This window comes from Topomyia yanbarensis, chromosome 2, assembly GCF_030247195.1.
Source record: "Topomyia yanbarensis strain Yona2022 chromosome 2, ASM3024719v1, whole genome shotgun sequence".
Lineage (NCBI taxonomy): Eukaryota > Metazoa > Arthropoda > Insecta > Diptera > Culicidae > Topomyia > Topomyia yanbarensis.
The window spans coordinates 385733248-385794585 of record NC_080671.1 but is presented as its reverse complement, the minus strand read 5'-3'; the positions used below and the strand labels follow the sequence as shown (position 1 = coordinate 385794585).

At 37.5% G+C, this 61338-nt stretch overlaps 1 protein-coding gene and 8 non-coding genes across 9 annotated transcripts; 5 read left to right on the top strand and 4 right to left on the bottom strand.

Annotated features, from left to right (window-relative positions):
* Positions 1-13938: 13938 nt before the first annotated feature.
* LOC131684710 (N-glycosylase/DNA lyase) lies at positions 13939-15333 on the bottom strand. Its single transcript, XM_058967816.1, has 3 exons — positions 15134-15333; positions 14613-15074; positions 13939-14558 (listed from the first exon to the last, which is right to left on the bottom strand). The coding sequence occupies exons 1-3, from the start codon at positions 15217-15219 to the stop codon at positions 13964-13966; spliced, it is 1143 nt and encodes a 380-aa protein (XP_058823799.1). The 5' UTR covers positions 15220-15333; the 3' UTR covers positions 13939-13963.
* Positions 15334-20995: 5662 nt separating this feature from the next.
* Trnal-uag (transfer RNA leucine (anticodon UAG)) lies at positions 20996-21075 on the top strand. Its single transcript has one exon. It is a non-coding gene; the product is annotated as a tRNA-Leu (tRNA).
* A 2082-nt stretch (positions 21076-23157) lies between these two features.
* Positions 23158-23229, bottom strand: Trnaa-ugc (transfer RNA alanine (anticodon UGC)). Its single transcript has one exon. It is a non-coding gene; the product is annotated as a tRNA-Ala (tRNA).
* A 1746-nt stretch (positions 23230-24975) lies between these two features.
* Positions 24976-25047, top strand: Trnaa-ugc (transfer RNA alanine (anticodon UGC)). Its single transcript has one exon. It is a non-coding gene; the product is annotated as a tRNA-Ala (tRNA).
* A 686-nt stretch (positions 25048-25733) lies between these two features.
* Trnae-uuc (transfer RNA glutamic acid (anticodon UUC)) lies at positions 25734-25805 on the top strand. Its single transcript has one exon. It is a non-coding gene; the product is annotated as a tRNA-Glu (tRNA).
* Positions 25806-26996: 1191 nt separating this feature from the next.
* On the top strand, positions 26997-27069 carry Trnar-acg (transfer RNA arginine (anticodon ACG)). Its single transcript has one exon. It is a non-coding gene; the product is annotated as a tRNA-Arg (tRNA).
* Positions 27070-30833: 3764 nt separating this feature from the next.
* Trnat-agu (transfer RNA threonine (anticodon AGU)) lies at positions 30834-30907 on the top strand. Its single transcript has one exon. It is a non-coding gene; the product is annotated as a tRNA-Thr (tRNA).
* Positions 30908-34152: 3245 nt separating this feature from the next.
* Positions 34153-34226, bottom strand: Trnat-agu (transfer RNA threonine (anticodon AGU)). Its single transcript has one exon. It is a non-coding gene; the product is annotated as a tRNA-Thr (tRNA).
* An 11525-nt stretch (positions 34227-45751) lies between these two features.
* Positions 45752-45833, bottom strand: Trnas-uga (transfer RNA serine (anticodon UGA)). The gene has a single exon. It is a non-coding gene; the product is annotated as a tRNA-Ser (tRNA).
* Between the last annotated feature and the right edge of the window lie 15505 nt (positions 45834-61338).

Genomic DNA, 61338 nt, shown 5'->3' with positions numbered 1-61338 from the left:
AGCATAATGGGTTGTAAAAAGTCACTACACCTAAGTTCAGGTCGTTAATTCTGATCTGGATAGCGAGAAATTCGATCCTTAGTCCGATGGGGGTTGTCGGGTCGAAGATTGATTTAAGTACTGGTGTTGCTTTTATCCCTTTTCGAACGTAAATCCCGATTCCGCCGCAGGTTTTAGTGCCACGACCTCTTCCACATGGTAGTGAATGCCTGACGAAATTGTAAGCTGGAATCCGGATTGGACCGATTGGACTAGATGGTTTATATTTGGTTTCAGTTACCGCGAAGATGTGGTATTGGTTGCTATCGAGTAATAGTTTTACGCCGTCGATGTGGCGCTCAAGCCCTCTAACGTTGAGATGGCCTATACGGAGATTTGAGAGGTTGCTTGTGGACATATTAGGTAATTAATCGTCGGCGTATGGTGTGGATGATTAACGAGTTGAGGAAGTAGACAGATCAGCCGATATCGCGTCAAAAAAGATGGATGAGTCTTCGTGGTTGTTGCGTATGTTTTCAGTGAGCTTGAGAAGGTGATCAGTGTCGTTAACACGAGTGTACCGCTTTTCACCTGGAAGAAGGACAGCAATGGTATCGTTACTGACAAAGACTGACTCGACAGCTTTTCTTTGCTTAAGGCGAAGGGCAAGATTACGGATTCTAAAAGTCTGCACGGATAGCATTTCGTTGATAGTAAATCGGTATTCGAGATCGAGAGCATTTTTTAGGTGACATAATTTCGCGTCTTTGTGCCTGTCAAAGTATCGCTTCAGAACATTATCCCGTGTTTGCTGATTGTCGAAAATAACAGCAATGGTTGGAGAAATTGTTCGGTCTGACCAGCGATGCCAACCTTCCAGTTTAAACTGGATTCTTCCAGTTTTTTTTACTCGATCCAGTCAAACAGACAAATGTGTAAATCGTCCAGTTTTTTTAAATATTGTCCAGTTTTATCCAGTTTTTTCCCCAGAGGTGTGCGCCAAAATTATTTCCTCACTATTTGCATTACAATAGTAGTTTACTATATAAACTAGTAATAAATAATAAAATAAAATAAATGATATTGTGAAGAGTACAACCTCTCTAGGGAACAAGGGAAATTGTTTTTCAGTAACCATATTTTGCTGCACCCTGTCGTATTTCAATACACATTAGACACATTCCACGCACTTGTATCACTTACCTCATGAAAATAAATCTGCTAATATAAGTAAAAGTTGTTCTGAAATATGTTGGTGTAGGTTTAAGGCTCCCAAAACATAGATATGTAGAAATTTTTTAAAAGAATTTTGTGACGGTCGTCAATGAAAACCAGTAATACATTTATGACTCGTTTTTAATAATTGAATTGATTTTTCCGTACCACACCGACAGGTTTGTAAGAAAATTTATTTGGAATAATCTTAAATTCCATTTTATTGTTCACATATTGTACAAAGATTTCATCTTCGGATGCAGATTTATTGAGTGAATTGATCATCGGATACAAGGGGGCAAAAATTGACCATTTTTGCGTTGTCCCCTAACGCAAATATCATGTTTTTTCAATTTTTCATGAAAACAAAGCACGCTATCTATGAAATCTTTTTAGAAGCTATTAGTACTCATCAATACCTTTATAAAAATATGCTATTTGTATATAACAAGCTTTGGAATCGTTCTTTCAGAGGGGTGCACTGAAGTGTTGTCCCCTGACGCTTTCCGTTGCAATACGATAAATCCTTCTGCAGAGTTACTTTGAGAGCCTACAGAACAGCATATGGACATAAAAGATATAACCAACCTATTTCAGCAAAAGCCATGCAGTGTCATAGGTGGTCTCAGGGGCTCGGAGAGGGGTTCATTAAGGGGGAGGCCTTATAATATCGAAAAATTATCAAGTTTTTTATTACATATATCAGTAAATAAGCTATCTAAGGATAAATCAACAATTTCAGAACAGAGTTCGAAGTGATTTCAAAGATATAGAATGGAACGCATTAGAATACCAAATAAGTATGAGAGCGCGCGGAAGAATTTGGTCATAGGGAATAACACTCACTCGTCGTCACATTCTTTCAAATTAGCGGGTTATTTATTGACCACTTGGAACTAACCCGGTTTGTCTTTTCGGGATAGATTTTCTTCAACATGAACCAAACATCGTAGTTTAATGCAGTTTTTTGATGTTTTTATACGTTAAATTCAAATTGTTATCCTGAGGAAGCGCATTTCTTAGAATTCGCTAATAAAAGATACAATTTTACGAAATTCTCCAGTTTTCCATTATTTAGATTATTCAATAACAAGCCATAAGCCATAAGACCGCAATTGTGTGAATGTTTTTAACGAATTTTTTTGCACTCTAATATATCAAATTTTTCAAAAAGCTGGATCTTACCCTTCTTTTCCAAAAATTGCGTAAAACGGCTACATTTTGATTAATTTCCGCAATCATCACTAATAAGTGTCGTTTTGCAGATCTATGAGTAGAAACAGTTGTGCAAACGCCAGAGGATGAACTGGAAGGGCGATATTCTCTTTCGAATTTTTTTTTCAACCGTGTTCCTCGTATTTCGCGACAACATTATATACAATATGTAAAAAGAATATCTGCTCGACTGAGTATAATCGTTTGACAGTCTTTCCTTTGTTGAATTGCTTCTGAGTCACATTTGTGTATTTGTAACGTAACAAGAAACTAAATATTGAACAACCCTATGGCGTATTTTATCTGCCCTAATCACCAGTAAATTTTATTTTCAAGATTTTATAAGGTCAAAAAACAAAGTCAGTGCACCAAACTTACATGAAAAAAAACTTAGTTGGTGAACGAAATAAAAAAATTGAGTCACCCTAAGAAACAGTTAATTTTATTTCATATATTTTCCTATGTCAATCAGGAGCGGAACCAGAAAAAAATTTCGGAGGGGGTCCAATATTTCGACTTTAAAATGTTCATTGTACAATATGTAATATGTAATACCCTAATTTAATTAAAATCAGTTTTGGTAATCGAATCTGGTTTGCAAAGATTTTGAACTTAGAATCAATTTAAAAAAGAAACTTTTTAAAAAATATCAAGATGTTAAAAATTTTCGAGGGGGGGGGGAGGTCCGGACCCCCAAGACCCTGGATCCGCCACTGATGTCAATAATATATTAAACGTACCAAAACTACTTGAAACCACCTTTTTCGATCCATTAGAAAGTGGTGATTGTGGTCTACAATCTCTTCTATACCGCGCCACACTGTGGTATGCGGTGTGTCCTGTTCTCATTTCATATTAATTTGATTTCTTAATAAAAGACATGAAGGTGAAACTAGAAATACATCTGGTTTGGCATTTCAAATCTTTATTTTGAGTTATTCACAGGTTCAAAGGTAATATACATCGCTTTGTTTGAGCTTCAACAAATTCCTCAGTCGCGTTAGGGGACAACACTTCATATGCGACCGTTTGTGTTCATTTTGGCGTTGTCCCCTAACGCAGTGTTCGCAGCGGTTGTGAAAAAAAATTCCTAAAAACTCGAAAATCTAAGTATACAGTATTGTTCTGTGACTATCGATGATCAAATTTCTAGAACAAATAGATGTTCTAAAGTTTGAGATAGAGCAGGTTTTTTGATAGATACAAGTGTAGGTTGGAAAATCAATTTTTTGCGCTGTTGTCCCCTAACGCGACATTTTCACCTCTCAGAAAGAAAGGACAACCTAGAGAACAACGAACTCATAACATTATCGTTGTGTTAGTACTTTTAAAGTATTCAATTAAGTTTTTTGAGCGTACATCGTAGGATTTTTCAAACGACGAGCTGTTAACAGTTGCAAGATGCGTGCAAACGTTGTCCCCTAACGCTGGAATGTGTCATTAGAAATTGATATGCTATGGAGTGCAAGATTAGCAGATATTGTTAATTAAAATGAAGATTGTTTTTTTAGTCTGTTAATTACACATGCATAGTGCGTTAGTTTGAAGGTACCAATTTTTTCGTTTAACATTTCAAATTTCTTAAAACTTGTAATGTGAAATTATCTAAAAGTTATATTTAAATAGTAGCGATCGCTTTTATACTATCTTAAACTAGAAATTCGCTGCTATATGAGAATTGTTTTCTTATTTTGTCTAATAGCTGAACGTTTTCATATTGAATGTTTGTCTTCATATTTGAGAATCCTGTTTTATTAAAAATAGATCCATTTTATTTTAAAATACTTTGCATCCCTAAACTACATTCCCTTTTGCAAGGATAAATTTGGTTATTCGGGCATCCAGTTTTTTCCAGTTTTTTTTAAAGAGAGGTTCCAGTTTTTTTGAAAATAAAGTTGGCAACGCTGGGTCTGACCATTTCGATGGTTTCGCTTTGAGACGGAAGCAGTTCGTTACATTGGCTATACCTTCTCTGATGTCAAGGAAATCGAGCACATTTTTTACAATGCTGCGCACGTTTTCACCTTCGCGAAACGGAATTTTATTTATAGCGAGCCTACGGCAGTTCACTGATTGAGAACAAGTAGCGGCTAGTTTTGCACCTGCTTCGAGAATTTCCAGCTTCTCTTCGATGCTGCTGACCAAAGCGGTTTGAGCTACACATTTGGTGTCCCGCTGATTGTCGTTGTTTACCTTGCACTGGATACGATCAATCTGCTTCTTGCTTGAGGACCGTAGCGTGTCGAGCTCAGCCTGAAGATTCACGATTTGCGTAGATAAATCTTGGACAGTTTTCCTCAGTAGTGATACCTCGTCACTGCCGGAAGTTGTATTCGATCCTTTCGCGATTAGCGTCCCTCGGACCGAGCAGTTTTCGCAGTAAAACGTGTAGCTCTGAACATCGTCGATCAGCGAATCGTTGATCCGAACGCAGCTTAGATGATACCATGATGAGCACTTGTCACAGCAAATCCAGCCAACTTGTTGATTTTTTTTCCCTTTTTTCCCTTTACATTTTGTTGGCGGTTCAACGCATCCGCATAGATTGCACTTTCCTTCCTTTACCATAGTGATAAAAACACCACGCCGACGAATTAGGGCTACGCTTTTAGTTCGAGAACATTGACAATGAGGTTATGTCAAGTTGGCAAATTGCTGATACAGTTTTTCGCGAGACGCGACACAAATTCACACAAACTCCACTTGTTTGGGAAACTTTTAAACGATACGACGAGACACAGACCGCCGGTTACCGGTTACCGGTTATTTATTAAGAGTTTAGGTCAGATATCTTGTTCCACTATATTTACACACGATTCCACAATTCGTTGGCTAAATGAAGTGCACTAGACAAACAAAATACAAGCGAGAACACGCCAATCGTATAAAAAACTATTTTAAGCTTAAGCCAAACATGAACCGCCATGTTTGAAAAACGCAAAAACAACCAAGTCCTTTTCAGCCGCCAGAAAATTTGTCTATGTGTTGAAATTGCCTTTAAATCGCATTCGCAAATTTCATTTGTTCCTAGGGGCAATTAACACAGGCGAGTTGAGTTAAACGTTAAACTGTTTAAATCGCCTGACCATGTTCGTCCGCATTTTTTTTGACAGGGATGTATGTATGAATATATGTGTATGTTTTTTTAGAGAGCAGAAAAAATGTTAAAAAGAACCATGAGCAGGAAAAAATGTACAAAAACAAACAACTTAGGAAACGAGTTTGGGCTGCCACCCGCTAATACAACTCAAGCATGATTTTTGAAAACAGCGAAACTCGCACTTCACCCAAACAGAGAAAACGGCGATGACATTTTCGAAATTTTGTTTTAAATGTTATTTAAAAACCATGCCGATTTTTACACCAATTATTCATCCAAAATGCTCACCAAAGACGCCTTTCCATTGAATGGAACGAACATTCGCGATCAAGACATTTAAAAGAGCGGATTGAAGAAAAATTAAAGTTACGATGTTATTTGTATCACGCTCACAGTTTCGTCGTTTTAGTTTCGTTGGTTTGGTATCTTTGTTGCACTTACATTATTTCAGTTTCGTCAATTGTGGTGACTAATCTTATCATTTTTTAATCAATTCTATAACTGAACTGTTCGGCCGAGGCAGTATGCCAATGAGGACAACCAACATTTGTAGTTTGTCACTTTTGAGCAGTGTGTTGAAGACAAATAAAGGTTACGTTATTCTGAGCATCACTCTCACACTTTCGACATTTTCCAATTAGTCGATTTTAGTGTCTCATTTTTGCTCGCATTGTCACAAGTATTTAGATTTGATCTACTGTAGGATAGATTTAGATAATCAAAAATAAAAATGTGCTGAAAGTGCATTAGTGGTGCTTAGAATAACATTACTTGCATTCTTTTTCTCTAAAATATTGGCTAGAATTAAGGAACTGCGTGCTCTTGTTCCCCTTATAGAAACATTACCTATATTGCGCATTTTAGTAGAAAGATTGTAGTATATTTTAATGATTTAGTTACAAAAACCGATTAAATTAAAATAACGTAAGTGTTACAGCAGTACCAAACCTAACGTAACTAACATGACGAAACTGTATTTATGCACTGTTGACATGTCAGTTGTTTGTTCGTCATTATTTCGATTGCGCATTTTTCAGCTGCATTACCGAATAATGAAACGAATGTTTGTCAGCATGTACATTAAGATGCGTAGAATGCGGGGGAGTGATAATCTCAGTTTGTTTACATTTGTTAGTTACGGTGTTTTCAAAAATCATGCTTGAACTACTCTTGCACGGAACCTAGGGTGACCATATCAAGCGAGTGAAAAACCAGGACAGTCCAAAAGGGACTACCACCCTCCATCACCTCTTAATCGATTGTGCCTTCTCCTCACGTGTTCGGCAGCTAAAACGTTCTATTCGGCAGTAAAACGATTCTGGGGTCTTACGGGCATAGCTCAGCCCAAAAGTCTTGCATGAGAATTCGATCACCGAGCTCTTTTTTCGGATTTATACACACGCAGTTCTTGTTACATTACCATCAGCAAAGGTAACATGATGTTGGATACATCGGCTATCATCAGTTTAGCGGATGATACGAAATATTCTGAAATCATCTGTGCAGCACCGGCGAGGGGTCATTAAAGTAAAGTAAAAACATCAACGGTCCAAAGTAACTTCCCTACATCATTCTTGATTTTAAGTTAAGTAGCTGGCAATCTCCAATGACAATCATTATCTCTCGATCTGAGAACTATGATCGAAACAGCTGCAAAAACTACCATTGATTAGAAATTCCTCCAGTTTATCAATTGTTATATAAAAAATAGCGGATTGGTTGGTGTAAATAATATCAGTTTGAACGCGACTTTCATACTCCCTGTTATGTAGGATGCTAGACTCGGCAGGATAGTCGCTGCTCAGCGTCCAGTGCAGCCATGTCAATCGTGGTCTAGGTACTGCTAACATTGACCCTGAAGTGGTTCCATAATCATCAGCTAGAGAAAGCACTCAATGAAATTATCCCACTATAGTTATTGATGTTTCGTCATTTCCCTTTTCATGGGTTCGCGGATTTCCAGTAAGACGAAAAAATGCCACTGGAAAGAGAACCCAAGTAAAAGCAAAGTCACCAAAACGTCTTCTATTTGTATTCTCAGAGGCGCCAAAAGGAAATGTTTAGATCCTGGATTGATAGGCAATTTAAGCCGCGAAGAAACTCTAGTTATCATCGGCCAGAGATTGGTCCACAACTGGAACCATTTCGATTTGTTCGGCTTCCAAAATTTACTTGAAAATGGATAACGCTGCCGTGATACGCATAAGAGTCCCATTTACTATCGATTTTCTATACATATGGGACTGTTATGCTTATCAGGGGCGGCGAAACACTTTACGCCCGAGTGGGTAAAAAGCATAGGGTGAGAAATCCATTAGTAAGGATTTTTCCCCTTTTCGCAATGCACACGCTTACATTAAAATCACATTAAATCACGTTCGTTTATGCAAATGGAATTGTAGTACATCGATGTTTTCAAATATGTGTAGTGCGAGATACATGCGTTGCGCATCTAAATTTTTTGAAATGGTTCAAAATTTCGAGTGGGTAGTACTACCCATACTACCCACGCTTTCCGCCGGCCCTGATGCTTATCACGGTAGTACAGGCAAAGAAAAATATTTAAGGCTTACAGGACAAAAACCAGGACAAATCAAGCGTTTTCCTTGACTTACCAGGACGCCAGGACAGTCATTGAAAAAACAGGACATGTCCTGGGAAACGAGGACGTATGGTCACTAGGGTGGGACAAAAAATGGAATCCAGCTCCGAGCAACTTTTCAAGTACCATTTGGGTCCTACAACAACTGTGCAAATTCTTAGCTCGATCGTTGAAACTATATTTTTGCGCCCACTGTTTAAAGTTTACATGGGATTTTGTATGGAAAAACTAACTTTCACAAAATAATTCCTCCGGAAGTCGCCCATTCCTTCCTAAAAATAAATCGTTATGTGGCTTTTATGGGAAATTTAACAAAGAAACAAACTCTCGAAAACCACGAAACGATCTGACGCTTGAGAAAAAAGTTATTAAGCAGAAACCGATTGATGCTCTGACGATTGATAAAATATTCATTTTTTCTAGCACCACTGCTGTTGGCTGTCCAATTATATGCAATTTTGTTTTGATCTTCTCTTAATGTGTTTAAATCATTTATCTATGCTGTTTGGCCACTTCGCAAGGGTTTTGGGGGATAAATTGAGGTTTCTTTTGTACATAATAAGAGAAAGTTAAAAAATTTGTATATTATTCGACCGTCAGCAGCAGTGATGCTATGAAAAGTGAAATTTTCATCAATCTTCAGGGCATCAATCGGTTTTTGCTTAATAACTTTTTCCACAAGCATCAGATCGTTTCGTGGTCTTCTAGACTTTGTTTCCTTGACAAATTTCCTATAAAAATCAGTCATCTGTTTATTTTTAAGAGATAACGGGCGACTCTTGAAAGAATTATTTTGCAAAAGTAGATTTCCCCATACGAAATCCCATGTAAACTTTAAACCATGGGCGCAAAAATATAGTTTCACCGACCGAACTAAAAATTTGCAGAGTTGTTCTGGGAGCTGAATGGGACCCAAAAAGTAACTCGGAGCGAAATTTTATTTTTTTCATATAACCATGTCCCACTCTATTGGTCACCCTACCGGGAACCTGATTCCTCTCCGGCACTACCTAACGGAATTACTTCGGAAGAGGTTTTTTATGTGCACAGCGCGCACTCCAATCCAGCTACTGAATAGTTAGTTCACACTGCCACTTTTCGACCATCCACAAAACGTGGCAATTTCTGCGAGGATAATCTGGGCGACAAACCCTAGACTCTAATTTACTAAGTCGTTCGGCTCCTTTGCGCCATTTAGAACCACTTCCTCGTTAAGCTCCCGACTTGAACGCAAACTACTCGGTCTAGTTTCCTACGATGGGCCTAGCCTACTCCGACGGAGAGTTCGCCGGCGAGAGAAGTTCTCCCGAGACCGAGCCAATCAGCTAGATGCCGAGGTCAGTTCGCCGATTCCGGTGGAGCAAGGCGTCTGGTTCGCTGGTGCCCCTAGGAGCTGCCACCAGTCGGCTGTTTCGTCGCAATCTGCCAAATCTAGGCCCCGGCGGTGAATCTAGTTTACGCTTACGGAGTGTTCCCTGGCGAAAGGTCTCCCGATACCGATTCTTCTTTGGTTTTCGCAATATTTATGTCGGGCCAACCAGTGGGGTGCCGTGGTCAGTCCGGCTATTCCGGATGCAGCGTGTCGTCTGGTTCGCTAGCGTCCCCACGACCCATCCACGGAGTTCTGTCGCAGTCTACTCGACTAATCCTCGCAGGTGAGTCTAGCCTACTCCTGTGGAGAGTTTCCCGGCAGTGGTTGCTCTCCCGAAACCGTTTCTCGCTGTTCATCATGCCATTTCCACTGTAATGCTGCTTGACCCCGTTCATCCAGTTCTCGATCGCGTCTATTGTCTCCGTCACCGACACCTTCACTTCATTTAGTGTCTCACCCATCATCGTTAGTGACACGTCGTCTGTGAAACACACGATTTCTTAGGCAACCGCAGTGTTAAGACCCCATCGTACATCCCGTTCCAAAGAATTGAATCGTGAATGGAACCCCGAGGACTACTGTGACTCACATTGACTTCTGCCCTTCGTTTGTCTCGTACAGCAGCACTCTACTCTGGAAGTAGCTTTTCAGGATATGATATGGTCAATCTGTGCAGCGCTGCGGTTATGGCTTCCCAGCTGGCGCTGTTGCACTAATTCTTCACATCTATCACAACTACAGTCTCCTCAGCACTCCCGAGCATTGTCAGAATTACATCCACTGTCGCTATTTCTTTGCGGAATCCGAGCTGCATCTCGGACCGTCTGCGCTCACCGTCCCTGCGTTTCGTCAACCTATTAACCTTCCGGCAGTCGCGCTAGTGCACTGAATGCACGCTGCTCTGAAAATCTAGCAAAATCGTCTTAGGGCTCCAGCGGCTGCTCGTTCAGTGGACCATAAGCACCACTTCCGGAGGGTTAAGGATAATTTTTTCCAGGAGTTTTCCAAGTGTGTCCAATAAACATATAGGCCTATACGAGACCGGATCACCCGGTGACTTTCCTGGCATTGACAGTAACACCAGCACCTGTACCTTCCTTATGTCAACTGACTTGCCAAGCTTGATCACCCATTTTAAAGCGGCCCTTGCTTCCCGAAACATCACCTTGCGCTCCTCTCTCACTCTACGATCTTGCTGAGCAGGGTTTCGTTGACCGATGTGGTAGCAAATCGCCAGGTGGTTGCAACGGGGATGCGTTTCGCACTCTCCAGTCCATGTTCGCGTCAGCGAAGGACTACAGAATGTGGCGGAATCGCTCTCGGTACTGATGTCCGTTTCGTGAACCAATTAGCTCCCAGTCCGCATTCTACTCGATGTAGTCCTCAGCGGTAGACCTAGCCTCCAAAACGAGCCGACCGGTAGGTGCCGAGGTCTGTCGCTAATTCTGACTACCAGGAAATATTCTCAGAGGATAAACTTAGATAATTCCATTTAAAACATTAGACACTTTTTTGTTGAACACATTCATTTTTTTCAAATTTCATTAACATATTTGGGTTCATCACTAACCCCCAACCCCCCGCTACTATGCCACTGCTGTCAGTTTTTCGAAAATTCTTGCCGATAGATTCAAATCTGCGTGTGTAACAGCAAATACGCGCGAGGAATGCATGGCTGTTTGAAACAAAAGAAGTTCAGCGTGGCCACCGAGATAACGGGAGACTATTCTAGAGGTTCAATACTAACAAGTGGATAAAAAGAAGTTGATTTTTTTACCCGCTACACCAGATGCCCCTCTTAAAGAAGAGGGTCCTGGTATCCTGAGAACTCTACAATAACTCTTGGTATGCCATTTTCTCCTCAAAACCGATTTTTTCATTGTGTTTCATTTATTCTGGTCTCGGACACAGTTACACCCGATCTGCAACGAGATCCCAGTTCTCGCTACAGACAGAATGTCCGCAACGTAAACTGGGGAGAAGGTATACTTGTGTAGATACTGTGTGGTTGCTCAATGTAATCAGGCAACTCGGTTAGTTACACCCTCTACATTTCGCTGCATTATCCCACTATATAAACACATCGTAACTGTACCACCAAACCATAGAATCCTTGCAACTTCCCCGCCGTTTACCCACCACACCAGCACCAGCTCACGCGATCACGGCCTCAGTGTCTCGGCCTTTTTCTTTTGCAGACCGCGCTGAAGGTAAAACGTGTGCTACGCTGTTGTAAGGAACAAAGGCATAACAACATGTCTGGTTCCCTGGCAGCGAAAGCGGCACAGATGTATCTGCCTAATAACTCTCCGGCCCTAGCGTGAATGGCTCCCCGAATGAGCAGCAGCTTGTGCTGAAAGAAGATTTCGCTAGAGTTTCTGAAGGTGTTGCATTAAATACAACGGCGCGAGGGTTAAAAGTATATCTGTGCTTAGAAGTATCTAGTATAAGAAAGATTATACATTCACATTAATCGATTTAAGGAATGGGTATACGGGGAAAAGGATTTGAGGGTCCTGAGTTACAAGGGCGTCACGGATCGGTATAACAAGTGCTCTACCGTGCGCTTGGAGAACATCCTTAATTATTGCTCAGGCTACGCGATGATCCGAGCCGAGCTCTACGTGAAACGAATAAAGTCTCTTGGCAGATCACAACCCTTGAATTAAGGTCTAAATGATACCTTTGGAATAATAGAATGTAACCACCGTCCTTTATCGCCCATTGTCCATCTCGATTGCCAGGCAACAAGGGCCTTTTGTCGGAGAACAGTGAAAAATTCGTTATACGTGTTAGGTCTCTCGAGAAATATTCTTAGGTGGCTCCTTTTTTGGCGAGTTCGTCCGCTTTTTCGTTGCCCTGAAGTAAGCAGGAACCCCCACAAATATCACCTCGAAATGAGCACAAAGCACAAAGAGTCCTTCGTATTTGCAACCGGAAATATAAAGGGTTCTTGGCTGGTCTCATTGATTTAAAAGCCTCAATAGAGCTGAGGCTGTCCGAAAATATGAAGTATTTGGAAGAAGGCAGAACTTTAACTAAGCCAACATTGCGCTAATTTCGCAACGTACACGCACCAGGGCTCTTCCGGTTTGCGAAAGACACTGTGATTTACATTGAACACTTTACAAAATATGATCGTCGATCGCAGGTGATCTGGGAAATTTTGCGTAAGCTGCTTCATAGTTAGATCAAAATTAATCAGCAAGTTAAGCTGCATGAGAATATCCTCAATAGAGTTTGGTATTGATGGATTGGATAGCGTTTAGTAGCCATAATAGCGTTTGACATGCGTGCTGTACTTCTAAGATGTGTGTTGATTATGAGTGGATTCATAACTTCACTACGTATCACAAAAAAAAATCGGAGTGAAAGTTCATAGAACCGTTCGGAGAGAAGAAGCACTCCAGCTATTACTTCAAGGCTCATTGTGTGGATTGAGTATATGCAGCCAAGGGCTACACGCAAACACCGATACTGAATTCTTTCTAGCTGAAGGATGCACGTTTTGGCAGCTGATCTGGAGCAAAAACTTCCATACTAAATCACCAATAAGATGCTTGTTTGGTACCAAACAATGAGAAAGGACCATACCAGTCGAAGGCCACAATCACAGCACCATTCCGTACAATTCCTGAACTATTTGAGCTGGAGTTATGTGTGTTAGTGGTACCGACAGATTTCATTTTAGCGGTAATAAGTGTCTCATTCCCTATTTTAAAACTCGATACGTATGAAGTTGCAGCTTACCGCTGCTCATTTCTTCTACCATTTCGATAATGTCAGTCGATCGTCTCATAGAATCGAAATTTCTGTCATCGAATCCACCATTTCCTTCGGAGCTCTGCTAGCGCGAATAACAACTATCTGAAGGAAAAAGACATTATATTTCACTTTATACATATTCCCTAATCTCATAATCAACAAAGGCTGTCGATTTTAATGCAGAAACGCTAATGATGTGACCATCAAGAATGCGTCAGACAACCTTAACTGACCCCGGTTTGGCCTTACCAAACCGTACAAAAAAGGTGGCTGCGCGAAAACTGCCGAATAGGGGTTGAGAACAGCTTGAAGCAACATCTGATGTTGCTCCAAATGTATGTGATCCAAGACTGACTTGGATAGTTCCATCGAGCCTAGTTTGCAACCCAACTCAGTTTCGGAGTCACATAAAAACGGTATAAGTGTCCATCATAAATCAGAAATAACGAAGTCATAAGTCAAGTTACCCAACAAGATCCGTATAGCGACCTTCTGGAAATCTACAAGTTGATTGTAGTGCTGGCTAGTTACAAATTCCTGCCATCATTTCAGAAATAAAATTTCTTAAACGCATTAATAACTTTACTTGAAAGTCAGACTCGGTGATTTAATCTCTGTTTTGTATGCTAATACAAAGCCTGTTTCTCTGGAGTGTTTCTCAGTATCTTGGAGTAAGTATTCAAGTGTGCATAAATCGCTCCGTAACTTTATATGTTCAACGTTTCAACTTCTTCGCCGGTTTACGACTCTTAAATTCGTCTGCCGTCACTTGAACCGCATCATTTCCGGTGGTAATGTTTTCTTTGAACTGCTTCAGATCGGCGCAAAAAAGCACGGTCTGTGCCCATCCTGCCATGGGTCCATAAATCTCCCGAAACTTATCGCCGATTTCGATGTACATCTTATCCGTTAGGTTCTTTCCTGTGACCAGGTATGGCAGATAGTTTTGAGCGATTTTAAATACGTGTGTATCGACCGGGACCGCCTGCAGGTGGTCTAGAGACATTAGGCAAATACAGTCGGCTACCTTCGGTCCGATGCCCGTCAGCGTAAGCAGTTCCTTACGGGCATCCTTATAGGCGAGCCTTTGCAGCTTACAAAACCATTCGAGATCCCCTTTGGCGAGAATTCCTTCTGCCGATTTTTGAATGTATTTGGCTCGATAGCCAAAGCTCAGTTGGCGCAAATCAGCCTCAACATGTGGCGGGGCGAGTGATTCGACGCTCGGGAAGTTATAGTATGTTGTTCCTTGGTATTCGCATATTTTTTCACCGTAGTTGCTGCAAATTTTCTCGACGAGACCGGAGATTCTAGAAAAGTTCAAGCAAGTATTATTAGAGAAACATGAACACTGTTCAACAAACCTAGAAATGTTATTATTTTGACTGCAAATAAAAGAGAACAAATTTTCGACCGGGTCCTGATTCAGCTGACGTACCGCATAGAACTGACCAGCACTTTTCTCGAAGTGAGTGTGACTTTTGATCCACTGCTGATAGCACTGATCTAAATCTACATTCAACCGGAAGTAAATACTAAGCAACTGTTCGTAGTAGATAAGCGGATACAGCAAACAACCATCCGATGAGTACCGCTCTGGTTCATCTATTTTCATTCGAATGTGTGCCAGATTGTGTTTTCTAGGTGAGGACTTCGAGATTTTGGGACTGTCTGCTACTGCGCTCACGTCCCGATTGTGTACGTTGGGATAGGGAAGTTCGCCGACTATCTGATACATTAGATCCGTTGGGGTTTGCTTCAGAATCCACACGATATTGGCAAATACACCGATGAATTCATCCTCGGTGCAGTCGTTTTGTTTCCAGCTGCAATTAGGGAAAATGTTTAGCTACATACTTATGAAGTAGGTATTTGGAAAGTTTACCGGAAACTTTGACCACCAGTGAGAGTAGTCTTCAGTTGAAGATTTTTTGATAAACACGGAACTTTATACCACTGCGTGGCAGCCATTATTTAAATTCAACGATAATAAAAGATGTATTGTTATTATTACAATAAAAGAAAACGTAGAAAATAAAGCACGCTTCCCGCAATTGGTTCGATTACAAACATCGATACAGAAGATTAGAATCAGCTGTGGTCTAAAAATAAACGAATCGTCAAATCGAAACGTCTGACGTCTGAAAAGACCAAGAGCTTTGCATAGTCAGGTAAGCAAACCTTGTATTATCGTTTCAATCAGAGATGCCAGATTTGCAGACAAGTCTGCAAATTCGCAGACTTTTAATTTAAGCTGCAGATTTTTTCGATGACGCAGATATTTGCAGATTTTCTAGTTTGGTTGCAGATATTTGCAGATTTTTTAGTTTTGTTGCAGATATTTGCAGATTTTTGAATATAAAGGCTTTTGGTTACACTAGCTTTCCTGACATTTTTGTTCTTCCCAGACATTTAAAATTATTGTTGCAGACATTTGAAAAAAGTACCTGGCATCTCTGGTTTCAATTGAAAGTTTGCATATCCAACAAGCGATCTTATTCAGTACTGTGCTTATTTTTGCGCCTTATTTTTCGAAAATTGCAAACTACTTTCGACATGATTCCCTTACTTAGAACTAAAGAAAATACTATTGACGCTGCTTTCGGTTATAATTTAAAGATTTGTTCCAGTACCAGAAGAAACAGAAAGTACAGCGCAAACCCGTTAGTTGGGTCACGACTTCTATCCAACTAGCGAATCTTATCCGTTAATTGGGGCATCTGAAAAGTGGCAAAAATTACCCGAGGGAAACGCTGATTGTTTTCTTTCGATAAAAACAGAAGTATTTTGCGGTTCACGAAAGTTGGCTGTTTCCTCCCCGTTTAAAGTTGATTTTTGTGATAAAGTATGTCATTAGTGTTATTTGCAATTAATTACTTTTTTTTAATAGTTCCTTCACATAAAATAAAAGATGATACGCCGCCGGAAAAAAGCCGAGCATGCGGAAGCATACTGTTGCCACTAGCTAAAAATCAGCAGATAATGTGATTGAATACATCAGAGATGACCTCCAAGAAGTTAGAAACTAGCACACGACACAAAATAATTGAAGCAGAAAGGAAGAAGCGCAACATTTAACACATGTATTTCATTAAAAACATTCCGAAATATTAATTCAAACAATAAAGTTCCATTGAATTTCAATGTATATTTTTTTCTAGATCGCCACAGAAATCAATCAATGAGCCCCTTGAAATCGATGACTTTTAAACGTGAATCACTTATTGACTTTCAGTTTAGAGTGTCACCTAATTAACGAATTTGCGCTGTACTCCGGAGCAAATAGGTGGAAACCCGATCCTGTATTCTCTTTTCTTATTTCTTCTTCTGGTAGCAAACCAGAGTAAAAAGGAGCAAATTTTTTTTTATCCTGTTTTCTCCGGAGCAACTTCCGTGTGCTGAAGCTAACCTAATAAAAGTCTCGTACAGCGAAATTCACATGTGTTGGCGAACTGTGTTTTTCAATAGCGACACGCTAAGATTATTTTTGGTCGCAGAATTTGCTGTGAAACTTCTTATATAGTATTATTTATAATTACTACATGTCTGAAAGAATGTAAAGCAATTGTGTCTGATTAAAAATATGACTTAAAACGAAGCGATATGGAAATATGAGTTTTCACAAACGTTTTTTATGTCGATGCAATATACAATCAGTATAATTATCTACTAATTTATTAAAAAACCTGGTTAAAGTTTCAAATACGTTGGAAAGCAAGGACTTACTACTGTCATCTACTCAGCTGTTTACTACTTGTAATTTAAGAGCATAGCTTAAGTTATTTCAGTGGCTCACATCAAGTAAATCGGCTGTTATAGGTGCTTAAAATCGTGATTCGCTAAATGAAAACTTTTTAACTTGACCTAAACTTTCAACTTTAGTTGGATCTCTGCTAGCTGGACCATTGTATTTTTACCATTTTTTTTGTTAACGACCTATTGAGCTAATTTGTCAACTGTTGTTACGGCATTTAATTAGTAAGAGACTGAAAGGTGAAGTATATTTTTCAATATTAAGAGCCTTAGTACTCAAGGGAGAGCAAGGAGTCGAAGGAAGAAAGTTTAGAAAAGCGTGGAAAAGGTCATATGAGCAAGCTTAGGGTTTACTGGCGACTTAATTCTTTGTCTGCTACCGCAGGAGTCGGGATCTTTTGGCATTAGAAATGCGAATCACCTGAGTCTACGGCATGTCCGGACAAGCGTAAAGTAACTTGTTACTTCATGCTGTCGGAACCGACAAAAAGTTAAGTCACGGTGAACTTCCACACTAAGCGTTTGCGACGTTGAAACTCATTGAATGAGTTAGTTTTTTGGCTTTTTGGTCCCTCACAAATTGCTTGTCTGATTTTTTTTATCGACTATTGTGACTGTATCAACATCTGTGTCATATGGTCACATATGTTGCTGACTCGCACGGTGTCGGTAGCTTTCACCCAAAGCTGCTACGATGGATCCCCATCACGGTAAATTCTATTTTTCACTACAAGTATATGCATAGTTTGGGCACATTCTAAGAATAGGTTAAGAATAGTTCCAAACGTTTCTGGAATGATATTTATTTATATGGGTAGAGCACTTTAATAGAGTGTGGCCAAGAAGGATCTGACGTATCCAAACGAGCAGAAAACTGACGCACTATTGTGAATGCGTTATTAATATACATTTTATGCTCAAATGTTTGCTTTTGACATAGAGCAGACATTTTTCTCGAATAACCTATATATTGCATATCTTTTATAAAACTCACATTGCGACTCAACCATGCACAACCAGGTCATGCGCCAAATTACGTACCCATTTTACTTGCATCATGGTAATGTAAAAACGTTTTGACCTTTATTTTTGTTTCGGTTGCTCTCGATTGTTTCCCGTGTAGCAAGAACTCAAAAAAGTGCTGGATTATCTTGAGATAGTCGAAAATATGTTATAAATCACTATTGCACACATGTCCACTTACAAGAATAACGATTTTACCCAAGATTGCGCACAAAGATCCGTAAAACGAATGCTGGCAGTCTGCTGACCCATACCCCATCATAGCTACTGTCAAGAGGCTACTTGTTGATGTGATTTCAACACGACGGTTATGTTTCTTACACACATAACGTTATTTCCAGTACCTGAAAAATTTGGAAGTACTCCGAAGCAAACAAGTAGAAAACCGTTCCCATATACTGTTCTCTTTTTTATTCTTCTAGTAGCAAACCGGAGTAAAAAGGAGCAAGTATTTTTGCTCCTGTTTGCTCCGTAGCAACTTCCGTGTTCTGGAACAAAGCTATTGAAACCTATTCTGGTCCTCGGATATCAATTGTCAATGATTCGTATTATAAAGAGCTTCAAGTTGGACTTTTGTAAATTCTCAATTTGTTCAGGTTTGGTTGTCAACCCTTTGCATGCCCAACTTTTTTTCTGGTGGACCATTCCCCCATTTTTTTTCCTTTAAATTGTTGGGGTCAAGAATCATGAAAAATCTGTTTCTATCAAGATTTTTACTTCTCTAGCAATGCAAGAAGCTGCTCAGTTTTTACCTTCTGGTGCTCAGTACAATGCTCTCGGAATATGCACATTAGTCCAATTTCATTGAAAAGGAAATTTAGTCGAAGACAGTCTAAATTTATCGGTTTTATAACTTTTCAAAAATATTTTAAGCCAACAACGATATATCAAAATTTTATTTTTCATCGGTATCTGAAACTTTCCGAAACGGAATCAAATCAGGTTAATTGCAATACCTTCAGTTCTACACCCAAAACGTACCCGGTAAGATTCGCTTACATTAATGCAATAAATACGAGCAAAAATTGCAAGCGTTCTGGTAATGTGCGAAAATTGCAAGAAGCTTCCTTGCATGCAATGCAAGAAACAGAAAAACCGAATTTTGCCTATGTATTAGCGATGTATCTGTATTGGTGACCAATATACGTTAGAAAAAAAGACTGTCGGCATTGAAAAATGAACCCCGCACAAACAGATCGCTAAGCAATACCTTATCCACCCAACCATACTATCAGATAGTAATCAGTGGATAAAAGTCATATATAAACAGATGATTTCACGATTAATGAAAAAAGTAAAACACGCAGCCAGATGTGAACTCAGGCCCTTGCGCATCACAGCGCTAACTATAAAGACTGATCTGTCCTTACACATAAGGATAGGACGTTAAAACTCGTACAATTGTCACATCCGCAATTTGATGCCGTCTCGTGTGTATTGAATAAACCACAAAATATATATATATAATTCTTATAACCGTTAGTGCTCGAATGAAAGGTGATATATCATAGTTATAGTTATTAGCCTACAGTTATTAGCCTTACTTGTTTTTGCTCATTTTTTGTATTCCACTCTTGTCTATCCCAAAAGTTATAGCTTTTTGAAAACGTTGTTTCAATACAACATGTGCATAAAGGAACTAGAATCAAATATGCTCTATCTAAAAATATGAGTGAACGAAAAAATTATGTGGAAATTGAAACCTATTATGCAACATTCCCAAACGGGAAAATTTTGAGTAAGATCAAATTTTTTGTGCATAAGGACACAAGACCTAACAAAGTATGGTTTTGTAGTGTTTCGGATTCTGCTCGTTCCTTACTTCCTAATCAAGTTACAGAGATCGAGCGAGAGAGCAATAACATTGCCACGCAACACCAAAGCTTCATTTGTATTGAGGTTTTCGATTGATTGACACCGGTGTAGTGGAGTACACTGAAACTGCACCGTTTTTGCACTTTCTAGCAGAAGTGCAGAAAACTGGGTATGTTCACCCAAAACGTACCCGGTAAGATTCGCTTACATTAATGCAATAAATACGAGCAAAAATTGCAAGCGTTGTGGTAATGTGCGAAAATTGCAAGAAGCTTCCTTGCATGTAATGCAAGAAACCGAAAAAACGAATTTTGCCTATGATTAGCGATGTATGTGTATTGGTGACCAATATGCGTTAGAAAAAAAGACTGTTGGAATTGAAAAATGAACCCCGCACAAACAAATCGCTAAGCAATTCTTTATCCACTCAACCATACTATCAGATAGTAATAAGTGGATAAAAGTCATATATAAAAATTGGATGATTTCCCGATTGATGAAAAAGTAAAACCCGCAGCCAGATTTGAACTCAGGCCCTTGCGCATCATAGCGCTAACTACAAGTACTGATCTTCCCTTACATATAAGAACAGGACGTTAAAACTCGTACAATCGTCACATCCGCAATTTGATGAATAAACCACAATGTGCAATAAATAAACCACAAAACTGCGTTTGATGATGTTGGTGAGGAATGAATAAAAAGTAGACGGAAAATAAAAACTCACCGTGCGTTGCTATACCAACCAGCATAGGCACGTGAATGTGGTGATAATCCTTTGACAGTATGTACGTATAGCGAGAGATGATGTGATTTTATATGCTTGCAACAATTGCAAGCGGCTTTAACTGCAAAATTACAAGCGATGCTAACATTATTTGCAAGTGATTGTCGCTTGCAATTATTGCAAGAGATTTTTGTTTTGGGTGTTCCATTGACACTTCTGCTAGAAAGTGCAAAACCAGTGCAATCCACTACACCGGTGTCAATCAATCGAAAATCCCATATGTGTCTGAATAAATCGATGCCGTTCTCCCTTAAAGGATCCATATTGGCACAGTTGCCCTATATCTTTACGTATGAAAATGTTGCGTAATTTATAGAGGATCCCATTACAAGCGTTTTTAATCTTCCTTTTTACCATCATCACTATTAAGGCAGCGTGGCCGAGTGGTCTAAGGCGCTGGTTTTAGGCACCAGTCAGAAATGGCGTGGGTTCGAATCCCACCGCTGTCAATCTTTTTTGGCTGGCAACGGATGTACAACCCGATCCGATTCAATCTGCAAAAGGATATAGAGAGGGATCAGGGAATAAATAATGAATGAGTGTCGTTGGGGCGTATAGGCGGCAAGTTTTCAGTTCATGGTTTTTTGTATACCACCTACCAGTACTATTTTTTGTTTAGACTTTTTTCCGTCTCGGAAAACAAAAATTCATCAAAAGACAAAATCCCGTGATCAAATTCTCGAGCTGTACAGTAACCTAAATCTCGAGTTCCATTTTCCGACATCTAAACTGACCTTTATTATCCGACAATAGCACATTGCAACTGTGTTGACGTCCTAGACGTCAAATAAGTCCAGGACGAAAGATCCAAGTTGAAGTTTGGCCTTTTCTCTCTTTTCGTCGCGCACCAGGATACACGTTCGGATATTTATAGGTTTGTTCCAGTACCAGGAGAAACTGGAAGCACTCCGGAGCAAACAGGGAGAAAATCGTTCCAGTACTATCTTCTTCTCTTTTTTCTTCTTCTGGTGGCAAACCGGAGTGAAAAGGAGCAAGAATTTTTTGCTCCGGAGCAACAGGGAGTAACTTCCATGTACTGGAACAAACCTTATGTTTACTTCAAGGGTCCCCGGGCACCATGCTTAATTTTTACAAGCATAAAACTAATACACTCAAACGTGTCAAATGTTCCACCTTCGATTTCTCTTCATCTTGAAATAAGCCAATAGTAAGGCTGGCTCTAGTTAGTATCCGGCTTCAGTGACACAACCGGTTCTAATTAGAATCTGGAGCCTGTTACTAACTGGAGTCAGAATTCCTGCTGGACTTACTGGGACGACGCCAGGGACAGTGAGAATACACTCCCACTGAGACGTCCAAAAAAATTGTTTCAAAATCGTTCAACACGGGTCCAACGATGGACGTTTGTTGAACGGTTATTTGGACGTTGTCCAAATTGGTCCAACGAATGTCCTTCATTGGACGATTTTGAAACCAACCATTCTTAGAGGGCTGTCACGTTACCTTTCTTTTAGTCATTAGGTGATGTGGATTATTGGGGTTTTCGATTGATTGACACCGGTGTAGTGGAGTGCACTGAAACTGCACCGTTTTTGCACTTTCTAGCAGAAGTGCAGAAAACTGAATATGTTCCACACGCAGAAAAAATTAGCATATTTAAACCAAAAATACGTGTTATTGAATCCAATCATTTATTGTTTATCACTTTAACAAACAAACTTATTTGTTTGAAAATATTTTTTTATTAGAACAACAACAAATTTTTTGCTTTCAATAAATACATTTTTAGTATCAATAATTTTCTTTTAATTTCAATAAAATAATTATTGAAAAACGGAACGATGATTTTGTTTTATTGAAACAATAAATAAATTATATTGAATTCACTAAATAATTTTATTGTCTCCCGACCAATAATTTAATTTATTGAATTTAATGCATAATTTTATTGAACCTACAAATCTTTTTTCTGCGTGGCATTGACACTTCTGCACACAGAAAAAAAATTTGAAGGTTCAATAAAATTAGGCATTAAATTCAATAAATTAAATTATTGGTCGGGAGACAATAAAATTATTTATTGAATTCAATAAAATTTATTTATTGTTTCAATAAAACAAAATTATCGTTCCGTTTTTCAATAATTATTTTATTGAAATTAAAAGAAAATTATTGATACTAAAAATGTATTTATTGAAAGCAAAAAATTTGTTGTTCTAATAAAAAAATATTTTCAAACCAATAAGTTTGTTTGTTAAAGTGATAAACAATAAACGATTGGATTCAATAACACGTATTTTTGGTTTAAATATGCTAATTTTTCTGCGTGTGCTAGAAAGTGCAAAACCAGTGCAATCCACTACACCGGTGTCAATCAATCGAAAATCCCATATGAGAATAGGGTCCCAGATATTCACTTTCGTTTCTTTCTGTTCGTTCAAAAAAATTATAACCGCAATCACACATAGAAAAATGTGGCAAACTTTCCACCTTGCTTGACTAAAGCAATCTCTTTCCCCCTTCTCTTTTCAGATTATATCATCAATATGACACAATTTTTATAAAAAAATTGGAGATACCGGGGATCGAACCCGGGGCCTTTCACATGCAAAGCGAACGCTCTACCACTGAGCTATATCCCCATGTTAGAAAAAAGGCGCTAAAAATGGAAGCGCCCAGCCAGATAGGAGCTCATGAGCCGAAAAAAAAATTTGTTTAAATATGGGAGCCAGAATGAGAGGGACAACCGAATAGAAAACGAAAAAAAAACATCGAGATGCCAATAAAAACGACTCTTCTCCAGTAAGTCCGGCCAGAATTCAGGCTCCAGTTACACAACCGAATCTGATTAAAAACGGTTGCGCCATTCGAGCTGGAGATCTGGCTGAATTTCATTTTCCGATTGGATTTTCTCCACCAGCCCACTGAGACGTCCAAAAATTTGTTTCAAAATCGTTCAACACGGGTCCAACGATGGACGTTCGTTGAACGGTTATTTGGACGTTGGTCAAATTGGTCCAACGAACGTCCGTCATTGGACGATTTTGAAACCAACCGTTCTTAGAGGGAGGGTCCAGGGCTCTACGAGAAACTGGGTTCGAGTAACATTTGATTGGGGCACTAAAGCTACCTGTCAAAACATACTTTGACGAGAAATTACAGCCAGAAAAAAATGCAGCTTTCGCATATTTCTAGATAAACATGTGAAAAGAGCATAAGCGCAAATGGGAAATAAAAATATGCATAGTTAGCAAACTTTCTACTTCCGTCTCTTTTATTATGCTGTGATTTGTTTCACTGCATATCGAAAGACTGATGTCGTCTAGCTTATTGTTCTAAGAATTAAGGACGATTCAGACTATACATCAGTTTCCATCAACGTCAACGGAACGTCACTGTTCCGTCAGGATAAGTTACATGCAGTTAAATGGAGGCATTCACACACAACATCAACGGCACGGAACGTTTTGACGTACGGCACGTGTGAACGGGTGCAAGAGAAACGTATTTAACTTATCCTGACGGAACGGTGACGTTCCGTTGACGTTGACGGAAGCTGATGTATCGTCTGAATCGCGCTTTAAGGTGCAAACGTAAAAGCAAATCATTGACGGAAGAGAAAGCATACAAAGAGGCTCTCATTTAGACTTACGCCCTTTTCGGGTGATTGTCTAGATTTTCAGCTAAATCTGCTAAAATGTATAGTTGGTAGCAATCGAGTACCGATTCACAACCATGCACTGTTAGGCCCCAATAAAGTACAATTCAGACGATACATCAGCTTCCGTCAACGTCAACGGAACGTCACCGTTCCGTCAGGATAAGTTACATGCAGTTAAATGGAGGCATTCACACACAACTTCAACGGCACGGAACGGCATGTGTGAACGGGCACAAGAGAAAAGTATTAAACTTATCCTGACGGAACGGTGACGTTCCGTTGCCGATGACGGAAGCTGATGTATCGTCTGAATCGTGCTTAATACGATACGAACAGTGCCACCTCGCGGCGAAATGGCGAGCTAACGGGTTTTCTCTATGTAAATTTCAGTAAAATCCCATACAAACTTCAGGCACGTTGGTCCGGTAGCTAGACTTGTCCGATTTGCTTCAAATTTGGAGCAACTACTCTTGATGGAACTAGGAATCGACTCAGCGATAGGCCGATTGAGTTTTCAAAAATTCATTATTTTTTTGGGTAGTTTAGTGTACATACACACAGCAGTAGAAGAAAAATAAAACTTTTCTTTGTCATTATCTTTTATTATTATTTATTTGAATGAAGCAGTCAAGTTTCTATACTGTGAAAAGTAATGATTGTTTTTGAAATTAGTAATTTACCTCACATTAGCTGAAAATGGACATTTTGCATTAAATTTGACATGAAAGGGGATATAGCTCAGTGGTAGAGCGTTCGCTTTGCATGTGAAAGGCCCCGGGTTCGATCCCCGGTATCTCCAATTTTTTAGATCCGTTAAGATTTTCCATTAATCGATTGATCCCTCTCTCCTCTCCTCTGCTTCATTACGTGTCATTAGACATTTTAATGAATGCACTGGGGAGAGCAATATTACTCAAACATGTTTTTTACTGGTTAAATACTTGGCTTGTGTTACAATTTTTAGTTTAAGACTACTCGCAGCTATTCGGTTTACAATCAATGGATTGCGATTAAATGTGTATCAATGTCTCTGCTTCGTTCGTAAGAAGCAGTATATATATTAAGAAAACTAAATTGGTAATTGTAGCACTGTAGATAACACAGGTAAGTAAGCGATTCTTGAATCAAGGTAACAGATGCCTCTTATGTATTTAAATCATTATGATGAAGAAAGACAAAGGAAAATTAAGGTACATTATTGTAGGCTTGTTTTCAGTACCAGGAGAAACTATAATAAACATAGTTCATTGAATGTAAGAGCTTTAGGAGAAACTGGAAACACTCTTCAGCAAACACGTAGAAGCTTCTTCTCTTTCATTTAGAAAGCCCGATCAAATAGAAGCAAGTTTTTTTGCTGGGGGAAAATTAGCAGCAATTATCATTGTACAAACTAAATAAATATTCTTCCAATTTTCAAAATCGTGCAAGCTTTTATTATGTTTCATTGAATTGTCATTTTTTTATTCAAGACACTGTCTTTGTATATCCCATATGGTCTAGTGGCTAGGATATCTGGCTTTCACCCAGAAGGCCCGGGTTCGATTCCCGGTATGGGAAATTTTTTAGCCGTCAAACGTACCCACTAACTTCCGCGCCAGTGCATTATTAAATGTTTTCTTTTCTGCTTGTCACAACTTAGGTAGACTTGTTTCGAGGTTTGATAGTTTTCTCATTTGACACCTACACGGAAAAATAAAACAACCCACAGAATAAGTTCTTTTAACTTAAATTTAGATAGTTTTGAGTTTTGCGTCCCTTTCGCACCTACCCGGTCAAACCATTCGGAATTTGATTCGGAATCCTGAATGGAGTCAGTATGGATTCCAAATCAAATGCAACAACCGATTCTGAGTCGGAATCGGTTGTTGCATTTGATTTGGAATCCATAATGACTCCATTCAGAAATCCGAACCGGTTCCGGAATGAGTTTAACTGGGTATGAGTGTTGTCAAAAACAAAGAGAGAGATTCGACTCAGTCCGGGTCTACCATGGAATAAGGTACTTTTGAATTGTTTGAAGTATACTTAATATTAGGTAGATTCAACTTAAATTTAAGTAAATTTAACTCAAGGTAGAGTATAAAAAACCTCTCAGTGAGTTGTGATTTTTGCCGTGTTTAAAGGGAAACTACCTTCTACACGGTTTACCTAAAAACCTTATTGCACAATACCCCGAGATTGAGTCAAAAGAGCTTAACTTTTGGTAGTTTTTCGTATCCGTGTACACTAAATAAACACTAACAATTTTAATGTGATACATGCGTTTTGTTTAAGCTTAAACTTGAAATTGGAAACATCAAACGTGTTTCGTTGTCAGAACTGCCGCTGCAGGGAGTAAAATAATAATGCACTTCACTATACCCGGTGTCAATAATTTCGAATATCGTTGCAGCAAACATTTAGTGAGTATAACCACGAATAATGCGGACATAAAATCGCCCACGTTTGTTTTGAATGCATTCGGTTGATTTAATTATCTTTTAATCGTCTCATCACTCCAAACTAACACCAGTTCCTTTATGATTTGTTCCGCCTGGATTATTATCGGAAAAGCTAATAAAATCTAGATAGGTATTTACTTGTTTAACGTACGCATATTAAATTAGCACGACTGTGTTTACGCTTTCAATACTCGAATAAAATGGGGGTTCAAAAACGTAATTAAATAATGAAACTCGATATTTCTGCTTTATATGCTTGTTCAACAATGTTCCATCTGATAGTTCGTTTCAAACGACGGAGTATATCGGTCCTGTGGCGCAATGGATAACGCGTCTGACTACGGATCAGAAGATTCCAGGTTCGACTCCTGGCAGGATCGCGTCGATACTTTTTTTTGTTGTCATATCCGTCGAGTGTTCTTTTTCTAATATGTAATCTAGATAGGACGTGACGCCTGTTTACACCCTATTGCTATTCATGTTATTATTCTACACAGTGGTGTTGATAAGAGGACATCTCTGCTATATTGATCAACGATGTGGTTCAAATGGTAGGGTAAAAATTTAATATTTGAGTTTTCGTTGTACCCATTAGATACTGATGAAATTTGATATAATAAACATACACTGCCAAAAATCCAAACTTATGCTTTATTTATTCCACACACATGATATACATCTGCGCCAAAAATGTGCTAAAAATATAAATTGTATTAATCACACACATACATTTGATGTGAAACTATAAAACAAATTTCTATGTGGCATATTTTTTTATAATTTTGATGTGCGCCCCATAAATTTTAATAGTTTTCATATGATATTTATGTACGTGGGACAGATAGTTTTTATGCGCTGCTACAAATGAGCCGGAGTTCCGGCTGGTTCCAGTTAGTATTCGGGCTCCATGTCATGACACAATTGATTCTAGTTACCGGAATTCGGCTCATTTCCAGCTGAACTTTACTGGGTTTGCACGATCGAGAGAGGGAACTTGGCCATCGATGTTACGTGATATTCGTTACACGATAAAAAAACTTTACCCATTTTATGAATTCTTATTGTCCATTTTCGGAAGTTGTAAGAGTTGGCAAAAACGGGTAGATTTCTGTTTCCAAAATTGGGTACTTTAAATCCATCTTGGAATTCATTGAACGGCAACATTAAATGGTATAATTTACTCATGGTTAGAGCTCGTGAAACGGATTAAAATGGGTAAAATTTACCAATTAATCAGTGAAAATTCCTTTAACAATTCGGTACGTTTATATTAAAGAGAAGATTTAAAATTTAACGATAAAGATTTTTAAAATTGATTGAGATGGAGGAGATAAGAAAGAAGGTGGACAGTGACACATTTAATAAATTATTGGGTGAGTGTATTGAATATTTTTTTTCGAATATTTTTTTATTTAAATTAAGCGTGAAAAGATTCGTAGAACTTACCATATATGTTCAAGGTTATGAGTTTTTTCTTTATGAAGGTTTGCCCTGTCCGATCGATAACTGCCGCGGAATTGTTAATGGATACGTCGATGAACTCAAACTGCACATCAAAAACTTGAACACCAGTTCGAGGAACAAACTTCCGATCAGATGTCGTCTTTGTAGTTCAATTCTGGGTACATTTAAACAATTTAGGCAACGTATTCTGGAACACCACGCACGGTCACACGAACTTAATTTTGCGAATGACGAGCAAATGGATTGTGAATGTTTGAATTAAAAACGTGCGCCGCGCCGCCGATTTCAGGTAAAAATCGGCGTCACGCCGGTGTAGATGCTGATTTTACCTGTAACCGTCCCTTGCCCAAGCCGAAAGTTCTAGTTTGATTGCACAGGTAGATATACCTAGAAATGGTTCTGGTCCAACAAACATGTTTGATGAACCACGCCTGGCTAATTTGTCGGCCACTTCGTTACCATCGATTCCTTGGTGACCAGGTACCTAGAATATCATTACTTTATTCCGAGTTGCCAGTTGTTGTAAAGATGTGATGCACTCCCAAACCAGTTTGGACTCACATTTCGACGACCTTAAGGGGTTATATACAAATTTGTGGCGAAAAAGTGAGCTAAATTCGTGATTTTTATAAAGTGTTCTATGCAAATTTTAATTAAAAAAGCGAAAGAGAGTTCGTTGGTAGCACCATCGAAGTTCGAAAAAACAAGTTGAATTAAAAAAATAATATTCAAAGTTATCGGAGTTCCAGCCCATCCCCGAAGCGTGTTTTTTGCAGAGGTTTGCAATGAACGCTCTTCAAGCCGAACCGCTTAACTGAAATCCAAAAACTAGAAAGATTATTAAAGAAAAATGTATTCTGGTGTACTTGAACGGATCGGTTTCCCAATAAAAAAAATTTTCCTGTAAAATAAACGATGTTGACCAAAAAATTTATTTTTGTGGTGTTCAAAATTTTAAATAAAATTTCATTGCGAAGAATCGAAAAAAAATTTATGAAAAAGGAACCGTTCAAGTACACGAGAATGTAAATTCAAACAATTCGAAAAAAAATTATGAAAATCGGATGAATAATTTTTTAGACATCAAGTTCATCGCAACAGTAGGGGAAACCGAAGAGATTTGCAACAGAGGAGAGTTGAAACAGTGCCCATTAGTAGCGAAACAGTACCGTTAGGGATAAAACAATAATGTATTTGCTTTATTTATATCGTGCCCAGAAATACTCCAACACACGCCAACTACGTTAAATGAGTGGTTAAGTATTTACGGTAACCACATTACAAAAAATGAGTAAAAGTAAGAATTAACCAATTTGCGCATAAGAGCACAAGACCCAACTTAGAAAAGTTGGAATTCAATGTTTCGTGTTCCACTCGTCAGTAACTAACACAAACTTGCTATTAGTTAGACGATGTATCAAAACTAACACCAAATTGGCCTTAGTCAGACACCATATTCGAACAGTTCACACAACATGCGTGAACGCCTAAAGAAACTGGCTGGTACCGATTGATGTCTCGGTTAGCCAAGCACAGATGCTCTGGGTCGCTGACGAGTATAGGGAAACGAACTTTCTTTTGGCATGAGAGCCAAACGCCTGCAAATATGCAATTTAAATTTTCCCAACGGGAAAAATTGGGTTAACCAATTTTCGCATAAGGGCACAAGACCTAACTTAGAAAAGTTGGAATTTAATGCATGTTGTGTGAACTGTTTGGATTTAGTGTCTGACTGACGCCAATTTGGCGTCTAACTAATAGCAAGTTGGTGCTAGTTACTGACGAGTGGAACACGAAACATTAAATTCCAACTGTTCTAAGTTTTCGTTATTTTCTTGAAATTGATATTAATATTGATATTAAGGATATTAAGTGATGTTCGATCATGGAAATATCACTATTATGTATTCTAAGAGTTACCAGTTATGAATTGTATACGTTTATTTCTATCTTTGCGATGTATAAATTGTAAATTGTGGATCAAGCCTTACTTCTCGACTTAGCAGATTTGAAACAATTTGTTTCAACTCTCCTCGATGATGAACTTGTAGTCTTATCGTAATGTTAAAATCACATTAACGTTCCTGAACAAATTGACAACTGTGATCAACGTTCTCTCAATTTATTAGATCTAGGTCATTTATAACCACGGAATATGCATTTGTTCTAATTGTTTACTCATATAACATTTTCTGAAGCTTGGAGCGAAGTGCCCATAATTCAAAATGAACCAAATACTATCGACATGGATACCAAATTACCTGTTTCCATAAACCCGTGTCACTTGTAGTCATAAGTAGTATCCCTGGTCATATCAACCATTTTAATGAATGCAGAATGTTCTAGGCGAAGTGGTTGGGAAATAGTACATAACTAAATATATGAAAAATGGGTATTAAATTTCTTGATTTTACAAACATCGAATGACAGTTTTTGTCCATTTATCTAACAAATCAGGTCTATAATTCATCACAATTACGAAATTGACATACGACTGTATCGTAACTATTATCCCCTCAACTTTATACATTAGATCGCACCCGACGCGATATTTGTTAAATCTGACCACCTCTAACGCCCTTTTCTCGGTGATGAACGCATGCGTCAATGAAATGAACATCCGACATTATATATACGAGGCGAAGCAATTCAATGGCATTAAGAACCGACCAGAGCGTACGGCGCCGTGGCTTAGTTGGTTAAAGCGCCTGTCTAGTAAACAGGAGATCGTGAGTTCGAATCTCGCCGGAGCCTAATGGTCCTTAACAAAAAAAGGACTGTAGATTTTTTTATTTCGATAAAATTCATTTGTTCTAATCCTATGACATGGATATTATTCGCGAGTGATCTCGACCTCGACCACAGTTTAGAATGAACAGTAGTTGCACAAAACCAAATCTACCTATCGAACACTCAAAAAGTCTATAGCTATAAGGGCCGTTTTAAGACCACTCGTGGCCAATGGGCACTATAGTATACTAAGCTAAGAGGACTAATTAATTGAACCATGTTTAAATTGTTTTATATAAAGATGAATTATAAATATAAACCGAATAGGGAAAAAGGGTATAATACGCCCCACCGGGGCAAAATGCCCCTCTTTGATTCCCAGGATTCCTGAATTATCTAAAATGTAAAAATGACTGATAATAGTATCGTTTCATGACATCAACGTACTAAGTTAGTGTGGTATTTTTAATATGTTGCAAAACACCAATATACACAAAAGTTTTGAAAAGAGCTACTTTGATGTAAGCTCCGACTTTTTCCAATAGCATTACAACCAATTAGAAACAGTCAGATTCGATAGAACTATTTCAATTAGCTTACTAGAATATTACAGTTACTATCTTAGTTTTTAGCTTGGCTTAAAACTATGTGTGTGTGTAGAATTATTCATGTATTCACAACAGCTCATCACCGGCCAAAATTGTTGTGGGGCATACTCACCGATTGCTGTGGGGCATATTACACTTACACCAATGTAGTATATACAGGTATGGCAAAGAGGGCTCTTTGGTATTCGTAAGATGAATCTTACATGAGTGGTGTGAGTGATCACAGAATAAATCGACTTGCTTTCGTCATACCGTTCGTTCCGCTCCCATTGAATCGTGTGAACGCTATGACGTCGACCCGATGTGCTTCTGGATTGTTTACATATTTTTGGTTGCCAACACTAGCAAACCGCGTGTTCTGCCACACCTGTATATACCTCATTGCACTTACACCGGGGAGAAAACCACGATTGCAGTTTTTCATTAGGGTAAACAGGTCTAATACGCCCCTATAGCTATATTTCACCATTCGACACTATGATCTTCTCACTAACTACTCCAATTTATTGTTATATTAGTTAGAAACTAGTACTCGTTTCATTTTTTAGTAAAAACATCCTGATACAAGTGCTATTAAACATTGTTCAAAGATGCCCAAATTCTAGTTTTTTCTTTCACCCCAGGGAAAAATAATTGAAATAGTTCTATCGAATCTGACTGTTTCTAATTGGTTGTAATGCTATTGGAAAAAGTCGGAGCTTACATCAAAGTAGCTCTTTTGAAACTTTTGTGTATATTGTTGTTTTGCAACATATTAAAAATACCAAACTAACTTAGTACGTTGATTTCATGAAACGATATTGTTATCAGTCATTTTTACTTTTTAGATAATTCAGGAATCCTGGGAAACAAAGAGAGGCATTTTGCTCCTTTTACCCTATACCATTCCATTAGACATTTACAAAGCCACTTAATACAGTTTCAACCCGTTTTTATTAGCCCTTTGGTGAATTCCAGGCTGATAAAACCGGGACATTAGCAAAATCGGGACATATATTTACCTTTCTTTTTAATAAACCGAAGCTCTTAAAATATTCTTTTTTTGACCCTTTATATAGCCTCATAACCCTTTCTGATTATTTAGTTTAAATTTCCCTTAAGGGGATCTGACAGTGCAAAATTTCTCGAGGATGTAAAAACCGGAAAGCTGGTATCACCCAAAAATGTACAAGTTCAGCGTGCTCGACTGTATATGTATTTGACTATCTGTTTTTATGAAAATATTTTTTCAAGGGTTTCAATATATGAATCAAAAGAGAAGTTTTACGTTTGATACTGACTAACAAGAAATAAAGAAAAGCAAAAAATATCCAATTTTTTAACCACTCAAAGTTGAAAAAAAGATCATAAGTAACATGCATGGTTTTTATGCAGTTGTGTAGAACATAATAAATATCTTTCTAAATTCTAAATAACAAAAAACATTTTTTAAATAAAATCGCAATACTTGTTCTGCTTGTATGACGTCATGTTCGTTTGGCTCCGTATTTTAACCCATTCATGGCCATGTTATTTGTGGACAACAAGGTTTTTAAATAGCTATAACTTTTGATTGAGGCAAGATTTGCTCACAAAACAAGTAAGGCTAATAAATGTGACTATTGCCTTTCGTTTGAGCATTAACAGTTAGAAGGATCAACTCTAGAACTGAAATTATTTTAATTAGTCAGATTGGATTCCGATGGAGCAGTGCTGCCAGGGATCAAGTTACGTTGATGACGGAAAATGAATTTTTCATATATCTTCGTTACGTTACAATATTATTGAAAACTGATAAAATTTATCGATTTAGACTATCTTTGGCTACGTTTTCCACGCAAGTGAACTATTGTAAATATTCTAGGATAATTGTATTGTGCATTGGAAGGTGAAAATTGAGCAGCTTCTAGCACTGCGAGGGAAGCACCTATCTTTATGAAAATAGGCTTTTCGTGTTTCTAGACACCAACGTTTTCAAGAAAAAATAGTTTTGAAACCCTACCTTCACTAGAAAAAAGTTGGGCATGAAAGTGTTAACAGTATGCTTGGCTCGACAAAAGTCCCTTCGCTGGTATATTACTATGAGTGTCTATAAATGTATGTCTCTATTTAGCTGCATCCCGGTCAAACCATTCGGAATTTGATTCGGAATCCTGAATGGAGTCAGTATGGATTCCAAATCAAATGCAACAACCGATTCTGAGTCGGAATCGGTTGTTGCATTTGATTTGGAATCCCTAATGACTCCATTAAGAAATCCGAACCGGTTCCGGAATGAGTTTAACTGGGATGTATGTACCTAGTTTTGACGTTTCGTTGTACCGATGACGGAAGTCTGACGTATCGTGTAAATCTTTTTTAACCGCTCGAGCCATCTAACTATAGACCCCGATTAATCTTCCCGTCACTCACGCTAGTGGAGTGAGTGCACGTTGGCTCTGTAAATCTAGTGAAATCGTCTTAGGGCCCCAGCGGTTGCTCGTTTAGTGAGCCAGTGAGTCGGAAGATGAAAAATAAATAAAATACTGATTGATAAAACACTACCTATATCTGAGGAGAATGACCCTTAGGGTTAAATCTTCCACAATAAACAACATCTAACATTAACCTATCTATACCATGGGATAAAACTGTTTCTTAAAAAATAACACCCCTTACTGCCTTTTTAAGAAGCATTTGGGTAGGCTCCGGCGAGATTCGAACTCACGATCTCCTGTTTACTAGACAGGCGCTTTAACCAACTAAGCCACGGCGCCGCTTGGTTTCGAAATCTCAAAAAGACATACGATTTCTCCACACGTTACCCGAATGCGTCGTCACTCGAGTCAAATACTGTTCGAGTAAACACAGCACAAAGAAAATTAGATTGGGATATTATCCTTTGTCCTTTCGACCGCGTATTAAGCATAGGTCTGTTTTTGTATTAACGAGTTTCTGCGTAAAATATTGCGGCCTCCAGTTTATTGGCATAACCGACGCTTGAGATAACAGAAAATCAGTCAGATTATATAAGACGCCTGAGTAGGGGTAGGGTTACTCTGCCCTAATTCACATTCATAGCACTTTTATTCATCCCGTCCATTTGAACACACTAGTTAGAGCAGTGTTTTACATTTTTCAGGCTACATTTTCTATTGCCTACTACTTCTAACGAACGAAGCAAAGATGTGTAGATACAGTAAGATTCTGATTTTGGCACGTTTCGTTTTTGACATGCTCCCATTTTGGCACACTCCGATTTTGGGTTCCATTTTTAGCAACATTCTTGTTGTACATAATAAGTCTTTAAAAAATGTGCAATAGATATTTTATTTGATATCATATTTGACTTTATTTTCAAACCAGGAAGTCATATTAACCCTCAAAGGCGCAAATATTTTTTTTACAAATTTTGTGAAAATTGTCTCATAGTTTCAATACATTACTGTGATAAATTTGAGATGTCTTTCGCAATGTTGTTTTAAAACAGCGTTATGCATTTAAGGGGAAGATTGGAAGCATGTTGGAGAATTTCCAGCAAAAACGAAAAAATGCCATTGACAAGATAACTCTAGCAGAAGATGAGAAACTAAAACGTCGATGTGTCTTCTCAGAAACCGAAGGAAGTTCTTCAGGTACCGGATTGAACGACGAATTAAGCCAAGAAGAAGCTTGTTTCATCGACATTGATATCGGCAAGAGTTTGGCATATGGTACACATTTATGAAGATTCCCAATATGGTGAGCATTATACGAATAGTTTGGAAATGGTTCCGAAGATTTCTGGAATGGTATTTATTTATACGGGAATGTATTAAGCTTTGTTTGTTGTATTGTGTTGACTCAATATAGATAAATATTTTAGGCTTACTACAGGAGAAAAACCAGGACAAATCAAGCGTTTTTCTCGACTTTCCAGGACACCAGGACAGTCAGTGAAAAACCAGAACATGTCCTGGGAAACCAGGACGTATGGTCAGGTCACCCAATTCCATTATGAAATAGCAAACAATACTGATCTATTGCGTACTTCCCACCAACCTGGACTCCACACTTTCAAAGCGCGAGTGATCAAACTGCTACTGAAAACTGCGAACTGTCAAAACTCGTGTATTTTATGTGATATAGAGATGGTACTTTCATAGACAGACCAGTCGAACCAGTCTATGAGAAGAATTTAATAGAAAAATAGTAAGTGCGAAGTGTGGTTAGAATCCAGTTTTTAGTGCCATAAGCAAAACAACAGCATGACAGTTTGCTGTCAGCACCCGTTAGCCACTAGAAAATGCCCTGTTAAAAAACCTTATGTTGTATGACCCTGTATGTATATAATTTAGAAAAATACAAATATGTTTAATTTGTACTTTGTTTAGACTGAAATTAAGGTCATTTGAAGTAAAATGGGGACGCTAAGGACGGTTGGTAACCCTAAATTCATGAATAAACTTTGAGTCATCGAAGCCCATTTGCATCCAGTTTGTGGCAGTAGAATGTTAAATCACAGAGAACAGACATCCATGATCGAACAAAAATATTTAAAAAACGTGTGTAAACATTTGAATTAATATACGAAAAACACTAGCGCCGCCACACCAACCTATCCCAACTATCCGTCAAATCGATTCCGGAACCGGTTCGAAATCCTGGATGGATTCAGCATGGAATCTAGCTCAAAGAAAATAACCGATTCCGACTCTATCGGTTGACGCATTTGAGCTGGAATTCATGCTGGAAGTCCGAATCGGTTCCAGACTAGTTTGACAGGGTAGAGGAATAACCGCTGTCAATTCTGTCGCACTCAGCCACAAAAAAACATGACGACAGTAGCGCACCTGGTTTAGATATCCAAACTACCTTCGAAACCGTTAGAGATTTTACACAAGTTGAATGCTGAAGATGGACGTCTGTTCTCTGTGGTTAAATGTTGAAAATTACACCTTTCCGATCCGATTCAGTGACGGTGACCGGACACCAATTGAGATATCTGACGTTTAAAATACGCACACTGAGATGTTGCATTTTTATACTACTGCCCTCCTCTTAAGCCCACAAGCGTTTTGTTTTCCTCCCAATTCGCAATGTAAACGATTTGTTTTCCTCCCAATTCAAACGTCAAAACGACACTATACAGACGCAGTTGGATAAGTCTATATTCGTTCATAAACATCAAATGCGAGCATTCATACTTGTCTGGCACGGTGTAGTGCCGGAGAAGTGTGAATGCTCGTATTTAAATACAGTGAAGACCCGTTTTTATTAGCCCCTTGGCGAATTTTAAGCTGATACAGCAGGGACATTGATAAAATCGGGACATATATTTTGCAGACTTTTTAAATAAACCGACGCTCTTAAAATATTCTTCTTTAGTTCTTAGATATAGCCTCACAACCTTTTCTGATTATTGAGTTCCGCTTAAGGGGGTCTGACAGTGCAACGTTAAAAAAAAAAATTATTTTTTGTATTTTTCGGATCTCTTAGATAAGAAATATATGCCCAAGAAAGGATTCTACTTGGTTTGTCTGCTAGAGCCCATCAAACTACCAACTATCAATTTTATGAAGCTGATAAAATCGGGTAAAAAAAACTGATAAAATCAGGGGCAGACAAAATCGGGGGCTGATAAAATCGGGTCTCCACTGTATATAAAATAATATTGGTAACCGTGCACGGTACTAAACTGTCACTGAATCGGATCCTAGGGGCAGATCATTCTAGGAATGTATAACAAATTTGCATCAAATTAATAAAAATGCATTTAATATCCATTTTTGAATCAACTTTGCACTCCCTCGCAGAAAAGTTTGTTTAACAAACGTCCTACGCTGATGCACTTTGTTCGATGTTTTGTTGAATGTAGGGCTAAATTTTTGTAGGATTTTGACGTTTTACACGCAACGCAAAATACATTATGAATTTCTATTTTGATGGAAAGAAATGCATTTAATTTGGCTGATTTTAAAAATATATCAGAAGTGATCTGCCCCTATATCGGATCGGATATGTGTAAATAGTGCTTTATATATAAATAATATAAATATATAAATATATATATAACTTTTATTGTATTCACAGGTCAATGTTAAACTCTTTAAATTTTGAAACCAGAAGTCTTCCTTCAAGAAACTGTTATATATATATATATATATATATATATATATATATATATATATATATATATATATATATATATATATATATATATATATATATATATATATATATATATATATATATATATATATATATATATATATACATATATATATATATATATATATATATATATATATATATATATATATATATATATATATATATATATATATATATATATATATATATATATATATATATATATATATATATATATATATATATATATATATATATATATATATATATATATATATATATATATATATATATATATATATATATATATATATATATTTTACCTACCGGTTAGATGATCTCACAGACCCTTAACTTCATATTCACCGCAGTATGTTCGCTGACAACGCTGCTAACTTTGACAAATGTCGCAACTTTCAACAATTTTTCCTGCACATGACCGCAGCATGCTGTTGGCCGGGGTGGCCACTGCTTTAGGAGAGCGCTGAAATCTTTATTTCCTTTATAGACGAATTTCGCGCCAACTCGAAAAAATGTTGGCAGCACCCTCTCAGATTTTAATGAAACTTTCTGTACATGAAGACTTTGTCACAAAAGCCACTTTGCATATTTTGTTTTTCCAAAAATGATCTAGACTGTCTTTTGAAAAGGGCCAAACTTTTTTCCCCATTTTTTTCAAATGGCTATAGTCTAAAAATGACAAATCCTACAAAAAATGTTGTAGGAGTGGTTTTCACAAAATTAGTCAAATTTTCGAATAAAAATATTGAAAAAATTCAGAAGAACTCTAAGAGCTGTATAATAATGCCAAAACAATATCTGAAACTCAAAAAATTCCCAGTTTTGTGCCTATTCCAGGGGGCAAAGTAGAGACGAAAAGGTATTCTAATTCAGAAGTTGAACCAAAAATATTTTCCTTGTATAAAAATAATACATAATGCATAAAGATAGTTTTAAGACAAATGTAAAATATAAAAAAAATAATTATGTAAAATCAATACATAATGTTGTGGTGGGTATTTCTTTCTCTAATTATTCCTCAGCACTAGACAAGAAAATAAAAAAGTAATAATGGAATATTTGTTTAACGACATAAACGCTTTTAAATGGGATTCTTGATTAAGGGGTTACATACCTTTTAGTGATAAAAATGTCAAGAAAGTTTGAATTTACGTAAAGAAATGATTTCATTACATCAAACTTATAATATTTTGGTAGCATTTTTTTCAGTAAAATAAACAAAATAAATTGATAATTGGCGGAATTATGGCTTTTTCCACGAAACCCTTTTTTATTTAAGGGGTTTGCGGTGATCACGATTGGAGACCAATAGATCATCTCAAACCCAAAACTCAAATTTTTTATTAGTATATGAGTATTCCTCGTACCTTAACGATTAGTTAAATAAATAATATTTTTTTCCTGCATTCGAGAACGTTTTCAGTAAAAAATCGCTGCTTTAAGCTCTAAAAACTGTATTAAAAATTCTTATCCATGAAACAAAAATTTAGGAATTAATTACGATCAATTGAAAAAATTAAGAAAATTGAATAAGTAGTTTTGCGGTAATCGTGATCACGGAAAAACCATTGAGTTACCTGAGGAGAGATCGTAGCAAGCATCGACGACGGAGGTGAAATTTTTTCACTGGCGTGATTTTGCTTCCGAAATGAATTTCTACGTCCGAGTTTTTAAAATCTGTGTTAACTCTATCGACAGTGAAGTGAATCCTTGTGAAGTTTCGGTTCTATAGCTCTTGATTTATGTATGGGACACGTCAATTTTTGCTCTGCGAATAGGAACAAGTGTATTTAGAGGTTGGATATTCAATATAAAAGGTGACAAAGGGCGGAAGCATTGAAGCTAGAAGTGATGTAGGCGGCAGCATGAAACCGGATTCTGCCGGAAAACTATCCTGGATTGCGATTTCCATTCTAGCTCCTTCAGAAGTGAGAGCGGATTCAGTCGAGGAACGCCGCGGATTCAATATCAGCAGAGCCAGAAGTCTAGACATCAGAGTTTTCAACTTCATAGCGCTTTAGCAAGACTGGATGGATATACCGGTGAGATCGTTCAAATTGTAATTTTACAGTGTCTTTTGGCCCTCCATCGTCATTGTATGCGTAATTGCTTGGAGCTCTAGGGCAGTTTTGCTAGAATTTTCCAGTTACCTACACTACTTCATCAGGGTTAGAAAGTTTTAATGCATTGAAAAGATATCTCTTAAAATCATGGTGTTATCTTCGGTTTAGAGACCGGAACTATATGTGAAATTATTAGTGGTGGGCTTGCGTCAGTTTTTAAATTGTTGATATGCCTTGTATTCAATTTTGTTTGTATTAAATAATACAAACAAAATCGAGTACGAGACAAATCGACAATTGCAGTATTGCAGATTTGAGCGAGTAAAGGCGCTTTAACCTAGGCTTATTAGCCAGGGCAAGGTGTAAATACCTCTGTCCCATCCCAAAGGACCCAAGGAGTGACATTAACCTTCTTAGCCAAGTCACTCCCAACGATTTAATATATCCCCTCTAAACTGAACCGGTCGGTACGGTTGTCCTCGTTTCTTCCTCCTGTAAGATTCAAAACTATTCGTTAATTAAATTATTCATTAAATGAATAATTTGATTGCCGTCTAATTTCGAAACATCTTCAAACCCAACTCTGCACAGTAGGCCTGGCCGTTTTAATATTTGCGACATATGAAAATATGCTTCAAATATCAATATTGACAAGAAAAACACTACAGAATAACTGCAGTGTTTTCCAGGATGCTTTTCAATACTGGCTGTGTAAGGGTTAGAATAGAATAGAATAGAATATAATAATCGTGATCACGGAAAAACCATTTTTAGTAAAACGACATTTCGAAAAAATCGAGTTTAAAATTTCAAATTACCACTGCTGTTGGTAGACGAAGCGCGCTTGGAAGCGCTGTAACTTTCAATCTATTTCTTGGATCTTTATAAACATTTGGGAAATCATTCGCAAGGAGTTGTACTTTCAGATAAAGTAATAAAAAAATTCGATTTCATGAAAAATTAAAAAGTAGTTAAACCCTTAATAAAAATATGCCTAGTTGCTAAATTAGACAATACACTGGTGGAAATAGTTATAAAGACAGTATATTTTGAAGTGATATATTCTGACTGATTATCGCAACCTGAATCATCAATACATTCGTGGATACGTATTAGTGTAATGAACATTCGGTGCCGATCAGCTAGGGCATTGCATATGTGTGCGTGTTTTTTCAGCTTTTTACACTTCAGCGACCTGGAAATAATTTTAAAGACGCCATTCGTTCTTCGTCTATTGTACTGCAGAGTGGTAGTTTTTTGACGGAAACTTCTGTAGTTCGGTTTGAATATTTCATATATTCATCAATTAGGTAGGTATACGAATAAAAATTTCAATATGACTATGTTTTGAACGAAAATAGTGATTTATAGGAACTATGCCTAAAAATTCTCCGCTGACTGAGTTTGAGCGAGGCAGAGCGTCTACTCTTCGTGAGCAAGGTTTATCTCTGCGAGAAATCGGCATCAGGATGGGTATGTAATTCATAACTTTTTGCGTTTGGGTCAAAAATATGCCACGAAGAAGCATCCCGGTCGCTCTTCATCTATTTCAGCAAGAGATAAAAGGGAAATCAAAAGACTTGCAGTCCAAAACAAGCTTTCATCGCGGGAAATAAAATCTCAAATCAACCTCCGAGTGCCCAGTCGGCGTGTCCGCCAGGTTTTGAATGCAGATCCAAATATTTCATTCGCCAAAGCGACTCCAATTCCGAGGCTTCTACCTCGTCACAAGAAAGCTCGTCTCGCCTTTGCGGAAAAATACCAATTCTGGGATGAAGAATGGTCACATGTAGTGTTTAGCGATGAAAAAAAGTTTAACCTCGATGGACCAGATGGTTCGAGTAGTTGTTGGCATGACAAACGGCAGGAAAAACCAACGAGAGAAAGAAGAAATTTTGGAGGTGGAACTGTTATGATTTGGGCTGGATTTAGTTCATTTGGAAAGACCCCAATATGCTTTGTAACAACAAGAATGAACTGAGAAACATATTGCCAATTGTTGGAAGAAGTACTTGTGCCATTCTTAGAAAATTTTATGGATGAGAACATGATTTTTCAGCAAGATAATGCTGCATGTCATGCATCAAAATCCACGAAACGGTTTTTGGATGATCACAACTTCGCTGTTTTGGATTGGCCGGCGTGTAGTCCAGATCTAAACCCAATCGAAAACGTCTGGGGACTTCTATCCCGTAATGTTTTCAAACAGGGAAAGAAGTTTGAAACAGCTGGTGAACTGAAGAGAGCAATTCAAGAAGAATGGCTAAAATTAGATCCGAATACTTTAAATTCTTTAATTACATCAATGCCACGGCGTCTACAGGAGGTTATTATGAAGAAAGGTATAAGTATTCATTTTGTTGTTTTTTAAATACAGTTGAATTTTCAGAAAAAAAACCTTTTATGTCTTTATAATTATTTCCAACCGAAAAACGGAAAAATTTTACATATCTTTGTAGCTGTATGTATTAACCAAGAACCCCGAATAGGTTACATGATTGGCATACTTTCAAACCTTTTGGGATATAATTTGTTTTAATCGAACACTGTGAATAGCCTAAGTGAACGAAAACAGTTGTGTCTTTATACTTATTTCCACCAGTGTATCTTCTCACAAACTGAGTTTTATTGGCTTCCTCAAAAGTGCCCAACATGAATTCTTGACGGTAGGTAGGGAACATAATTATCTATCTTGTAACAAAATTTCATTCAAATCAAAAATGGGGTTTTCTTGTAAATCGACTTTAAATTTTTAAAATCGATTTTTTTCAGTGTAGGAGTCAATCATCAATTTTTTCAATATTTTTATTCGAAAATTTGAGTAATTTTGTGAAAACCACTCCTACAACATTTTTTGTAGGATTTGTTATTTTTAGACTATAGCCATTTGAAAAAATGGGGAAAAAAGTTTGGCTCTTTTCAAAAGACAGTCTAGATCATTTTTGGAAAAACAAAATATGCAAAGTGGCTTTTTGTGACAAAGTCTTCATGTACAGAAAGTTTCATTAAAATCTGAGAGGGTGCTGCCAACTCTGGATACGAAATTCGTCAATAAGCTGAGCAGATGTCAGGGTAAGTGTTGCATTTCCATGTTTGTTGGGCAATCCATGAGACGTTTCTGATTACCTAGGGTTACCAACCGTCCTTATTTTAAAGGACATGTCCTTATTTTCGAGGTTTTTGGAAAGCGTCCTTATTTTACTTCAAATGTCCTTAATTTCAGTCTCAAACCTTGGCATACAGGGTGGTTCAACATGAAGTTTTTAACAGGGCATTTTCTAGTAGCTAACGGGTACTAACTGCAAAATGTCATGCAATTGTAGTTTAGTATTGTTTGCCATTTCATAATGGAACGACTTACACTGGCTCACCATCTTCAAATTATTCAACTATATTTCGAAATATGGTCGACATAATCGGCCAACTGACTCAACTATTCGCCATACAACCAAAAGGTAAGCGTTGTAGTTCTTGTTATTGAATGATTAGCGAACAAATCGACCACATCCAGCACGCAGTGAAGAAAACATAACGGCGGTGACATCCCCAAGCATTGGAAACCAACATTACTCGAGTAATTAGCCAGATACCACTTGAAATACTCGAATCCGTCATCAAAAATTGGACCAGTCGAATGAACTACCTGAAGCGCCAACATGGTCAACATTTAAAAGAAATTATTTTCAAACAGTAAATGACAAAAAATGTTCTTTCGATTGACAAATAAACAATTCGCGATTTACTCCATTTTTCAATTTTTTTACTAGATTAAAAACAAACGTCATGACGAATCACCCTGGAGTTCGATCGCAGCAAGCATCGATGCAGGTGCTATTTTTTCACGACCTTCATTTTTCTTCGAAATTATTCCGTAAAATTTTATTATTTCGGTTATCGTTGCTTGTGTTTAAATAAATACCATAATTTGTGGGTTTGCTTCGTGTGTGAAAAGTGACAAATTTACTTTGTATCAATTATCGTCAAAGAGGATATAAATTGCAGGTCGGGAGGCTTAGTACCGCCTCTAATTGAAAGTCTGGCGAAAAGTATGTGTGAAAGATATCACGAAGAAAAAATTTCGATAATCGGAAAACGAGCTACCACATGAAGAGAGAACCATTTTGGACTAGCAAAATATACGGTGAAGAACATCCAATATAATTTATTATAACCATAAGTATTATTGGACACTAACTTGTGTAAATATGACATGAAATGTTTCAGGTTTTGTACTTTTAACATATAATCATGTTACCGATATTTTTCATGGCATTGCTGTTAGGATTGCATATTGAGTTCTACAAGATGACGACACGGATGAACTTATGATGAATGAAGTTCATGTTTGACAATTTTCGGTGATTTGTTTGCTTTGTCGACTGCGTGAGTGCGAGTGCAACGGATGCTCATCTGTTACATTCGAACTCACGTAACTCTCATGTAAACGGGCCATTGAGAATTGTCTAACGAAGTTCATCTGGCTCATTTTGTGGGGTTGTGTCGGTTAGTGTAAAACCTAATTGAAATCCATGGGTTGTTATCTACGTTCTTTAAACTTATATAATTACGGTAACGCTAGAGAAAGGAGTCTTTTAATCCAACATTGGCAGTTTGTGATCGTGCAGTATTTGAAATTTTTAAAATCCCTCATTCATGATAATCAGCTGTTGCGAATCAATATTTCTTAGAAGCTGTACATTTTATCTTATAATGTTCTTTCTTACTTTTTACTAACAATTTTTATCCAACAGGTTCATAGCGAGTAAAGGCGCTTTAACCTAGGCTTATTAGCCAGGGCAAGGTGTAAATACATCTGTCCCATCCCAAAGGACCAAAGGAGTGGCATTAACCTTCTTAGCCAAGTCACTCCCAACGATTTATTATATCCCCTTTAAACTGAAACGGTCGGTACGGTTGTCCTCGTTTCTTCCTCCTTTAAGATTCAAAACAATACGTTAATTACATTATTCATTGAATGAATAATTTAATTGCCGTCTAATTTTGAAACATCTCCAAACCCAACTCTGCACAGTAGGCCTGGTCGTTTTAATATTTGCGACATATGAAAATATGCTTCAAATATTAATATTGACAAGAAAAACACTACAGAATAACTGCAGTGTTTTCCAGGATGCTTTTCAATACTGGCTGTGTACGGGTTAGAATAGAATAGAATAGAATAGAAACGTCATGACGAATCATCCTTTATTAAATTATTCAGATCAACTTTATTCTAAGAGAATCAATTTCAATTCCTTCCAGCGATTTTTTTTTGTTATTGCATACTCTCTGCGACTCATGGCAACCAAAATTTGTTTTACTCAGAAGTAACCAAAATTTGTTGGATAGCTCAATATGAGGTTTGGCCAAAGTGGTATCTTCGTTCGGTATTGGCACTACACCATTCTAATTTGTCTCGATTGAGATTCAATGTCCCAGTTCAACCGCTGGAAAATTAGCCAGAATTCCGATATTTTTTCAGAATTCTGGCTCAAGTGACATAACTGGCATAACATTTGGCAGGGATGTCCTTAATTGGCTCTCAGTCCATTTGGTAACCCTAGATTACCTGATTATTTTTTATTTCTTCTGACGTTACTCGCGATGTCCCACAAAATCGTCAATTCGATCCAATATCAAAATGAACCGAACCAAAGAAAGATTCTCGTCGGACGAGTTTTTCTCTTCATCTTCGTTCTTGTTGAAAAAACTCACCGCTGATCTGTCAAACAAACATCTAGTCGATTGCTTAATTCTTGAAATTATTGAAATCGTGCATTCGAACAATAACGAAAAGTTTACACCGTTTGTTTACATTCGATTCACCCATAGGCACAGGCTTTTGTACTTGGCGACACTGTGCCATCGATGACGCGAATAAACAATTACAGTAACCGATGCCAATTAGCACACATTAACCCTGGGCGCTAAAACCCTCCGCCTTAAAATGCTTGTATTACGTATATTGATATCAACAAAACAATAATTCGATAAGTTAAGTACAATATATTATTGAGGTTAAAAAGCTTGCATCAAATTAGCTCTCAATTGTCTCTTGTTTTCATAGAGCTCCAGTAAAAAAATTTCGCTGTAGACAGGATTCGAACCTGTGCGGGTAGAACCCAATGGATTTCAAGTCCATCTCCTTAACCGCTCGGACACCACAGCTACACATGGTAACGGCTCTCCACAATCGTACTGGTAATTTACGACCCGAGTCAGACCAGGCCGTGCATGTGTTGGAACTTCACGGTGGCGATGAGTGCGGATGTTTGCGTGAAGTGAACAGCGTATGTAGAGTGAGAGAGAGGGGAAACAGGTAGGTACGGATCCTACATAATTCTGATGAACTTAACACCGTTGACTGGCACTGGCTTTATCACGCTTATATCGCTTATATCCTACAGCGGGTGGCTGACGTGCGGGGTGGTAATTCAAAGTATTTAAGTCGGCAGGTTTCATTCGGTGTTCAGCCGCATGCGGTTTGTTGATGTTTGTGGCGATGTTAGTTAATTGGTCGGATTGGGAACAGTGGGCATGGCAGTGTACTTGTTAAGATGTTATTGTTGATTTTCTGAATTGTTTTAATAATAGTTTTATGCCTTTTATGAAAAGCTGGGTTTCATAAATTCGCTCTATAGATTTTCAAATAGATTTTTCGAAGAATCTTTAGGATTTTGTAGAAAACATATCGCATTTGAAATAGGGTAAGTGTGCCCTGTACCACCTTAGTCGTACATATTGGAACATGTAAGATCAATAATATTTAATTAACACGGCGGCCCAAATAGTTTGCAAAGACAAGCGCTCAAACTCGAATATTTCAGATGAAGTGCAATACATTATTGATTGTTGGCCAAGTATACAATGAGATAGTGTAGTACTGTGACTAATGAGATGAATAAAGAATCATCTGCTGCGTTCGCTATTGTCATTTTTTTTTAATCTTTCGATACTTCCGGCCGAATAAGCTGCATACAACTAAGCCATACAAAATAATCGTTGATATTTGTGCTATTCATTTTCATTCTACATAAACAGAAGGGGGTGCTAGTAAAGTTAGGTTAAACGCGACTACAGTCACGTAGTATTTTGTTGCAATTGAAACAAATCGGGTGGGATGTGCTGAGGAACCAGCATAAGGACATGCTTTGTAAACCATGCATACATATTTGCTTCAGTATGAGTACACCGAAAACAGGAGTATGAAATAAAAAAAAATCAGCACTAATTCATAAGTAGGTAGCTATTTATATTCCTTTGCAGTCTTCATCATTAGTTTCGAGCCTTATTCTCTTATTTGTTTTTTTTCAGCAATCGTATACATATAGAGAATCGTTATGAGGTTGCCTTCATCCCGATTGCACGGTGAAACGAAAGGGGAAATTATTCTTTTTTGCTCTCATTTTCTCTCGTGATTTTTTCACTAACTCTACCCACAGGCCAACAGTTGACATTCTATACGTGTGCTGACTGCGATGTGCACCCGTCGACGAAGAGGAAATAAGGGACTTGGCCAACTTCAACAACGGGGGATTTCGGTCGGATAAGTAATTTGGTAGGTATAAGAAATATTCTGGCCGTGGGCAATCTTCTTGTGAAATGTGCTTTCTCTTCGATGGTGGGGATGGTTTCCGGGAATCAACGGGCAAATTTGTTTGAACGTTGCTTTGTACACACAGGGTGCGTGACGAATTTTTGCAGTAAATATGTAACTTGTTATAGAGGAGTTACACCAGTTAATTATATTTGCGATCCATGTGTTATGGTTTATTTTCTATCGTTGCATATGGAAATTTAAAATTATTTCATTAAAAAATCGCCTTTTTCGACTGTTGCGGAACGCTTCCGGAAACCGTATGCACATTTTACACGGGAACAAATCAGTTCCTCCAAATGAGAAAGTAAAATTCTTGATCATATTTTCGGTGTGCATGGTATCAATGACTATTTTTTCGTAACGCACTATACAGGGTGGTTGGTTTATGGTTAAGAACCTCTCGAGGGGTGATTGACTGTCATATTTGAAGAAAAAAATCGTTCTACACATATCATCAAATCTCAACAATTACAAAGTTATTGAACTTTTTGTGTTAAAAACTTATTTGTCTTAAAATACCTCTAACTCAAAAAGTATACTTTGTATTTTAAATATGTTAGGTCCATTGGGAAGGTGAGAAAATTTCTCATTGAGTGATGCCCTCACATGTTTCAGATAATGAGTTTAAGTAACCTTTTCAAAGAATTTATTGAAAATTGAACAATTTTATTCGATTTTTCGTGCATTTCTTGAAAATCCTAAAAATTAACCTCATCATGTTAATAATTCAGATTGTTAGTCTTGAAGAGCTGCATAATTCGTTCTTTGACATGATACATTTACCTTTTCTTATTTTCATTAGTTTGGGTTATTCAACTTGGATATTTTTTTATCTCATATTCACTAAAACCAGCTCTAATTGAAGAAGTGTGGCACTTGTTGTACTTTTTTTTTCTTTTTATTCGAAAGCCAGAAAAATTTTGCAGTGAAAAATGTATTAATACCTTTCAGTTAAGTGAATTTAGTATTCTTTTAGAAGTAAATTAGTTTAAAGTTAGTGCTATTATTAGCATTTTCATTAAATTTCTTAAAATAGTAAATAATAAGCATCACCATTATTATCATGGAAATAATGCATCTCAGCAAGTTCTACAGATCTTTCTTCGAATCCATTCAATTATCTCTTTTGGTTTCGACGAAAAATCGTTTTTATCACATCGTTTCATATGCAAAAATAGCGATTTCGAACCCACTACATTTGTGGCGAGGTTATGCTGTGTTAACTATTAAATAGCAGCAAAATGAAAAGAAATATAGACAAAGTGTCAAATAAAAAGTTATAGAGAACATTAAGGGGCATCAAATGAATAATAGTAACGATAAATTTTGTTGAATTATGATTAGAATAATTACAAAACTCTCCAAAAAAACGCAAATTATGAGTTATTTCGTTAGTAAAAAATCATTTAGTACCCTTAACTAAAAGATATGTGTACTTACACTGATAGGACATTTTCTCAGCTTTCCAATGAAACCTTGTAAATAACGATATAAAGCATATGTTTTTAAATTAGCGTCTTTTAAGCACTTGCAAGTCGGTTACAGGAAAAGTATAGTAATGAAATTACAAAGAAATGAGACAAGATAGGAATATGACATCCAAGAACAAATTATGAATCATCCTAAACCCAACTTTTGGATAATGGATATTGCTATAATCATACTTCATTATTTCGAGAAAATTAGCAAAAATCTCCTCAAAAACACTAACTATTAACTACTTTACAGCTAAAAAGTAATTAAAACTAATTAACAACAAAATATGAGAACACCATTCAATAGGAAATTTTCTCACCTTTCGAATGGAACTAAAAGCTTTGAAATACGAAGTATACTTTTTAAAGTTAGAGGTATTTTAAGACAAATAAGTTTTTAACACAAAAAATTCAATAACTCTGTACCGGTTGAGATTTGATGGTATGTGTAGAACAATTTTTTTCTCCAAATATGACAATCTATCACCACCCGAGAGGTTCTTAACCATGCACCAAACACCCTGTATGCATTACACTTTTTCAGTTAACAAGAATTTTTTAATCGAAAACATAAATTTTAAGAATTTTCTAAACTAAAGATGAAATGGAAAAGTGATCTGATTTGCAATGAATAGGTGTCAATAACGTTCGTTCCAAGCCACCTGAATCCGTGGTTGCGGCACGTGGCGATTAAAATTATCGTAGGATCCTGTGAATGCAACATTTGGCAATGAGAAAGTGACATCATGGCAATAGAAACATTTAACAGTAGTTAGTACATTTTTATCATTCCTAGCCTAGCAGGTATTGACGGTGTTCACAATTCCCCACTGTCCCCTACATATAGAAAAAGTCATGAAATGGTTATAGGGTTAATTACATACACTGCTGTCCAATAACATAGGTGTGAGATAAAAATATATGAAATTTTGAGTTTTCTCTAAAAATATTTTTTATTCCAATATTTTATAGTTAGGCACAGTCGTAAATATAAAAAAGAACATTTTTATTTGTAAATTAATTGTTATGCTTTACCGGAACTCTCTCTTCTCCATGAAATCCAAAAAAGCATCTGGTCAATGAAATAGGTGTATTGTAATCTATTGCATTAAAATTTTCCAAATCCAATGATTTTAAGACTAATATTTTTAACAACTAGTAGCCTGTGTAACCTCCCTTATTCAACCAAATTTTATCCATTCGCCTTGGCATTGAGTCATTCAAACGCTGATAAGTTTCCGTTGGCATAGTGTACCATTCCTTTTAAGCTGCTTCCCGCAAACGACCCTTATTTCTGAAATTTTGACCGGATAACTTCTACCAATCTCCTGTCATCAATCCCGTAGATAATCTACGGAATGTACTTAGATTTTCTACGGGATTGATGACAGGAGATTGGTAGGGTCCGAGATTATAGTCACTTTATTATCCCGAAATCATTCCTTTACATACTTCGATGTGTGTTTTCGATCAATATCTTGCTGAAACTGCCATATAAAGGCACGTTATCTTTGGACTGCATGACATCCTTTAGGATGTCCAACCTTTAGCCTTGCATTTGAATCTTGCCTAAATAGGACCTGCGCCATTCCACGAAAAGTAGCCCCAAACCTCATTGTTCTCCGTGCTTTATTATATTTTGCGTGTGTCGCAGATCAAACTTTTTGCACTTTGGACGTCTAACGCTTCGTTGTGTACCGGAGGAAAACAGGTTTATCTTTGATTCGTTCCTCCGCAGGATATGTCGCCATTTTTTGATTCCTTCTGAACCAGGCCCATTAACGGTGTTGAAAAGTAAATTGAATACTTTTGCTAAGTCTTTTGTTTCACAATAGTGGAACCTTTTTAGCAATTCTTTCTGGAAGATTGGAGTTTTACAGCCTACGGCGAACTGTTCTCGGACTTACCACATTTCCAATTTGTGCTGTAATAGTCCTGGATGACGCGAGTGGATCAGATTTTGCTAATAATGCAATGCAATGGTCAGCTGCTGTAGATGTTCTCTTGGGTTTTTTGCGTGTTTCTTTGTTCAAAGTGTATTCGCGATTTATTTGTTCGTTTTATCTTCTTAGCAAATTCTTCAAATTTCTTAGCAAAACCCGTTCCACTTAAGTACAGTGAGATGCTCGACCCATTCCATACCAAATCTTTGACTTATTCAACATTTAAATACGTTTATTAGCACGCAGAATACAAACTTTACCAAATTAAACATATAATGGTATTGAGTAAAATAATAACCCGTTTATATATTTCACAAACCTATTATATTGACCACACAAAAAAGCCTGCGGCAGTCTTGTTTTGCATCTTGACAAAGATTGCAAATATAATCAGCGCCAACAACCCACTAGTAACTTGACAGATACCAAGGCTTGAGTGTGCGGTAGGTGTGATTGAGACTGCTGTAACTTGGTATGTGTAATTGAGAGAAAAACAAAATAATCTATAACACACCCATTTTATTGGCCAGCAGTGTACGTTTAAACCTGGCGTGTGTAAGTGAAAATGAAAACTCCCTGATAATAGCTTGTATTCATTCGGAACACCCTTTGTTAACGGGTTAGCGAAAATGTGTTTATTGATTACTGATACTACATAGAACATTTGTACAGCTTAGTACCAATTACTCCATTCATTTTAATTTCGTTGCACTCCCTGCGATAGAACCTTCTTTGGTGGATACTGAAGCCCGCATGATAGTATTGACTAATGGGGAGGTATCTCCGACGACCGACATAGAACAATTTGAATATTTCTCCAATGGAAAAAATAATGCCAATAAGTCTCCTTTTCAATACAAACAATACCCACCTAATACAACAGGCCCTTGAACGGTCTACTTCCGGACCAAAGATAAACCATTTAACATCATCCATAAATCGCGTGATCTAACTGAACAAAACACGGGCGTATATCAATAAGCATTTCTATACGTACCCTCCCGGGAAGTAGAGATCGATGGTGTAGTCTCCGGGAGGGGCCTTAATTGCGAAATATGGGATAGGCTCCTTCCAGAACCCTTCGCTTCAGTCAGTGAAAATTCTGGTATGCAAACAATTGCGTAAAGCAACAATCGACGAGTATAAGAAAACAACTCATTTTCCATTGGCCTCATTTCAAGCCTTTCGCCGGATCTGTTCATCCAAACTTTGTTCTTTTGAACGGGGCTCGTCTAGGTGCAAACAATAGGGTTATATAGTTACCCATTGTAGAAACAAGGTACGGAGCAGAAAATGCGGAGAGAATTGTGGAATTTTTTCCTTCTGTGGATAGACTCCGCATGAACTGTCGGCATATCGCACATATAAATTAGACGGGGAAACATTGAAGCATTCTTTTGAGTTCCACTCCGAGGAGAATCGCTAAAGAGGGCTACGCTACCGGCCACGACTAATTTCTACTCTCACTAGAGAGAGATTCTGACAATCCCATTGAGGGAACATCTTTTAATGTGCCTATAAATTTCCGAAAGAGGAGAATCATTTCCTCTTCTGAGTATCCTCGTAAACGCCTGAAAATGACCCTTGATGGGTGCTGTTACAAAACCGAAGTAAGTGCGTAACTCCTATTATTTTTCTAACTTTTACACAATGTATTTGCATTATAGAAAACTTGGTTAACTTTCGACACAGATCTTCCACATTATTTGTCAGAGCCGCAAAAACATTATGTGAGAGCGTTTCAGGGATCAAAATGTGCTATTATTGCAATCGGATTAGCCTTTGTTCGGTACCAGGTATTGAAGTTGTCGCTTATAAGATAATTATCAAATCCGAATCAAAGGCAAAAACTTATTGATATTGTTTCTATAGTCATCGCACCTCAGCTGGTTCTAGGTGACTTCAACTTCCACGGTATGCCATGGGCTTCACGATGATAACCGATCTATCTTAATGTATGATATTCGCGACAATTTCAATAGGACCATCTAGACTACGATGGAAATGACAAGAACGCCAACTCCTCCAGCTCGGCCTAGCGCGTTAGATTTATCATTGTACTCGACCTCGCTACATTTAGTGTGTCCATTGATTCAAAGAGTTACGCGTTCATTATATCCGAAATAATCGAATCAAAACAAAAAAAATCCTCTGGTGGAAGCGTACAACGTATTGACTGACTTGATTCGGACGAAACGAAAAATGGCTCCAGATTACCAGATATAAATGATAGTTTAAGTTCTTTCACATTGCTTCATTCCGGGTAATGAGAAGGCGCACAATTAGGCATTAGAAGGAAATATTTATGAAAGATCGCGTACCACTACGTGGTTAATTTCAGGTTGTGGTTTGTTCCAAACTTTCGAGTGGGTAATTCCCCTCTCGGTAATTTTCGAGTGGGTAATACTACCTATAATACCCACGTATTCCGCCGGCCCTGAACATTTAACAGTAGTTAGCACATTTTTATCATTTATAGCCTAGCGATGAGAGGGGGAGGCAGCCAGGGCAATTGCCCTGGGGCCCGGGTCGTATTTGGGGGCCCGCGTTTTTAGCCGGAATATGGGCGAACGCGACCGGTATTCGCAGAAGAGCAACAAAAATAGCAATAGTAATTTCTTTGTAATCATTTGCTTTATTAAATTGTTATATGATAAAAGTATAAAAAATGCAAACTTTTTTTGATAAACATTTGTTAAAACAAACGTTCTTAAGTGAGTTACCTACTTTGCGTACAAGTTTAAAAAACGAGTTTTATTACTTGAATCGACGGAATACACTACAAAATATTGAGAAGTCAATTCAAAATATTTTCAAAGAAAGCAATAGAGCGTCAAACAAAAATGCGAGCGCAAGGACAAACGCATCCGTCCTGTTCTACGTTCGCTTCTTTGCTGGTGGTGCCGGTTGTTGATTTGGAGACACTGATCGTGATTGTTTTTGAGTGAATATTTGTTCCTGTGAGATCCTTAGATATTGGTTTTGTAGCCGTTCATGGTTTGGCATAAGATAACGGTGTGCTGTTTACGGTTATAGTAGGTGGGCTGTTCTTAGCTGCTTTTACATAAAGTTTTCGATGGTGCAGTATCTTTTCGTAGAATTCGCGCATAGGAATCCACCATGGTTGCCTAACCTAACCTGGTTGATGTTTGGGAGCCGCCGCAACGCTGAATTTTGTTTTAAATATTATTATGAAATTGCTGTGTTATATGTTGTTTAGTGATCTGTTTTATTATTATTTGTAATTAGAGTTAGAATAGTTTTAAGGAACAGTCTGTATGGCACAAAGTGTCAAAGACGAAGGAAATAAATAAAGGTCTAACCAGTATTGTCTGATGAAACGTCCAATTTTCGGTTGTTCCGCATAAAATGGTAACGTATGAAAAAGTTGGATTTTATGGGAGCATTCTCACCACAAGAACAACATTGGGAACACCCGGGAAAATGCGAAGTTACAGCTCTTATGGAAGCCACTTCTTCGTATCTTGACATAAATTTGTTAATCACGATGTCCGGGGCATGTGGAGATAATTCGTGTAAGCACATCTCTCTAGAGTCCTTGCTTATATATACGGGGATGATGTTGTTAAGGTGGCAGCTTTCGTTGATGTGCTGCACATTGTTCTGCGAAACATACGACTGTGCTCATTGATGTATGATATGGTGCATTTGCAGGGCGTTAACTTCTCCCGGACTGAGCACAATCTGCACATTTAGTAATTGTATCACTTTCCGAGTAGCTGGTCCTACAGGACATTTCCAAAAATCAACAGCAACACAATTCGTCTGCTGTCGTGTTTGCCGGAACGATTTTTATCTATAGCGGAACGATTTTTAGTTTCTACTCTGGGCGTGATGAGAAGGTAGACTGACCTTAACTAACCGGTGATTAAATTTGATAATTTTTGTATTTTTATAGCACGTTTAAGAAATTTTTCTTCTAAAAGTGTATTGTATTGTGTTAAGAAAAAAACGGTGATTTTGGGCCTCGCCCAAGTAACCACGAAGCATTTAATGGCTTTAGATATGTTCATATTTGCATACAAAACATATGCTTTACGGCTTCATAGTTCTATAGAGATCATTAAAGCACACTTAGTGTGCCAGAATAGAGCTAGTTCAGAAGCACCTTAATGACTGTCAGCAATGTTAAAGCCTTTAGAGCCGTTTAAAAATAACTTTACCTTCTTTATCGATACAGCAAAAGAAAAAATAAACTTTTGATAACACACTCACCCTTCCGCTCTTCTTTCGTTTGACGTGCCGACTGTTTAACCCTTCATGCCCAACTTTTTTCTAGTTCATGTAGGATTTCAAAACTATTTTTCCTTGAAAACGGTTGGTACGAGAAACACGAAAAGCCGATTTTCATACAGATAGGTGCTTCCATGGCAGTGCTATAAGCTGGTCAATGTTTACCTTCTAATGCTCAATACAATTCTCCTAGAATAATTACAATAGTCCAATTACGTGGAAAACGTAGCCAACGACAGTCTAAATTGATAAGTTTTATCAGTTTTCAATAATATTGCACCCCTTCGAAGATAGATGAAAAAAATATTTTCCGTTGTCAACGTAAACTGTCCCTGGGAGCACTGCTCCATTGGAATCCAATCAGACTAATTGCAATAACTTTAGTTCTAGAGCTGATTCTTGTAAAGGCAATAATCACATTAATGAGCCTTACTTGTTTTTGTGAGAAAATCTCGCCTCAATCAAAAGTTATAACTGTTCAAAAACGTTGTTGTCCACAAACCACATGGACATGAATAGGTTAAATTGACGATTTACTGCCTATAGAAATGGGGTTCAATCCACAGTCGAAAAGTTCGTCTCAATGTGGTATACGCGTTTGATCACTGATCTGTGAGAAGATTCATCAGGAAAATCATGAAAAGACGATTCATAGCAAGGCACAAATCTCCGATTAACATGGGGAACGTTTCATTTGAGCTAGAGGCTACTGATTTCTAAGCACCCGCAAATTGAAAAACTCGTAGCTAATAGGAATAGGAATATCATACTATGTTGCGTTTCGGCTTCGCCTCATCAGAAACCGACACTAACACATTGTCGGAATAGATTAGCGCCGGCTTGACGCAAATCCCTTAAAACTAAAACACACTATGTGTTTCAATCAAACGACTGATCAAACGTGATGTCCCGTTCGAGCAGAAGTTCTGTTTATGCCGATGAGACACAAGTGAAGCCGAAGCTTGTCTTGGCTTAGCAGGCCTATGCGAAAGCACTATGCTATATTTCACCCTAAGGACTATTCTATTCCGACAATGTGTTAGTGTCGGTTTCTGATGAGGCGAAGCCGAAACGCAACATAGTATGAAATAAGGATTTGTGCCCTCCTGTACAAAGACTGGTTTTTACCAAAAAAAAAAAAATTTACCCTAGTGAGAAATTTTGGTTTTTACCAAATTTTCCTCCTAAGGATGAAATATAGCATAGGAATAGGAAGCTGTCGAAATTCACCTGTCTGGCACGCTATCTGTGGATGTGGCAATATGAGTCAACCAGAGACAAATACAAACCACGGGCTCATGAGTTTCTCATGGCTGAAGAGGTACTAACTCATACTGAATTAGAGGGCTTATGTTTAAAAGGGCAGTAATACAAGCCTTGGTGCCCGATGCGGCTCTCGACGGCCCTGCTAGCGGGTATTGACGGTGTTCACAACTCCCCACTGCCCCTTACATATAGCAAAAGTCACGAAATGGTTATAGGGTTAATTACATAAGTCTTCCATCATATCACGATATTATATTTTGAATGATTTTTAGCGAAAACTTCATACCTGTAGCTTTTCAATCTACAAATTCACGAGTTCCAGCTTTCGAATTCCCCGCAGAATGAAACAACTGTTTTAAATGATGCTCTGATAAATTGAAAGCTAAACCCCCTGCAAGCGTGATCTGATCTAAAATGTTCCAAAACAATAGCTAATCATCCAAAAGTGGTACGCTTCTTGGTTGGTGAACGAAGTAGCCACCATCCCCTCATAATATCTCCTTCCGATAGATCCTTCATCAGGAAAAGAAGAGACGACATCGAAAAAAAAACTGTAAACCGTTGTCGAGGAAAGCCGAGATAAATGAAATATTTCCTCGCTCTCGACATAAAACATAAATATATGCGTTACCCCATAAAGCGTAATCTCGTTCAGAATATCAAATGTTTGTGTTGTACGACAGTGGTGGCACACACTCAATTTTTTCCAAATCATCATTCTCCGCTCTTCGGTCTTCAAACTCCACTCAGTCAACTATATGTATAGTGCGTGTACCTAACCCATCATCGCATGGTGAGTTCCCGCATATTCATTGTGTGAGATGAAACGGGGTCCCCGTTCGATTCCTTCCGAGCTACGGTTATGTAGGAATGACTCTTCTGCTGAGTTTGCTTCGCCCTACGATGGTCGGACGTGCGGTAGAAACGACAAACGGCTGCAGCGGATCCGATCCGATGCCTATATGGAAAGCGAGGGAGAATTTGGTTTGGGTATTTCGAAGTTTTTTTTATTGAAATTCTATGGAATTGAACAATTCGTCATCGCATCTTAATCATTCCCTGAGATGTGCGTATGTACCATAGCTACCTACTTATGCGCAGCGAAAGCATATTCTGATTTGAGAAGGCGATAGTGTGTGAAATGTATTAACATGCATTTGGTCGACCAACGTGAATTTGGAATGTGGTTCAACCGACAGTTCGATGACTTTTACCAAGCTGATATGGTCCTCGGCAGGTCAAGGTGATGGGATTTTAACGGCGTCGGATTTCTTCCGAGTGTTGTAGGGATATGGAACAATCCAGTTTGTGATTGATGTGCTTGTAGCGCATAGAACTGAGCAATGGGTAGCACTTTCAGAAATTGCTTGGGGATTTGAAAATTCTACAGGTTTTTGTATTTCATAATAAATTTTAGATGGTCTGCATCTAAGAACGTACCCGACATTTGCTTAAAAAATCGATCAATATGTTTCAACTAATGTATTTCTTCAAAACATGAAATTTTTTATTTTCGTTCAGTGAGGTTAGGTAATGTTCACGGATCATTGAAACTCTCACCTAAAATGATTTATTTTATGGAATTAAATAAAATATAATCAGACGTTTAATTCTCTTTGGAAATGTTCAATTTGTTCAATTTTTTTTCACTATGATTTGAAATTTGTATATGACCTGTGCAGGCCCGTGCGCAGAAAATTCTCATGGTTCCGGGGTTTTGGATTTTTAACTTTTGTTTTAAAAGAAACGTACAGAAACCCTCACAATTTGAAGATTTTTTCAGAAGCCTGGACCTAGTCTTGTGACTCAACCGACTCAGCTCAACAAATTGGGTAAATGTTTGTCATCGAGAAGGAGCCATCAATAGACACCGCTGGTTAGTGGTCGGAAACCCCAAAAAACGTGAACTTAATCACACCCGTCGAAAATATTCACAGAGTATCTTTGGACGAATTACACGGTGCTACAAAATAAAAATAATTGAATATACTTTTGAAGTGATATAGTAAAGGTTGTAGGTCAGGTCAAATACAACACAAAACCAGGTTTGATCAATTTGATATACCCTCAAAATCGATTTTTCGGAACTTTTGGCACTAAAAAAAATTTACGCGGTCATTTTTCAACCGATTTTAAATTTTTTGTGTATTTTGGAAAGAAGAAGAAATTACCTTTCCAACGATATGCTATTTTAGGTTCTAAAGTATTATGCGGTTTTGGGACAACAATGTGAAAGTTTACATTATTTTGCTATTTTTTCATTAAAAATATGAAAATTGCTCAGCATTTTTATTAGGAAGTGTGTTTGTTTCAATAAAAACTTAAGGAGAATATTTAGTTTCGTATCCAACGACCAATTTGTGATCAAAATCGGTTGAAAAATGGCGTTATTATTATTAATTATTATTTTTTTTTCCAAATTAGAAAGTTGCTCGCATGAACTTTTAAGGGGACGGTCACATATAAAATAAAAAAAAAGATTTGTTTTTGCTCGATTACGTATACATTCAAAAGTATGTGTGTGAACTTGGATTGGATGAAATTACCGAAGATATATTTATAGCATCTTATAGTGCGAGACAATACCTTACTATCACCTTAAGAGTTCATGTGAGCAGGTTTCTAATTTGGAAAAAAATAATAACTCAGTAATTTTTCAACCGATTTTGATCAAACATAGGCCATTGGATACGGAATTAAATGTTCTGCTTAAATTTTCATTTAAACAAATAGATTCCCTAGAAAAAATACTGAACAATTTTTACATTTTTAATGAAAAAATAGCAAAATCATGGTATCTTTCATATTGTTGTCCTAAAACCGCATAGTACTTTTAACAAAAGAACATAAAATAGCATACCGCTGGAAAGGTAATTTCTTCTTCTTTTCAAAACACTCAAAAAATTGAAAATCGGTTGGTAAATGACCGCGAAAAAAAAATTTTATTGCCGAAAGTTTCAAAAAATCGTTTTTTACTATAAATCAAGATTTTGAGGGTATACAACATTTTTCATTCATTGTTTTGTGTTGCATTTGATGAGATCTGTAACTTATACTAGGTCTCTTGAAAAGAACAAAATCACTGTAGCAACGTGTTATCCGCAAGAATATTCCCCACAACCTGATAAAAAAATAACATTAGGCATGGCTTACTACGATCAAACTAAAAAAATAACTTTGTGTGCTGACGACGTAGAAAGTTGGTGTCTTCGACAAAGTTTTAGAAATGCTCGCAATGAAGAATTTTTTTGAACACCTTTTAACTTGTAGAACTAGAAAGTTACCGATTTATAAAGCGTTTTCTATGCCAACACCCTTAAATTTAGTTTTATATTAAATAATTTTTCCACTGTGACTTTTCGGGCAAACAATGTTCCAAACAAATGTAGAGGCTTGAAAACCACATAATTTTGTTGAAGACTGTAAGTAAAAATACTCATTCGTTTCAAAGTTATTGAAGATTTTAACATTTTTTACCATTTATTACAAAATTTTACGAAAAAAAACCGAAGCAAAATTTTTTTCGTTGATTTTTATATGGAAAAAGTGTTTTAGCTACAAGTGAGCTAAAAAATAAAAAAAAACATTACAAGTACCTTATTCATAGGGTTCTAGAGTGCCACGCATCAAACCTTCTTACCTGTATTATGCATAGTCTGGATATTGAAAATAGTGCCTGCTCGTCCGTTTTGGTTTGCAACTTTCTCTCTTATACGCAGTTGAACTTGGTGTAAATAATATTTTAAATTCTTCAATAACTCTAAAACGAATGAGTATTTTTACAAGAGATGTGCGCCGCGCCGCCGACGAAAAGTAAAATTTTTACATGAAGTCTTTAACAATAATTAATTTTTACATGGAGTCTTCAACAATATTATGTGGATTTAATACCTCAACATTTGTCTGGAACATCGTTTGCACGAAAAGTCACAGTGAAAGAAAGTATATTAAAAACTAAATTTAGGGCGGTTGCCTTAGAAAACGCTTTATAAATCGCTAAACGTAAGTCCTACAAGTTCAAGTTGTTCAACAAAATTCTTCACTATGAGCATTTCTAAAACTTTGTCGAAGACACTAACTTTCTACCTTGTCAGTATAAAAAGTTAATTTTTCTAGTTCAATCACACAAGCCATGCTTCAATTTAATTTTTATCAGATTATGGGGAATATTCATACGAACAATTATTCCAAAGACACCCTGTGAGTATATTCGATGGTTTGGCCTCTAGTGAATGAAGTTCACATTTTTGGCATTTCCGACCACTGTGCGCTGCCTGCTGGCTCGTGGTGGATTCGGATTGGTTTGTAGTAGGTTGTTAAGCCAACCGACTAAACCTAAACCTCGCTATCCTCATCCATTCGGGGCAACAGTTAAGTACTGCTTTAGTAGGGATTGTGTTCTTGCTTATTTTGTTTTGTGTTAATCGTCATGTTTTTATCCATAGCTACTTTTCCTTACTTGCTGTCCAACCTTCGCGATATATCTGCCCTTCTCAGGTCTGCTGCAAATACCGTCACCTGTTGAAACATGAACCGATCCGGAGGTGTCGACCAAAAGGATTTACATCTGTTTACAACCACCTGGTGCTGAGAACTTCTCGGCGGCGGTATTTCACCCTATGCCGATCCCCATTTTCGCGATCCATTTCGCTGCCACTCCAACGGAATAATAACCGGCGGTACATTTCTCTAGACAACGATATCCTGATTTTCTCCAACTTCGTGTTTTTCCTCCTTAGCTGCCGTTGCTACCCCGCTGACCGACATCTGCTGTTTACTCACTCCTGTTGCTAATATCGAAGCTTGTCGAAACGTGAACCGATCCTTCAGGGAAGCCAATCCAACTTGACATACATCCCTTTCCAGCCTCCCTCGCAAAGTTTCATCCTTGGTTTCTTCATTGATGTGAGTGACCGAACTCAAATGACATTTTATGTGTCAAAACGGTTTGCAGTATATTTTTTCCTGAACAGGAAGCTAATAAATTTTTAAAAGTTCAAATAAAAGTCCAATCTCTGTGGAGTTTTAGAACTTTTATTTACACAGTGAGCGGATATATCAACACCCCCGAAGGGATATTAAGATAACATAACGAGAACAACCCCGAAGAGATATTATCATTCAAATACAGCTTA

What these genes read in the sequence shown, in the direction of transcription:
- LOC131684710 (XM_058967816.1), bottom strand. Translation starts at nt 15,219, where the DNA reads ATGGCTGCCACGCAGTGGTATAAAGTTCCGTGTTTATCAAAAAATCTT. An exon ending in ACTGGTGGTCAAAGTTTCCG is followed by an intron (nt 15,075 to 15,133) that starts GTAAACTTTCCA and finishes CCCTAATTGCAG; the next exon opens with CTGGAAACAAAACGACTGCA. An exon ending in CAAAATAATAACATTTCTAG is followed by an intron (nt 14,559 to 14,612) that starts GTTTGTTGAACA and finishes GAACTTTTCTAG; the next exon opens with AATCTCCGGTCTCGTCGAGA.